This window comes from Cyprinodon tularosa, unplaced genomic scaffold (assembly GCF_016077235.1).
Source record: "Cyprinodon tularosa strain WSP-4 unplaced genomic scaffold, ASM1607723v1 ctg221, whole genome shotgun sequence".
NCBI lineage: Eukaryota > Metazoa > Chordata > Actinopteri > Cyprinodontiformes > Cyprinodontidae > Cyprinodon > Cyprinodon tularosa.
In genome coordinates this window covers 89,460-161,195 of record NW_024038824.1, presented here as the reverse complement: position 1 = coordinate 161,195, position 71,736 = coordinate 89,460, and the positions used below count along the sequence as shown (strand labels likewise).

The window sequence follows — 71,736 nt, the reverse complement described above, 5'->3', positions numbered from 1 at the left end:
AACAGTACCCCCCCCTCAACGACCGCCCCTTGGCGGTCCGGAGGAAGTAGATGGGCAGGAACGCTCGTACTCCTCGATCAGGGAAGGATCGAGGATGTAAGAGCCGGGAACCCACTGACGGTCTTCAGGTCCGTAGCCCTCCCAGTCGACGAGGTACTGCCAGCCGCGACCTCGCCGACGGGAGTCCACGATGCGACGGACGGTGAACGCAGGGTGGCCATCGACTTCCAGGGTGGGTGGTGGGGAGTCGGATGGCGGGCACAGAGGGCTAGAGACTACGGGCTTGACCTGAGAGACATGAAAGGTGGGGTGGATGCGTAGACTCGGAGGTAACTGGAGACGGACTGCGGAGGGACTGATAACCTGGGAAATCTTAAATGGACCGATGAATCTGGGAGACAGTTTCCGAGACATTCCCTTGAGGGGAATGTCTCGGGTAGACAGCCATACCTCCTGTCCGATGGCGTACTCGGGAGCGGGACGTCTCTTGGAGTCGGCAAAACGTTTGGTGGTCTCTGATGATTTGTTTAGGGTGGTGATGGTTTCCTTCCAAATTCTTTGACAGCGACGGATGTGTTGGTTGATGGTCTTGACTGCTATCTCCTTTTCATCTGCGGGGAAAAGTGGTGGTTGGTATCCATGACTGACCTGAAATGGTGACTGGCCGGTGGATGCTGATCTCTGGGAGTTATGGGCGTACTCGATCCAAGGAAGATACTGGCTCCAGTCGGTGGGGTTGTTGGACGTTAGGCAGCGGAGGGTGGATTCAAGGTGCTGATTCATGCGCTCGGTCTGACCGTTGGATTGTGGATGATAACCTGAAGTTAAAGCAGACTTACAGCCCAGAGCTGAACAGAAGGCTTTCCAAACTTGAGAGATAAATTGAGGACCACGGTCTGATAGGATTTCCTGGGGAATGCCATGTAATCTGAAGACGTGTTTCACGAGAAGCTGAGCAGTCTGGAACGCCGAGGGGAGCTTCCTGAGAGGGACTAAATGACAGGACTTGGAAAAACGGTCAACGATGGTGAGTATTGTGGACATACCTCGAGAGACGGGGAGACCAGTGACGAAATCTATGGCAATGTGGGACCATGGACGTGAAGGGATCGGAAGAGGTTGTAGCAGACCAGAAGGTGGCTGATGCGAGGCCTTGTTTCTAGCACAAATGGGGCAGGCCAGCACATATTCCTTTACGTCCCTGTGGAGAGTGGGCCACCAGAAGCGTCTGGTGATGAGAGCGATAGTTCTACTGACTCCAGGGTGGGCCGAGAATTTGGCAGTGTGCATCCATTGAATGAGCCTGGACCTGACGGAAGACGGAACATAAGTTCTGTTAGCCGGACCGTTACCTGGGTCGGGTTCCGTGGCCAGGGCGGAGTTAATGAGATCGGATATCTCCCAGTTCACGACTCCCACAGTACAAGAGGCCGGGAGGACTGGCTCTGGTGTCTCGGGTTGATCGACGGAGTATAGGCGCGAGAGGGAGTCTGGTTTCACATTCTTTGATCCGGGTCTGTAGGAGATAACGAGATTAAATCTGGAGAAGAAAATGGACCACCTGGATTGACGAGGGTTGGCCTGTTTGGCAGACTGGATGCTAGCAAGGTTCTTGTGATCAGTCCAGACTAGAACCGGGTGCTCAGCTCCCTCTAGCCAGTGTCTCCACTCCTCCAACGCCAATTTGATGGCTAATAGTTCTCGATCTCCAACGCCGTAGTTCTGTTCTGCTGATGAGAGTCTGCGAGAGAAAAAAGCACATGGATGAATCTTTTGATCTGAGTCGAGTCTCTGGGAAAGGACGGCTCCAACGCCAGAATCCGAAGCATCGACCTCCAGGATGAACTGTTTGGAAGGGTCAGGCTGAATTAACACCGGTGCTCTGGAAAACAAAGATTTCAGTTTGTCAAAAGCAGACTGAGCTTCGGGAGTCCATTGAAAATTCCTCTTAACCGAAGTTAAAGAGGTCAGAGGTTGAGCCGTCTGGCTATAATTTCTAATGAAACGACGGTAAAAATTGGCGAATCCCAAAAACCTTTGAAGCTGTTTTCGAGTTTCAGGAATCGGCCAGTCCAATACCGCCTTTATCTTGTCCTCAGCAGGCTAAACCTGCCCGCCCTCGAGCACAAACCCCAAAAAGGTCACTGATGGTTGGTGGAACTCACATTTTTCTGCCTTGGCGAATAACTTGTTCTCCAGTAGCCTCTGTAACACCAGGCGGACATGTTTCTTGTGATCAGTTAAGTTCCGTGAATAAATGAGTATGTCGTCTATATAGACAAAGACAAACACATTTAAAAAGTCTCTGAGAACATCATTCACTAGTGCTTGAAAGCAGGCGGGGGCGTTTGTTAAACCAAAAGGCATCACCAGGTACTCGAACTGACCTAATGGTGTCTTGAAAGCAGTCTTCCATTCATCTCCTTCTCTGATTCTGAGGAGATGATATGCGTTTCTCAGATCCAGTTTGGTGAAGACTGTTGCCCCCTGAACAGGTTCAAAAGCTGAGGCTAGGAGAGGTAGAGGGTACTTATTCTTTATAGTGATTTGGTTCAACCCTCTGTAGTCAATGCATGGTCTTAATGAACCATCCTTCTTGCCAACAAAAAAGAAACCAGCACCCAAAGGAGAAGAGGACGGGCGAATAATTCCAGCAGCTAAAGACTCGTTAATATACTTCTCCATTGTCTCTCGTTCTGGCTTGGAGATGTTATATAAACGGCTGCTGGGTAACGGTGCTCCAGGTAACAACTCAATAGCACAGTCATATGGTCTATGTGGTGGAAGGGACGTAGCACTGACCTTACTGAAAACCGGGGCCAAGTCATGGTACTCAAAGGGAACTGAAGATAGGTCAGGAGAGTCCATCTCTCCCCCACCCCTAGGAGGCCCCACCACGGGGGCTGCCGACCGAAGACAAGTCTCATGACATGACGTAGACCATGCTTCCACGTGACGTTCAGTCCAATTAATGCGTGGATTGTGTTTCTCCAGCCATTCGAATCCAAGCACCAACGGGGAACATGCGGAGGGAATAACAAAAAATGTGATAGTTTCACGATGGTTACCTGAAAGGAGGAGCTCGAGGGGTTGGGTTTGATGAGTAACTTGGTGGAGATTTTTCCCATCAATGGCAGAGACACGGAGGGGTTGAGAAAGAGGAACAGTTTCAATCATCAATTGTTGAACGAGGTTAGAGTCTATGAGGTTCCGTTCACAGCCTGAGTCAATAAAGGCAGAAAAAGAGAGGTTCTGATTATTACAAAACAAGGTGGCAGGCAGCATCAATCGAGGAGATTTCTTAGAGTTGGTTTGGCCCGCCAGACTCCTCAGATCCTCTGGCGGGCCCTGCCTTTTGATTTAGCCGGGCAGGAAGCAATGAAATGTCCACTTTCACCACAATAGATGCAAAGTCTGCTCAAAAAACGTCTTTGTCTCTCCTCAGGAGTAAGCCGAGTGTGTCCCACCTGCATAGGTTCGACCTCCGTACCACCTGAATATGAAGCCTGAAAAGGCAGAGGGAGGGACTGGGCTTTTGGTCGGTCTGTGGGAGGAGAAGAAACAGTCACAATATTTGAGGCAGAAGTAGAGGCGTGAGACCCAGAACTTCTTAACTTAGAGCTGTTTCTGGCTCTAATTCTGTTATCCAATCTAATTGTTAGTTTAATTAGATCCTCAAGGGAGGCTGGTTCGTCGAGAGTTGCCAGTTCGTCTTTAATATTCTCATTTAAGGCCATGAAATAAGCTCCCTTCAGAGCACTTTTATTCCATCCGGAAGCTGCTGCCTTAACCCGGAAGTTGATCGAAAAATCAGCCACAGATGAATCTCCCTGCTTAATACTGAAAAGAGCACGAGAGTCAATTGTTTGATCAGTTTCCTGATTAAAAACCTGGGAGAATTCAGAAATGAAATCAGAGTATCGGCAGTTGAGACTTTCATCTGAGGGAAATCTGGCCTGGGCCCACTCCAAAGCTCTTCCTGTTAGTTGAGAGAGAATAAAGGTTATTTTCTTAAAGTCCGTCGAAAAGCTGTTTGGAGAGTTCTGGAACAATAATCTGCACTGAAATGAAAATCCTCTGCAATCCTTCATATTACCAGAGAATTTTTCAGGAAGGCTTGGGCGGAACTCTGATGACGTCACTGCTGGTGACCTCGGAGGGGGAACTGGACCCGGAAAAGGTTGCGCTGCCGGTGTGGCGTTAGCACTGTTCATGAAATTAGCATAGCTCTGAAGCTTTTGATTGTTAGTTTCCACAAGACAGTATAACTCACGGAGAGTCTGAGCTTGTCCATAAATTTGTGCATCTTGCTCCTCCAATCGACGGCGGATGTGTTCTGCTGGGCCTTGTGTTTGGCCGCAGTGTTCTGTCATGATCGGTACACGAATGTGACCCAATTATGCAGAACACCACGAGGCAGGAAACAGTTGAAAAGTTAACAGAGTTTATTGAATACAATCCAATGATAGTATGTTCTGGTTCTGGTCCTGGGCAAACGGGTTCACCGGAGTCTGTGAGGAAGACAGTTAGTAGCTGGGCTCTTAGCGGTTTGTCCTTTGATAGTCTCTGGTGTGTACCTTGTGGGTCCTTGAATGGATCTTGGAGAGGAAGGTTGTTGGAACTGGAGAGAGTCTGATTAGCTGAGTCCGTTAGCTGCTTCAGCGTCTTGCTTCTAGAAAGGTAGCAGACCTTGACTTTGGATTTCCAGCTCTTGGTCCAGAGCTGCAAGAGAATCCAGGGGAAGTCTTCAGGTTTGGCTCTGAGGGCAGGCTCGGCGGGTTAAGCTCTACCAGAGCTTCACGAAGGAAGATCAGGTTTTCCTGGAAAGACAGAGACAAGATTAGGATCCTGTCAGGATCTCAGAGCAAGCAAAGTTCACAGAGGTTCTGGGCTTAGGTGCTAACCAACTGGCTCAACACTGCGGCGTTGAGGCAAGGTCTGAAGACAGCTTAAGTAGAGGGTCCTCCTGATGATGGTAACGAGCAGCAGCTGTGCAGAGGGCTCTGCTCAGGAGGATCCACGGCGGACTCTGCTGGAGAAGAGAGGTACTTCTCCAGCTTCCAACAATTAGACACTGCCGCCGGTAATGCGGTAATTTATAAATGTTTTAAATCAGGATGGGTCCGGATTAGCCAGCAGGTGGGTCCGGATCCGGACCCGCATCCGCTGATCCATGACCTCTGGTCTAGAGAGTTTACTGTTGTTAGCATCACTGCTGTTTATGTGCTTCCCAGTGCTGATACAAAAGAGGCCATAAGTATTATCTCTCAGACTATATCTGAACTTTAATCTGCACACACAGAGGGTGTTTTTTCATCATTCCTGGGGATTTTAAACAGGCCAATTTGAAGACTCTTCTCCCTCATTTTGACATACGTGGATTTACTATAACATACAAGATGCATTCAAAGCAGCCCCAGGCCCCCACCTTGGCTCTTCAGACCACCTATGTGTTATACTAATCCCTGCATACACTAGTAATACAGCAGGCCTCATCTATAAATAGTTTTACTGTTATTAAAACCGATAATTCTGGTTCCTCTTTCTGTGAAACAGTAGGTACTCTGAACTCACATGTTCCCCTTTCTCTACTATTTACATGTGCTTTGTGAAAATGAGTTAATTAGCATGCTGTAAGAGCTGAAAGGCTTCATTCACTCTGCACAACAAAAAGATTTTCATATAGACACAAATGGTTCTAGAAATGCTTCGCCTGTGATAAGGAGGAAACACACAGTCGCTGGCAGTCAGGGGCGGTCTTACCATTAGGCAAACTTAGGCAGTTGCCTAGGGCCTATTTCCTTGGGGGGGCCCATAAAACTCCTTTTAGATGTATGGTTATTACAGCTATTACTTATTTGTGGACATTAATTATGGTTTTGATGAAATTCCTTTTGCTAAAATGCCATTAGAATGCTTATTATACTAAGTGTGTCTCGGGGCTCCCCCTTCAGTGTCCACCACAATGGACCAGTCCATTTGCTGCGTAAAGGTAGTGACTATGGCTGACATCGTCATCCTCACTGTGGCAGCGGCTAACACCAGCAGCAGCAGTCTCAGCGGTCAGTGTTGGGAACGTTACTTTGAAAAAGTAATTAGTTATAGTTACTAGTTGCTTTTCCCAAAAAGTAACTGAGTTACTAACTGAGTTACTCCACGTTAAAAGTAACTAGTTACAAGTAAAAGTAACTATTGTGATACTTTTGCGTTTCTCACCCCCATAACCCTCACCACCTGGCCCCCACCTTCTCGCCCTATGTTTCAAAAGCCAGCTGAATAGAGTGGACAACAAAGAGAAGTACCTGCAGAGAGTTTTGCATTTATTGCAACTCAACGTAAATTACATTAGTTGGGAACGGTATCTGTTGGGCTTCTAAACCCCGTCAGATAGCGTTCCCCCTGCTTAACATGGGGGGAACGCTATCTGATGCCGTGTAAATATCATCAGGCTGCATTACCTCTACTCATGGGTGTGACGTTTTTAACAGGGCATTCAGATCTGGTGAGTGTATGAAATTAATAACTGGGGATGTCTGATTCTGAAATTCCGTATGTTTGAGTTGTTGTAGATACTGCAACATCTATCTATCTATCTATACAGCAAGCTTCATCTATCAATAGTTTTACTGTTAGTAAAACTGATGATTCTGGTTCCTCTTTCTGTGAAACAGTAGCCACTCTGTACTTGCATGTTCCCCTTTCTCTACTATTTACATGTGTGTTGTGAAAATAAGTTAATTAGCATGCTGTAAGAGCTGAAAGGCTTCATTCACTCTGCACAGCCAAATTATTTTCATATAGACAGAAATGTTTCTACAAATGCTTCGCCTGTGATAAGGAGGAAACACACAGTCGCTGGCAGTTAGAAATGGATCACTCGGGAGATTCACAGAACCTGAAAACCTTTGCCTGTTCGATCTGTCTGGATCTACCAAAGGATCCGGTGACTATTCCATGTGGACACAACTACTGTATGGACTGCATTAAAACCCGCTGGGATGAAGAGGAAGAAGGGAAGAGTTGCCATTCTTGTCAGCAGACCTTCACACAGAGACCTGTCCTGGAGAAGAACACCATGTTAGCAGCTTTATTAGAACTGCTAAAGAAGACTGGGCTCCAAGCTGCTTCTGCTAATCACTGCTATGCTGGACCTGAAGATGTGGCCTGTGATTTCTGCACTGGAAGAAAACTGAAAGCCATCAAGTCCTGTTTAGTCTGTCTGGCTTCTTATTGTGAGAAACACCTTCAGCCTCATTATGATTCAGCCACATTTAAGAAACACAAGCTGGTGGAGCCCTCCAAGAACCTCCAGGAGAACATCTTCTGCACTGATCAGAAGTGTATCTGCAGTCTCAATTTAATGGATGAACATAAAAGCCAAGAGACAGTCCCATCTGCTGCTAAAATGAACAGAAGGCAGAGAGAGCTGGAGGAGATAGGGGGAAAAATCCAGAGGAGAATCCAGGACAGAGAGAAAGATGTGAAGCTGCTTCAACAGGAGGTGGAGGCCATCAATCACTCTGCTGATAAAACAGTGGAGGACAGTGAGAAGATCTTCACTGAGCTGATCCGTCTCATCCAGAAAAGAAGCTCTGATGTGAAGCAGCAGATCAGATCCCAGCAGGAAACTGAAGTGAGTCGAGTCAAAGAGCTTCAGGAGAAGCTGGAACAGGAGATCACTGAGCTGAAGAAGAAAGAAGCTGAGCTGAAGCAGCTCTTAAACACAGAGGATCACAACCAGTTTCTCCACAGCTACCCCTCACTGTCAGCACTCAGTGAGTCTACACACTCATCCAGCATCAATATCCGTCCTCTGAGACACTTTGAGGATGTGACAGCAGCTGTGTCAGAGGTCAGAGATAAACTGCAGGACATTATGAGAGACACATGGACAAACATCTGTCTAACAGTTACTGAAGTAGAGGTTTTACTGTCAGAACCAGAACCAAAGAGCAGAGCTGGATTTTTGAAATATTCCTGTGAAATAACATTGGATCCAGATACAGCACACACATATCTATTTTTATCAGAAGGAAACAGGAAAGTAACTGCCTTGGATCAGCACCAGACCTATCCCAGTCACCCAGATAGATTCTCCTCATGGTGGCAGGTCCTGAGTAAAGAGAGTTTGGCTGGCCGTTGTTACTGGGAGGTGGAGTGGAAAGGGAGAGGAGTCTATATAGCTGTTGCATCTAAGAAAATCAGCAGAGCAGGCTATGAGTGTGGATTTGGTCGTAACGACAAATCCTGGGCATTAAATTGTCACCAAAACAGTTACACCTTTTGGTTTAACAACACAGCCACCCCGATCTCAGTTCCTCAGTCTTCCAGGATAGGAGTGTACCTGGATCACTCAGCAGGTATTCTGTCTTTCTACAGCGTCTCTGAAACCATGACTCTCCTCCACAGAGTCCAGACCACATTCACTCAGCCGCTACATGCTGGAGTTTGGCTCTACATATGTGGAAACTCTGCAGAGCTTTGTAGACTTTAATAAATCTTTGTTTTATATTACTACTTGCTGTTCATAATCAGGGCAATTTGAAAACTTTTAAGTTACAGCTAATTAATTCCATATGAAAAAGAGTAGGGGCATAGTGGTATGAGATGAGTGCCTTTCTATCCTATAGAGGCCTTAAAGCTGGGCGTACACTGTGCGTTTTTTTTCAGTCGTTGCACGCAGCTGCTGTTGACACTGTATGACTAACCGCAGGGTTTCGTTGTACAGTGTGAGTTCACAGCTTATGATTTATGTTTGGCCCAATGCTCTGATGCGGTCTACCTGCTCACACTTAACGACTAACATCACGTCTGACTCAGGTCTGCAGTGAGATAGAGCTGCTCTCTAGCTCTCTATCCTGAAGCCAAACAAATAGTAGGGGAATATTAAGCTCACTATAGTGAAACACGCTGCCTTGGTAATTTGTGAAATTTTGTGCTGAAAGCCCTAAAAAGAAAAGGCGACGACGTAGTTGGAAAAAAGACATGTCTGAGCACACATGGCTACTACGGTCTGTCAATTTTACAGACAGAACTCCATTTCATTCATTGCATCCCTGCCATGCTGCTGTGTTTACAACTGAGAGGAAGAATAAAAAGAAGAATCCTTCTTTGCGCCCTGAGCGATTAGCCCATGACGACCGCACGTGAGAGGCTGATCGCCCCTCGTTACCCCCTGTACACTGAACGACTCTCAATGCACAATCAGGCTGAAAGTCGGCCGGATTGAAAGATTCTCGCACGACTGGAAAATCGCCCCGAAAATCACACAGTGTAAGCCGGGCTTAAGACTGCAGTTTTAAGACCCCTTGTCACAGAATGCTCCCTGAGGGCTACTCATTGTCCCCTACTGGATGGATTTAACACAGATGACACATTTCCGCATTGTGGAACTTTAAACTATCTTTTTATTTTCATTTTTTAGATGAGATAAATTGTTTTCGAACTGGTTGTTCTATTTAACTGATGTTTTCATGAACTGAATAAAGGTGTGGTTTGAATGAACTAGATGATATATAATTTGCCAAATTAACTATAGCAGCGAAAAGATGTGTAACATTGCTCAATAAAGATGTAAAGATTTTCCTTTGTTCCGTCTTATTTATTTTCCTACACTTTAAATCAAATTCCACTATGATATTCAACCATTGCTCACATCATTGAGTTGAAGACAAATCCTGGTTTATCTTTGAATCCATACAAAATGTACAATTTGGCTTAAGCCTAACCCAATTTATCCAAGAACAGAAAAAAGCAAAACAATTTTTACATTTATTTTAGTAAAATATGACTTTTTGGATAGCAGTAACATTTCATAGGAAGGGGGAGGGGTTGCTGCGTGATGTGAAAATGAAGTGCAGCAGAAACTCTTAACATCCACATTATTTTGGGTAATCCTGGTCTATTTTGCATACCCAAATGGAAAAGCAAAAAACTTAGGAACTGTAAGCCCAAATTAAATAGCAATACATTATTTGAAAGCTAACACCCTCTAGTTTCTAGTCTGTGTTCTTGGGTGAGTAGAACACAGACAAAGCTGCATCAGTTCAAACATGACCCAAGGTTGTTTTTTTTTATATTCGGACATTCTTAAGAAAAGCCAGGTCTCATTGTATTAAATTTGTTCTACATCATGTCAAGCACAAATGCAGAACATTTAAGACCTCAGACCCGCGCAATGGCTCCACCCACAGGTGTCTGTGTTTCTAACACAAGCCTGTAATATGGTATCCCTTTAAATATTCTACAAACATTTGGGCTCGTTCAAAACCTTATTTCATTGGCTACAAAGCCAAACACCCTATGTGATTTAACCAATAACATCAGAGAATTAAAGGTCATCATAACGTGTATCACTGGCTGACAGTAAGTAAACCGGAAGTGAACAGGTGGTGAGATTTCAGGGACTATATTTCGTTTAAATCCAGTGTTGTCAGAAAATTTTGATTTATCTTCTATTATTTGTAAATGTATCCTATTTAATCACTATAAAAGTTTTCACTCAGTCTGTTTCACCTTCAAGGTAGCACCATTCTCTGCGGGATGGTGTTTGTAGACCAGAAATAGCTTCTTCCCATAACAAACCAGATTCTTTCTCAAGGTTTATTCATAACATTTTACTGTTTAACCAAAGTGTCTGTAATTTGTTTTGACTCTGACTACTTTTCCATTGTTGTAAGTGTTGGGATCCTGAGGCTTGCCCACCAGAGGGTGCTGAGGATCCTCTTCTGTTATATGTTTTCTGTTAGGGACTGCGGTTACTGTTGGGATCTGGAGATCTACCATCTGTCTCCAGCAGAGAGCGCTGTGGGTCTCCTGGGCTGGAGCCTCTAGCACACCTGAAGCTCATCAACCCATAAGGAGACCTTTCTACATAAGCGGCAGTCAGACCTTCGACGCCGCAGTGTTGACCAAGTTTGGTTAGCAAACCTAAGCCTCTGTAAATCTAGTGAATCACAGTAGACTCTAGAGAGGAACTGGATTCTAACATGCCTCTGTCTTCTTTACTCACAGAAAGCCTGATTGAAGTCTGAAGCTCTGGAAGAGCTTTGCCTGGAAACCTGCCTACCTGCCCAAGGAAGCCAAACCAGAAGATCTCAGTCTGGATTCCCCCTTCAGCTCTCAGGGAAGAGCTAGGAAACTAAACCCAAGTCTGAGACTCTCTAGCCAGAAGCTAGACGCTGCTGCTGCCGAGTTATCTGCTACTTCCACAGTCTCTGGACCCAACCGGTTCCCCTCTCTCAGAATTCTACTCACTTGTCAATCCATCTAACTGCCTGGCAAACCAAACCCTCATCTCTTCAAGATGTCAGTGAAACCAGACCTGCACCAGAACCAGTCCTCCTTAACTCTGTGTGTTGTCCTTAATAAACATTGTTAAATTTTCCTCTGTCTCCAGTTTGGTGTTCTGCATGTGGGTTAAGTCCATTAGCCAATCATGACAGTAAGTAAGGGGGAACTAACGCTGCTCATGCAGAACAGGGCTGAATGCTGTGCCATAAGGGCTGTATGATGAACTGTTCTCTCTTCGCAAAGATATGAATAAATGTGCCGACTTAGTGAAATCCATCGATCTCCGTTTATTTAACTACTATGAGTGTGTGAGTGGAGCTGGTCGGCAGTCATATGCTGGTCGGAGCTCCAAGCTTTCTTTCTGAAACAGAAACGAGACTTCCTTCTCGTAATATTACAACATTATTCTTGTGATGTTACAACTTTATTTCCATAATGTTACCACTTTATTGTCGTAATGCTACGACTTTATTCTCGTAATATTACTACTTTCTTCTTGTAATTTTAGCACTTTATTCTAAAAATGAAAAATAAAAAGAAATCTCTAACCTGGCCTTATACTCTGTCGTACAGTTAAAATATAATTAGCAGGTGCTATTTCTTTTATAAAGTATAACAACACAAGATGGAACCTAAAGATCTGGTAGTTTTTGGAGAGTTTACTGTTGTTAGCATCACTGCTGTTTATGTGCCTCACCAGCGCTAATTCAAAAGAGTCCATGAGTGTTGTGACTGATAAAACTGATAATTCTGTTTCCTCTTTCTGTGAAACAGTAGCTACTCTGTACTCGCATGTTCCCGTTTCTCTACTATTTACATGTGCTTTGTGAAAATAAGTTAATTAGCATGCTGTAAGAGCTGAAAAGCTTCATTCACTCTGCACAGCCAAATATTTTCATATAGACACAAATGCTTCTAGAAATACTTTGCCTGTGATAAGGAGGAAACACACAGTCGCTGGCAGTCAGGGGCGGTCTTACCATTAGGCAAACTTAGGCAGTTGCCTAGGGCCTAGTTCCTCGGGGGGCCCATAAAACTCCTTTTAGATGTATGGTTAACACAGCTTATTACTTATTTGTGGACATTAATTATGTTTTTGATGAAATTCCTTTTTGTTAAAATGCCATTAGGATGCTTATTATATTAAGTATGTCTCGGGGCTCCCCCTTCAGTGTCCACCACATTGGACCAGTCCATTTGCTGCGCATGTGCAGAAAGGTCGAAGATGGGCCATTTTAAAGTAAGTTTTGAATTTCGTTTGTATTTGCTAGCAGCTATCCCATTGAGCATTTTTGCTACAAATGATTAAAAAAAATCTATTTAGGTGCAAGTTATTACCAAGCTCTCGCTTTGCATTACAGTTTTATATTAACATTGCTTTAATGTGTGTTATTGTGTACTGCTGTGGATGTTGAGGGTCGAGTTAATTATAGATGAAACTAGTCTTAACTTTAAAGAAATACACTCTATACATTGCTAATGTGGTAAATGACTATTCTAGCTGCAAAGATCTGGTATTTGGTGCAATATTTACATAGGTGTATAGAGGCCCATTTCCAGTACCTATCACTCCAGTGTTCAAATAGTACAATGTCTTTGCTCATTGGCTCAGAAGGCTAATTGATGGTTAGAAAACCCTTGTGCAATCATTTTCACACATCTGAAAACAGTTTAGCTCGTTACAGAAGCTACAAAACTGATCTTCCTTTGAGTAGATTGAGTTTCTGGAGCATCACATTTGTGGGGTCAATTAAACGCTCAAAATGGCCAGAAAAAGAGAACTTTCATCTGAAACTCGACAGTCTATTTTTGTTCTTAGAAATTAAGGCTATTCCATGCGAGAAATTGCTAAGAAGTTGAAGATTTCCTACAACGATGTGTACTACTCCCTTCAGAGGACAGCACAAACAGGCTCTAACCAGTGTAGAAAAAGAAGTGGGAGGCCGCGTTGCACAACTGAGCAAGAAGATAAGTAGATTAGAGTCTCTAGTTTGAGAAACAGATGCCTCACAGGTCCCCAAATGGCATCTTCATTAAATAGTATCTGCAAAACACCAGTGTCAAAATCTACAGTGAAGAGGAGGCTGCGGAATTCTGGGCTTCAGGGCAGAGTGGCAAAGGAAAAGCCATATCTGAGACTGGCCAATAAAAGAAAAAGATTAAGGTGGGCAAAAGAACACAGACACTGGACAGAGGAAGACTGGAAAAAAGTGTTGTGGGCGAATTAATCCAAGTTTAAGGTGTTTGGATCACAAAGAAGAATGTTTGTGAGACGCAGAACAAATGAAAAGATGCTGGAAGAATACCTGACGCCATCTGTTAAGCATGGTAGAGGTAATGTGATGGTCTGGGGTTGCTTTGATGCTGGTAAGGTGGGAGATCTGTACAGGCTGTCCTGGAGTGGCCTAGCCAGTCTCCAGATCTCAACCCCATAGAAAATCTTTGGAGGGAGTTGAAAGTGACAGCGACAGCCCCAGAACATCACTGCTCTAGAGGAGATCTGCATGGAGGAATGGGCCAAAATACCAGCAACAGTGTGTGAAAACCTTGTGAAGACTTACAGAAAACGTTTGATCTCTGTCATTGCCAACAAAGGGTATATAACAAAGTATTGAGATGAACTTTTGTTATTGACCAAATACTTATTTCCCACCATATTTTGCAGATAAATTATTTAAGAATCAGACAATGTGATTTTCTGGATTTTTTTTTTCTCATTTTGTCTCTCATAGTTGAGGTATATCTATGATGAAAATTACCGGCCTCTCTCATCTTTTTAAGTGGGAGAACTTGCACTATTGGTGGCTGACTAAATACTTTTTTGCCCCACTGTATATATATATATATATATATATATATATATATATATATATATATATATATATATATATATATATATATATATATATATATATATATATATATATATATTTTTTTTTTTTTTTTATATAATTCCTCTGAGTTATAGTGACGTAGACAAAATTAAAGTTGCATGACATCCTCAAATTTCTACTTTAGCAATTAAGTAAATATACTTATATTTAATCACTGGATAAAAGCCTTATACGGTGTTTTATGTGTGATTGTTTTCAGCATGAGACAGGGGTGACGGAGAGAATTCCAGAATGATCCGGCCAGACTTTCATAATGATGTTGTTCCACCAGACTGCGAGACTCCAGCATCATCCACTAAGCTAGTAAGCACTGTTCTTCTGGAAGATGACCCAGCACTCTGGCTAAAGAAGCTGTCTGATCAAGCATGCTGCTCGATAGCATGGAGAGGACCACTCTAGGTGAAGGACAGTATCCGTCCAAAAATTGGACACGGGCGCAGAGATACTGAACCTTTATACAATTTTTTATTATAGTTTATTATCACTTGTCAGATCAACAAAGTAAATCTGATCCTTCCATTCTCATAGAAATTTTATTTTAAACACATAATTTTTCACGCATAAAAAAAGAAGATCCAATATTCAGCCAAGACAGACAGTAGGATTACTCAAAAAGTGTTTATTAAAACTATGGATAGCAGAAACGCTCTGTGGATCTGTAGTAGCAGTGGCTAGGCAGCAAACTCTGAAGATAGGAAACACAGTGACCACGATAAAAATACCTGACTACACGTTGAACGGTCGCAAACTCGCGCAGACCGACGTTGCAGAAGCATACCAGCAAAAGGCTCAGTGGTCTAGGAGTCTGAAGCCAGGTCAGGCAGACAGATCAGAACAGGAACAGCCAGGCTCAGTGGTCCAGGAGTCTGAAGCTAGGTTAGGAAAACAGATCAGAACAGGAACAGGCTCAGAGGTTGAGAAGCAGAACAGGACAAGGTAATCAGAAACACTCTGGTACGCTAAAAACACTCTCACCATTGAGATCAGACTGGAACAGGCAGGCTCAATGGTTGAGAGGTAGAACAGGTGAGGATCAGGCAATCAGAAACACCAAGGATAATGATGAAACATTCTCACTACTGGCACAAGAGAACAAGAATAATCTGGCGTGATGACTCGATACAAGCACCTTAAATAGAGGCAGGAGCAGGTGGATTAGAAACTGGGCAGAATTGGACAAGAAACAAGTAATTGAGCCAGTCATCAGTGCCAAGATCATGACATGATCTATATATCAAGAAATTTATATTTTATTGTAAAGAAGTGGAAATTTCAAAGACAGCAAAAAAATTCAAGTAGACAGCATTTACTTTGAATGTTCTCAAACCTTCTTGACACACAATTTGCCTCCTTTATACCAAAATTAGAAACAGCACATATTACGACAGCTTTACCTATAATAAAACATTGTTTTTATTTTATTTTTTACTTTTTAGTATTGTATTTGCTGTATTTTTCTAATTTTTTTTTATTGTGATAAAAAATTGAACAGAAAAACACTTTAAAGTTGCTTCTTATTATTCAACCAATGCAATCATTAAAATCTTTACATTTTTTAAAATTTCAGTGACAACAAAACTATAAAATAATTTTAAAGTCTGGATTTTCAGACCTGTATCAATCCAAACCCCCTCTAAACCACTTTCAAACATTTGTAGACCTGTTTATGAGTATCATCTTTACTTTTTAATCACGTTGCTAAAGTTAAAGGCAAGATCTTCTTTTCTATGCCATTTTTAAACATTGTCATGTAAACCTTTTTTGCTTAATAAATACCAAACAACATTAGCCTTTTTTTTCTTTTAGTTAATAAAACACTAAAATAATCAAACCATATCTTCTGCTTCTGAAAAAAATGTCAGCAACTGAGGAATTCATCCTTATTACATTTTTGAATTTGTACTTTAATTTTATATCTTTTCATATAATAAAGCACCTTTGAAGCAGTCTCTTGTATTGTGCTTTATCTGTCTGTAAACATAGTTATGTAAAATTCACATATTAAGAAGCTGTCAGAGACATAAACTATATAAAGCTGCAGGATGCTGAATACTTATACTAAATACAGGAAGACCACAAAAGGAACATGACAATTAGAACTTCAGCCATACTAACCCACCACTGTTGTAGCAAACAAGGCAGAATTAAAGTCTTACATCTTTGTGGTCTGATCTACCAAAGCTGGAGTTTATAGGAATATTTTGTAGTTCATATTTAATCTAACAGGAGATACTCATAAATACATTTTTTCTATTTTTTGAATGGTGAGCATTCAGTCATGTAATCATGTTACCTTTTTCATAGAAGTGTCACATCCTCTTGTAACATTTTGAGACATGAAAATGTGTTGTTTGGCTAGATCAGAGAGTAGTTTATGCAACTTCTATTTAGTAAAGCATAACAGTTAAAGGTGTTAACATGTTTAACTGACTGACCAAAACTTTAGTTAGTTATGCTCTCTAAAGCAACATCTCTTTTTTTGTCCTTATAATACTTTTGGTTATTCTTGGATTTGTCCACAGAGGATGCTACCATACGTCAGAGTTCCAAAGAGGTGCCCAAGGGAAATCCAGAAGGGAGTCAGTAAAAAGTTCTAGGTTTGGTTCACAGACAGACAGAGATCCTGCAGGAGTCGGAGGACAGGTCAGGCAAACAACTGAGAACGGGGACATGCAAATTCTGAGGTCCAGCGGCAGAACGGGTCAGGATCAGGCAGTCAGAAAACACAGATACGCTAGAAAACTCTTGACATAGACTCCAATAACCTGGCACTGATGACTGGTCTGAAGGCTGGTTATATAGGGACTGAAAGAGGTGGATCAGATGAGCGGTAATGAGAACTGGACGGTGACAAATCGGTGAGGGAAATGAGTAATCAGACCAGACATCAGCACCTTAACTTGTCTTGTTTTACCTTTCCCAACTCAAATTATCATTAACATTTTGATTTTAAAGAAATTTTTGACCTTAGGAGTAAGCCAGAGCACCCGGAGAGAACCCACATATTCCCAGGTAATGCCTGTTAATATAAAAGACCAAAATACTAACCCATAGACACCTTCTTCTAATAGAACCATGTTTTATGTTGTGCAGCTGATTTATTGGTTCAGAGTAAAACATTAGCACCATAAGTAAATTTGTAAAAGGCACTATACCTATCCTATCCTATCATGGAAGTTTTCAAACTTTGTGGGCAAGCCAGAGCACCTGGAGAGAACCCAGATATGCACAGTTAGCATGCCAACACCACAGAGATATGAAGCAGGTGAGTTTTGAGCTGTGATGCCAATGTGCTATCAACTATGCACAAGCTTTTTGGAATGAACTACCAATTTGCATTAATTGATTTATTATTACATATATATTTTATTTTTCTTATTTTTTATTCTTTTTTATGGCTTTTTTTATTTTGTGTTTTTATTATTTATTTTTTTATTTAATCTTTTTATTTTTTTGTATTTTTATTATTAATTTTTGTTTGTTTTTTATGTTTTTTTTTATATATATATAGTTTTTTTTGTTTTTTATTCCTTTTCATGTTCATTTTTTATATTTTGTATTTTTATTATTTTTTTTATTTAATTTGTTATTTTTTCTATGTTTATATTTTGTATTTTTATTACCGTATTTTTTTTTTATTTGTTTCAGACTTGAAAGAGTTAATTTGTATTTGGGGAAGTAGAGATATTTTATGTTGTGTAAGTGATGAATTGCTTACTCTCAGTTTTTGAGGGTTTTAATTTTTGGGGGGATTTCGGGCTGTTAGGATGATTGTATGTATATGATTCACTTCTATCTATCTATCTATCTATCTATCTATCTATCTATCTATCTATCTATCTATCTATCTATCTATCTATCTATCTATCTATCTATCTATCTATCTATCTATCCATCCATCCATCCATCCATCCATCCATCCATCCATCCATCCATCCATCCATCCATCCATCCATCCATCCATCCATCCATCCATCCATCCATCCATCCAGATTTCTCCCTTTCTCCATATATGATAACATTTGATCGTTCTCGCTCTCCATAGTTCCCCTGTGGCGTGAGCACAGGGCGGCTGTTACGCGCCTTTAGCGAGCATGCGTATTTCCTGATGCTTGCGCGGTGAATCGTGCCGCCTGCGCTGTGCGGAGATGCAGGGGAAAGCGTATCTGATGGGGAAACACAGCTCGAGTAACACCAGGATTTCCATGTGGAAAACGCTGTTTTGCTGCTGGAGTCCTCCTCACTCTCCATCTCTCTGTGTGTGCTGTACGTTAACACCCACCAGCAGAAACACCCACCTACCCAACTGACAGACGGAATCTCACTATACATCAACCAATCTCATCCTCCCCTCTCTCATGACAAGGCGCGCACAAATCCTATCATGAAAAAAAGGTTCATTGTGCGACCTGAGTAACGTCCAGTAACGGGGTGTTGGCAATGGTAACTGCGTTATAGTTACAGTCAAAGTAATTAGTTAGATTACTCGTTACTAAAAAAGGTAACGGCGTTACTAACGTCAGGACGCTGTGGCTGACTGAGTCTCTGTCACACTTTGAAGAAAACACAGCTAAGGTAAAGATATTGTCAGATTAATGCTTATTTTTCTCCAACACATACACACGTTATTTTTTTCTTTATTACTTATTTCTGCTTTATCTACATCTCAGAATGGTACAGATAATGTTGAGTCTATTGCACATCTGGAATGATCTCTACACTGGGTAAATGATATAAATGAGAACTTACTGCTAACAATTCTATATCATAAACTAAATTCTATGACCCTGGCCAAAAAGAGAAAGTATTCAATGATTCTGTATCATTGAGCCACAACCACTAACATTGTAATGCTCAAGGTGCCTTCACATTACAGTAGCTCTGCTAGCTTGATCTTAACTTTCGTTAAAAAAAGACTTAATGGAGTTGGAGTGAAGATGTCATCATATACTTTTTTTCAACAAACTCAGTGCTATTTAGACAAAACAGACAGCTCAACATTGCCTCGATCAAAGACTACCTTAGAAACTGACCCCCACAGTTTTTGAAACTGAAGGTTCAAGTATTTAACCAGGTAGTCAGCAACACAGGAGTACCACAAGGCATGGTACTCTTACCATTCCATTTAACCCTGCACACCTTGGACTTCCAATCCAAGGCAGTTCCATCATTTGCAGAAATGGTGGACAAGAGGCTGAATAGAGGGAGCCAGTTAACCACTTTGTGGCATGGTGTGGAAACAATCATCTGACCCAGACTGTGAACAAAACAGGAGAGAAGATTGTAGATTTCAGAGGAAAAGGGAACAGGTCAAATAATAGGAGAAGTGGGGGGGATGGTGAAGGAGTATAAATGCCTTTGTGTTCACCTGGAAAACAGGATTCAACTGAGAAAAAATCTACAAAAAGGGACACAGCAGATTGTATATTTTAATGAAGCTTAGGCCCTTCCCCATTTGGAGCAAGATACTGTATAACTTCTATAATTCTGTTGTGTGAAATCTCCTGTGCCACCATCTCCTTGGGTAACAGTATCAGAATTCATCATTTAAAAGAATCTCAGCAAGGTCAGCTCTGTTGTGGGAACTCCTCTAAACCATCTGGAGAATAGTTCACAAAGAAGAAATTAAAAATTAAGAACATCATGGACAGGTATGAGCATGCTCTTCAGAAGACTGTTAACAGCTTCAGTCAAAGGCTTCAGCTACATTAAAGAAACACAAGCAGATGAATCACTCCAAGAACCTTCAGGAGAACATCTATTCTTGTCATGGTAAGCTGATGATGATCTAATCACAGGTATGTCTGTAGTCTTTGTTTCATAGCCAAACTGTTTTGTTGTGAAAAACAAAAAAGCATTAATTGAACCATGTTAGATGTGGGCAGAACAATAGAAATAAACAGCTTCATGAAATCATATATTTTCATCTGACAAATTGAGAAGAGAAATAACTTAAACTGTTATGAAGAGATTAAGAATAGAGCAAATGCAAGAATGTCAACATGTGACGCTGGAAAAACATGTTTCCTTTTTGCTTTCTTACCAACTAAAAATACAAAAAATATATTAATTTTTTTTTCCATTTTCAATCTTTTCTATTATATAGATATATTAAATTATCAAATAAATAAATACATACATTAATACATAATCTAATGAAATTAATTTCATTAATGATTTATCCTGAACTATCTTATTATCCTGAAACATAAACTTTAACACTAGATGGCGATGTCATCTAGGTTACAGTGATCAAGAGGAGGTTAAAGCTCCTCCTCCTAGTGTGCCAGCTTGTTGAAAACTGGGCATTAACCTCTGAGGAAGGTTGGGGACATGTCATAAATATGGGAAGGCTGATGTTAAATGTTATAAATTAGTATCCTTAATCTAAAAGGTAAAACTGATGCTCATCAAAATAAACAATTACAATACAAAAAGAATTTAATGTCAATATAAAACTATGATGAAAATCCATTCAGTCTATTGGCTCAGAATGCACACAATAAATGAATGTAGAAAAATAACTTGTAGAAAGTAATAGGCATCCTAAAAAGAAACCCTTAGAGATTAAATAAGGGAAAATGGATTGAATTTTTCTGTTTAACATAAAAGGTTATGGCATTTACATCCAAAAGAATTAGAGAAGTGTCATTTTCTTGGTTCTGTGGTGCTTTATATTGCTCGTTGTTTTCTAGTTTTATTGGTTTAATTCCTATTTTGTTGTTGTTTCTAGATTTATGTTCAGGTTTTTCTGTTTTTTTCCTTTCCCCTTGGCTCCCTCGTTGTCTCCTCTCACACCTGCTCCTTGTCAGCTCGTTAACCCTGCCTTTGTCTCAGTCAGCTATTTATGCTCTCCCTCTGCTGTCACTCCTTGTTGGTTCCTTGTCTTTGCTGTCCTCCCATGCTGTTGTCCACCCACCTCGTCTCTCCCTGGCTCCTCGTGTTTGGTTTCCCCAGATGTCTCCATAGTTCTGGTTTGCTTTTCATTATTAGTTGGATTTTTGCATACCTGCCTTTGCTTACTGTTTTGCCCAATTAAACTGCAAGAAATCTCCTCAGCCTCTCTGCCTCTGCATTTGGGTCCTCAAACCACAACGAAACCCTGACAAGAAGTAATTCAGCGGAAAATGTATAACCTTTAGTTATATATATATAGATTACTTAAGCAGAAGAGTTAGGTGCATTAAATCTTAGAAATATGTCCTGTCTAATATATAATACACATAAAGAAAAAAAAAATATTCATAATATTTTGAATATTATGAATTCTTTGGCCATAATGGAAGTAAATTAAAATGAAACCCAGTAAGATTGATTATGTGAAATATACATTATGGTATTATAGTATATGGAAAACAGCAAAAACAGGTGTGATAAAAATGGATAATAACAGCAAACACTAAGGGTAAGTACAGGAGCATATAGGCAGCAACCTAACAGTAGCACTCAATGGTAGAAACTATGATAGAATTAAGAATATAAAAATTAATTAATAGTTTTATGATTTTATACGGATATAATTGAATGTGCATCAACCAACACTGGATATTCTAAAGCCATGTTAAACAAAATAGAGGAGGGAGTAAAAAGCTTTGAGTGGGTGATTGTTAAGAAGGCAGAAGAATCTTGAATGAGAAGATTAGACTCTTATGATTAAGAAAAAGGGAATCACATGCAGTTTATATGCCGAATAGGAATATAAAAAAAGCAATAATAATTATATACAGGTTTACACAGATATCTGAAAGATATTTTAAGTAGCACAAGAAAAACAAACCACAGTATAGACTGTCAACCCATATTAATAACAATATTAGCAGTAGCTCTTACTAAAGTTCAGCATTTATCGGTTTACAGCACAGCTATCGAGAAAGCGGACCAGACATTTTATAGAAATGCAGTCATTTAGAACACAGAATCCCTCAGTTGCTTTAATAAAGTTTAAGAAAAAATGTATTTGGGCAGCCTTTGGCAGTGCTATCTAAACATTTGTTTGGTTTCCAGTCTAACTTTTGTTCCATTTTCTTAATCATTTCATCATTTACATCTTTTTATCAATCATCTTATCTTTTTTGATATAACCCTCTTATTTTATAGTGTCACTTTTATTCTATTTAATGATTTGTGTTGCTGCTTTACCGCTGCAGTTTACTTTTCCTTTTTTTTCCCCACATGTAAAGCACTTTGAATTTTCTTGCCAATGAAATGCGCTATAGAATTCAACTTGCCTTTCTTTGCAGGTTATATAATTAACAGTAACATTTATATGGGTTCCCGAAAAAAAAACCTGAGGTCGAGGTTGAAAAAAAAAGGGGAACGAAAGCATAAAATCAACTTTGAATATATAAGGAGCAAGGCTTATTTGTCATGATTTTATCTAAGGCTCGGACCCACATGCAGTGAAACCAAACAGAGAGACACGGATGAAAAGTTTGACGGGTTTTATTGAAGATGTTAAAGCTGAAGTCTGTAAGCTTTTAAAAATCACTTTTTTGTTATATTGGCTAAAACTGTCCCTATGCCCAGACAGCAGTACATGTGATATGTAACCTGTGAAAAAAACTGCTTCAATTGGTACCGCCTACTGCCTGTATTTCAATCTGGAAAGAATAATTCGGGACGAGTCAAAACAACCAATCACAGCAGGATGACTTCCTGCCGAGAGGCAAAGACAAAAAGTTAAAACTCAGGGAGACAAGAACTCAGTTTTACTTAGAGAAAACTCAGCTTGGCTAGAGTACCAAAAACTGGCAAACACTCTGGCGTAGAGGTAGTGGCAATCAGCAGCTTAAGAGCACTCCGTTAATGAGGTCCCCTCAGCAGGTGTGTGAGGAGGTAAACCGGAACCAGGCGCCTCCTGTTGGTGGAAGGGAGACAAACACAAAAACAAAACACACAGACAGGAGCCCTGACATTATTGGCATTTAAGAAAAAGTGCCATAAAGAATTGGATACAGAAAACAGAGTAAGATGGTAATCTAAGATTAAATGGAGGCTTCAATAGAGGAGCAGAGAAATTATTAAAAACAGTAACAATTTGACACACTATATTCATTAATAGACTACTCAGAAAACATCAACAAGTTGCAAAAAATCCAACACTGTGATGGAATTGAAACCATACAACATGCATTGATAATATTACACTTTAATTTGTTTATATAGCGCCAGTTAACAACATATATAATCCCATAGCACTTTAGAGACAATTCAGTAAAATCATATGGATAGATTGGTTAAAAGTTTTCTATCCAGCTCATTGCATCAAGTCACTGACTTTGCAGAATGTGCTCCTTCTGGATGCTCATGAGGCCAAAGTAGACATTTGATTGCATTATGACTCTGCAGCAAAAAAAAAACAAAACAAAAAAAAATACTTTTAACAGGGAAAAAAACCTCCTGCAGGAAACAGTATCAGTGTGAGCTGCTGAAGCTAACTGGGGTTTAATGAGTCCATTGATATAAGCCCTAAACAGTTAAGACAGTAAAACTTTCAGCATTACTTTACTTTTTTACTTTAAGAGCCCTTTTCCTCCTGGAATCAAGGCTGATATTCCCTCCTCTTCTCTCCACTCACCAGTTTAAGCTGGGTGGAACAAACATCTGCAAAATTCAAAAGCTGATTGGTTGTAGCCACTGTGCTGACAAGTGATTCATAGATTACAACTTCAACCTGTTTCTGTTTGCAGGAAGTGAAACTCACACAGTCACTGTGACTGAGAAGAGTAATGGAGCAGAATCAGCTGGACCAAGAAACCTTCTCCTGTTTGATCTGCCAGGATCTTCTAAAGGATCCGGTCGCCATTCCCTGTGGACACAGCTACTGTATGAGATGTATTAAAATACACTGGGATAAAGAGGATCAGATAGGAATCCACAGCTGCCCTCATTGTAGGAAATTCTTTATACCGAGGCCTGACCTGGAGAAGAACACCATGTTAGCAGCTTTAGTGGAGCAGCTGAAGAAGACTGAACTCCAAGCTGCTCCTGGTGATCACTGCTATGCTGGACCTGAAGATGTGGCCTGTGATTTCTGCACTGGAAGAAAACTGAAAGCCATCAAGTCCTGTTTGGTCTGTCTGGCTTCTTACTGTGAGGAACACCTTCAGCCTCATTATGATTCAGCTACATTTAAGAAACACAAGCTGGTGGAGCCCTCCAAGAACCTCCAGGAGAACATCTGCTCTGATCATGATGAGGTGATGAAGATGTTCTGCCGTACTGATCAGAAATGTATTTGTTATCTCTGCTGTTTGGATGAACACAAAGACCATGACACAGTGTCAGCTGCAGCAGAAAGGACGGAGAGGCAGAGAGAGCTGGAGGAGAGACGAGGAAAAATCCATCAGAGAATCCAGGACAGAGAGAAAGATGTGAAGCTGCTTCAACAGGAGGTGGAGGCCATCAATCACTCTGCTGATAAAACAGTGGAGGACAGTGAGAAGATCTTCACTGAGCTGATCCGTCTCATCCAGAAAAGAAGCTCTGATGTGAAGCAGCAGATCAGATCCCAGCAGGAAACTGAAGTGAGTCGAGTCAAAGAGCTTCAGGAGAAGCTGGAGCAGGAGATCACTGAGCTGAAGAAGAAAGAAGCTGAGCTGAAGCAGCTCTTAAACACAGAGGATCACAACCAGTTTCTCCACAGCTACCCCTCACTGTCAGCACCCAGTGAGTCTACACACTCATCCAGCATCAATATCCGTCCTCTGAGACACTTTGAGGATGTGACAGCAGCTGTGTCAGAGCTCAGAGACAAACTGCAGGACATTATGAGAGACACATGGACAAACATCTCATGGACAATCACTGAAGAGGAGTCCCTACTGTTAGAAGCAGAACCAAAGAACAGAGCTGGATTCTTAGAATATTCATGTGAAATCACACTGGATCCAAACACAGCAAATACACAGCTGTTATTATCAGAGGGGAACAGGAAGGTCAGAAGAATTGATCAACATCAGTCTTATTCTAATCACCCAGACAGATTCAGTTGTCCTCAGGTTCTGAGCAGAGAGAGTCTGACAGGACGTTGTTACTGGGAGGTGGAGAAGAAAGGGATAGTTTATGTAGCAGTCGCGTACAAGAATATCAGCAGAGTAGGAAAAGGGGATGAATGTAAATTTGGATATAATGACAAATCTTGGGCATTAGATTCTTATCAAAACAGCTCTAGATTTGGTCACAACAACATCTGGACCTCCATCTCAGACGCTGGTTCCTCCAGAATAGGAGTGTACCTGGATCACTCAGCAGGTATTCTGTCCTTCTACAGCGTCTCTGAAACCATGACTCTCCTCCATAGAGTCCAGACCACATTCACTCAGCCGCTACATGCTGGAGTTTGGGTTTACTGGACTGGAGGTTCTGCAGAGTTTTTTAAACCCAAATAACCATTTTGTTATTTCTGAATGTTATATTCCTAAATGGCATACATGCATTATTCTAGATGAAAACCTAAACTTCTCTGGAATCTAACTATCCTGCTATAATATATGTATCGATGTATTTAGATAATCTTGTTTTTCATGGTAGGCCACTTCTTTGATTTTACTTCGGAGAATCTTTTGGCAATGAATCTATTAAAATCTCATAAAAAATTGCAAAGGAATATCTGAATCTTTTCAAGTCAAGTATTTTGTAATTCAAATTCAATTAATTAAATTGGAACAGCTGAAAATATTTGTCAAAATCTGAAAAAAATGCTAAGAAATTCAAATACATTAGAATTAGCCTGAAAATGAAATAAGCCTGTGTAAAATATGATAATTTTACTCACCTTTCAAATATTCATTTAGGGCATTTATTTTATAAAATAGACTATCAGAAAATCAGTATTGCTTCTATTGGCTAATATAAAGTAAGCTGGGCTACATGCTGGCATGAATGAGTTAAAACTATTCTAACAGGTCCGTGGAACTAAGCTATTTACCATTGATTGGACGACAGGCATTATCTAGCGCCTTATAGCGCCTTTTAGGACAGCCAATAGCGGCCTTTCTTGCTAGGCAGTTGGCAATACTGGTGAAGGGATGAGAGGAGCAGAGAAGAGAAGCTATTAAAGAAAAATTCTAAATTTTGACAAAAAAGTGTTTAAATATATGAAAAAACTTATATTTAAATTGAAATGGGTCTTAAGAGTTCAATAAGTTCTTGTTCTCTGCACATCCCCTATTGTTGAGTTCTTTCTATAATGTGGCATTTTGAAACAACTTTGTCAAGAAGAGCCAGCACCATTGCTTCCATGCAAAATCCTGCAGGCAAGTGTTAGGACAACTCAGTGACAGCACTAGGGGGATATTTCATAATTTGGATATTTAAGAATATACTTTTGACACAGGCTGTGCGCTATTCCTAAGCGCAACCTGCCAAATGTTGAAAGGGCAATATTATTGCCATTACTGTCAATAGTTAATAGACATTTACACATTCATTGATATGATTTTACAGGGGATGGTCACTTATTTTTATCTTATTTCTAAGATCTATTTAAGAAGGGGGATGCCATGCCCCCTCAACTCGAGTACCGATAACAAGGCAACTCCAGAACTCTTTCCACATTCCTCATTCTATCTCTATTCTGCAGTTCTGCATATATTTATTACTTCAACCCCTAACATAATGTTAGGGGTGGTCTTTCCTTGTCATGGTTGCTTTTTTTTTTTGGTCAGGTCCTATTTGGCAGTGACACCGCCCTGTAGGAAAATATCAGCCCAATCCCACAGTTGAGCGGAATGACACTATTTCAAATAGAATTGTACTTTTGTGGGTTAATGGCGTCTTTTCTGTTCTTCCTAACTTGTGATTTTCTGCCACTGTGACAAAGATGCAACAAACCAGTGGAAATAGAATTTAAATGTAGGTTTTTACTTTAACATTAGGCCCACCTGCCAAATTCCAGTGAGTCTGTAAAATCAATGTCTTGATGCAATCAGCTGGTTTCCTTAGACATAAAGCTTGTAACCAATCTATGTATATTTGTCACAGTGGTGCTGGAAGTTTGACAGGACCCTAATGCAGACTGAAGCTGAAGGAGTTTTGAGGTTTAATTAACCAAAAGTTCAACAGAAGAAAAAACCAAAAAATATAAATCCGCAAAATCCAAAATTGCTCAAAACCAAAAATACTCACAACAAGAATGGGACAAAGTAATGACAAACCAGCAAAGAGTGACTGAACAGGAGGAGATTATATGGGAGAGAGAAACAAAGATAATATGGTAATATTTCCTTTGCACCTCAGTATGATTTCATAAACAAGACCTTTGCCCAGAAATACAGAGTTAGATTTGTTTTGCAAATAGCATTTTCTGAGATAGGTGCTCCTTGGTTAGCTGCTTTCAAACAGCAGCTCCAGTGTTTTCACATTCTTTCTTGAATCATTAAAGCCTACGGTGGGTGTGACCAACACATACAAAGATGAACAAGTTGACACACTACATTCCTTTTTACAAAGGAAAAGCTACAGGCCACGGCAGTTTCAACTGCAGCAGAAACTGAGAGACAAAAAAGCGCTAAATGTTGGAATCTGTAAATCATATACCAGTCTTATGTTTACATTTTATCACTGCTGCTTATATTTTATCACTGCTGCACTTTAAAATGGAAATGTCTTGAGAGCTGAACTGATAGAAATGTCTTGTTGTATACACTTTGTGTGTACAAAACAACAATAAAGTGTAAGGTAAAAGGGGAAAAATCTGTTTGACAATCCTGCACAGAAAGTAAGATGTTAAGAGCATGATGCTGAATTAGTGAAAACAATTGAGATGTATATTGAGTCTCATCCAGAGAAGAAGCTCTGATGTGAGGGAATACATCGGATCAAAGCAGGAAACTGATAAATGTGAAGCTACAAGTAAACAGTAGAAGCTGGACACTGAGCTAAAGCAGCTCTTGAAAACATGTTCTGAAAAGCTACACATAAAAGCCAAAAACCCGTTTGAAATTAGCTTCCTTCAGAAAGAACATCCAGAAGGGGAGGGCGAAGTTGAGGATAAAGCTAGCCTGACCATCCAGACTGACTTACACTGTTCACATGGCATATAACTGATGCCCTGTGTCAGACAGTTTGACTGAAAAAGCAAGGATACATCAACTGCCCCTTCTGCTTCTTGACCACATGTAGATTTTTGGTCAAACTGTTTTCTGTTTAAAATCATACAATTTTAGTACACCTGTTTTCTGGTAGGATGGGTTAAACTCATTCACACTTAATACTCCACCACATATGACCACCACTATAAGTTTATTCTACTTTCTATTGGTGACAATGATACCTGGACAGATGTCAAAATGTCTTTACAAAAACTAAGAAAAGTTCTGATTGCCTTTGATATAAGTCCATTCTGTGGTGAACTTTAAATCAACATTTAAATCTTTCATATAAATAAATCAACAATTCGACTACGAATTAAACAAAATTAAAGATTTATCTTTGTTACAGGTATTGATTTCGGTCAACACTCAATTTTTGGTCTGACACAAACCTCCAACCAACACCAGAGAGCACTGTCGTCCTGGTAACTGTTACGCACAGGAGGTTAAAGCTCATATGTTAAGTGTCAGTTGGGGAAAGATTAAGCAATACAGTTTTTTCTCAATTCTTTACAAACAAAAATTGGTACCCAGGACTTATCAGTCATATTGAAAAATGCCTGCCTCAGTTTTAAAATTTCCAATCAGGGCCACAGGTGAGACCTTCTGTGTTGGTTCAATGGAGGCCATGGAAAGATGCAGCATAGTTTGTTTCTTGCAGTTACCACATGCACTGTAACTTTTATTTTTGTACGTTGTGCAACAGCTATGTATTGCTCATCCCAGTAGGTGTGGCAAATATGTTATTTAATCAAGTAAGATTTTGACTTTATGTTAGGACAATAACAGCATAAATCAAGTTCAAATCACGGTCATTGAGATAAATATGGACATATATGGAATACATTCACAACAACTTTCTGTCATAATAGGAGTTTATAAACAACAATAATTTATTTCCAAGCCAGATATATTTCAGTAAAAAATATTGACTAAACTAAACGAACTGAACTTAAAAAAACTACATCTGATGTTTTTAAGAGTTAACTGAAAACCTATTTAAGAAAGCATTTTAATTCTAGTCGATTAAGGGTTGTTTTATGACCATGTCTTATGTGACTGTACATATATTTTAAACTTTTAACTAATTTAAATGCCTTCAAACCAATTCCAATGCAAATCCAGGGAATATTTTGTTTTAGCTTTACAAACAACAGCTCAAAACATGTCAGTGCTTTAGAGTTTCTTGGTGTTCCTGATCATGACCTGTTCTGCCTCTTAACCACTGAGCATGCCTGTTCCTATCTGACCTCAGTGGTGTGAGTGTTTTTAGCATGCCTGAGTGTTTCTGATTACCTGATCCTTACCTGTTCTGCCTCTTAACCCCTGAGCCTGCCTGTTCCCATCTGAACAGTTAGCCTGAACTGTCTTTAGACTCCTAGATCTCTGAGCCTGTCTCTTCCTATTCTGATCTACTTGCCTGACCTGGCTTTGGACTCTTGAATATTGTCCTGTAGCACTCTGGGCAGCGCCTGCTGCATCCTGATGGCAGTCCAGCGGGTGAATCCTACTTCATTCTCTGGTCACAGACTGAACTGTTTAATCAGGTTATAATCATCCTCTGTCAGATTATCATGCTCACTAACCTGTGTTTCTCTCCGGCAGAGGTTCCAGTCTTAGACGGCAAAGCCGCTGCTACTGCAGATCCGTGGTCCGTGTTTTAAATAAACATTTTTTGAGTAGTCCCACTGTCTGTCTTGCCTCGAATACTGGGTCCTCTGATTTGAGGATGTCAGAAATGGCTTGTTTTGTGTCTTGTTGGTTCGCTCTGGTTAGCTATTGTTAGCCGGTAAGCTTTTAGTTGCCCTGACAATAGCAGCCTCTTATCTACACATCACCACTTTGCTCAATACAAATCTCAATGCTGTCATATCAAATACATTGTGCTCATGGATAACTGTTCATTTATAGGATTTAATGAAATTTGATTGATTTGAATGTTACCAAAAACTCCAGCTGCTTATCTGTTATATTATATGAGACATAGACTTTTCATCTGTGCTGCTAATCTGATGGACCGTTTTTCAGTGCATCACAACAGCGGAGCTAATTGATTGAATTTTAACAGAGACTCTAAATTGAGGACTCATTGATTTCCTTTTATGTTTACTGATTATTTTATGTATCCTATATTTATTTAACATGTTTGTAGTGCTCACATAATTTATCAAAAACTTGAACAGAGAGAGACATATTTTTTGTGTGTGCAGAAAATGATTAATAACTCTGCTTGAATTGTAAACCAAGTTATTAACATTTATTGATGGATAAGACAACTTGGATTTTATCAGCCAGTCCAGAAGCCTGGCCACAAAAAGGTAAGCAAGTTATCACCTGGTAAATGAGCAAATTGACAGCTGTAAACACTTGAGCCACATTCAGATTATTGCTTAGCCTTGACTGGCAGAATTCATTAGTTATCTGTAACTGTAACCTTGGTTACAGTTAAAAATAATTTCAAAGTCAAACCAATAAAAGTAACTCAGTTAAATGTTTGCATGCCCCCTTCACCACAACGTAACATTTCTCAACCCTATTCCTGCTCTCAAATATAACTTAACGCAGGTGGTAACCAACACCTGCTTAAGGTAAAAGCTGATTGGTTGCTGCCTCTCTTCACTGACATGTGCTTAATACATTACAGCTCCGACCTCACACAGTCACTGTGACTAAGAGAAGAAATGGAGCAGAATAAGCTTGTCATGTCTGGCTGAACCTTACGGACCCACATGCAGAATCTGGCTCGGACACGACTGAAGGGAGAAGAGTTTATTGTTAATTCAGCCAACACAGAATGGAGAATAGCTGAGAGTCTCTTAGAATACACTGCCACAGGCTGTGCAGGTGGCTGGAGGTGCGCTGAGGGAGGAGACGTTGGTCACGGAGCTGTCACAGAGGTGGTGAAGAGCGGTCAGTCAGACTGAGGCGTTCGTCAGAGAGTTTTCACTGGAGCGGTGGAGAGCGGGCAGGCTGACAGAAACTACAGGTGCTGGTCATAAAATTAGAATATCATGAAAAAGTAGATTGATTTCAGTAATTCCATTTAAAAAGTGAAACTTGTATATTATATTCATACATTACATACAAACTCATATATTTCAGATGTTTATTTTGTTTAATTTTGATGATTACAAATGACAACAAATGAAAATCTCAAATTCATCATATCAGAAAATTAGAATATTGTGAAAAGGTTCAAAATTGATGGCCCCTGGTGCCACACTCTAATCAGCTAATTAACTCAAACCACCTGCAAAAGCCTTTAAATGGTCTTTCAGTCTAGTTCTATAGGCTACACAATCATGGGGAAGACTGCTGACTTGACAGTTGTCCAAAAGACGACCATCGACACCTTGCACAAGGAGGGCAAGACACAAAAGGTCATCGCTAAAGAGGCTGGCTGTTCACAGAGCTCAGTGTCCAAGCACATTAATAGAGAGGCGAAGGGAAGGAAAAGATGTGGTCGAAAAAAGTGTACAAGCAAGAGAGATAACCGCACCCTGGAGAGGATTGTGAAACAAAACCCATTCAAAAATGTGGGGGAGATTCACAAAGAGTGGACTGCAGCTGGAGTGAGTGCTTCAAGAACCACCACACACAGACGTATGAAAGACATGGGTTTCTGCTGTCGCATTCCTTGTGTCAAGCCACTCTTGAACCACAGACAGCGTCAGAAGCGTCTTGCCTGGGCTAAAGAGAAACAGGACTGGACTGCTGGTGAGTGGTCCAAAGTCATGTTCTCTGATGAAAGTAAATTTTGCATTTCCTTTGGAAATCAAAGTCCCAGAGTCTGGAGGAAAAGAAGAGAGGCACTTCATCCACGTTGCTTGAAGTCCAGTGTAAAGTTTCCACAGTCAGTGATGGTTTGGGGTGCCATGTCATCTGCTGGTGTTGGTCCATTGTGTTTTCTGAGGTCCAGGGTCAACGCAGCCACATACCAGGAAGTTTTAGAGCATTTCATGCTTCCTGCAGCTGACCAACTTTTTGGAGATGCAGATTTCATTTTCCAACAGGACTTGGCACCTGCACACAGTGCCAAAGCTACCAGTACCTGGTTGAAGGACCATGGTATCCCTGTTCTTAATTGGCCAGCAAACTCTCCTGACCTTAACCCCATAGAAAATCTGGGTATTGTGAAGAAGAAGATGCAATACACCAGACCCAACAATTCAGAAGAGCTAAAAGCCACTATTAGAGCAACCTGGGCTATCATAACACCTGAGCAGTGCCACAGACTGATCGACTCCATGCCACGCCGCATTGCTGCAGTAATACAGGCCAAAGGAGGCCCAACTAAATACTGAGTGCTGTACATGCTCATACTTTTCATGTTCATACTTTTCAGTTGGCCAACATTTCTATAAATCCTTTGTTTTTATTGGTCTTCAGTAATATTCTAATTTTCTGATATGATGAATTTGAGATTTTCATTTGTTGTCATTTGTAATCATCAAAATTAAACAAAATAAACATCTGAAATATATGAGTTTGTATGTAATGTATGAATATAATATACAAGTTTCACTTTTTAAATGGAATTACTGAAATCAATCTACTTTTTCATGATATTCTAATTTTATGACCAGCACCTGTAAGCTGCAGAAGATAGGATCAGCACGCTGAGTTAGACGCAGAAGGGATCCGTCCAGGAGCGCTTCGATAAAACCTGGGAATCCAGAGACACAAGAGGTGAGCTATCAGGAAGCTTTCAACAGGAATCAGATTAAACTTTCTCGAGGGGAATTTCACGAGGGCTAGATTGGTAGCTACCAGAATATGGGGACCATCAGGCGTGGAAGAGATGGCTGCAGCTCCTTAAATCCCTCTCAGGTGGATGGGTTGATTGATCTCAGGTGCTCAGACAGCCAGCCACGCCCACCTGCAGTGCTCCAGAAGAAATAGAGAAACACTGCACTCAAGGGTTCTGACAAAGCTGGGCCGAGAAACCTTCTCCTGTTTAATCTGTATGAATATATTAAAGAATCCAGTGACTATTCCCTGTGGACAAAGCTACTGTATGAGCTGCATTGAACTGCACTGGAAAAAAGAGGATCAGAAAGGAAACCACAGCTGTCCTCAGTGCAAGAAAACCTTTATACCGAGGCCTGATCTGGAGAAGAACACCATGCTAGCAGCTTTAGTGGAGCAGCTGAAGAAGACTGGACTCCAAGCTGCTCCTGGTGATCACTGCTATGCTGGACCTGAAGATGTGGCCTGTGATTTCTGCACTGGAAGAAAACTGAAAGCCATCAAGATCTGTTTAGTCTGTCTGGCCTCTTATTGTGAGAAACACCTTCAGCCTCATTATGATGTGGCTCCACTGAAGAAACACAAACTGATGGAGCCTTCAAAGAACCTCCAGGTGAACATATGCTCTCAACATGATGAGGTGATGAAGATATTCTGCCGTACTGATCAGAAGTGTATATGTAGTCTATGTTTATTGGACGAACATAAAGACCATGAAACATTGTCAGCTGCAGCAGAAAGGACTGAGAGGCAGAGAGAGCTGGAGGAGAGACGAGGAAGAATCCAGCAGAGAATCCAGGACAGAGAGAAAGATGTGAAGCTGCTTCAACAGGAGGTGGAGGCCATCAATCACTCTGCTGATAAAACAGTGGAGGACAGTAAGAAGATCTTCACTGAGCTGATCCGTCTCATCCAGAAAAGAAGCTCTGATGTGAAGCAGCAGATCAGATCCCAGCAGGAAACTGAAGTGAGTCGAGTCAAAGAGCTTCAGGAGAAGCTGGAGCAGGAGATCACTGAGCTGAAGAAGAAAGAAGCTGAGCTGAAGCAGCTCTTAAACACAGAGGATCACAACCAGTTTCTCCACAGCTACCCCTCACTGTCAGCACTCAGTGAGTCTACACACTCATCCAGCATCAATATCCGTCCTCTGAGACACTTTGAGGATGTGACAGCAGCTGTGTCAGAGCTCAGAGATAAACTGCAGGACATTCTGAGAGACACATGGACAAACATCTCACTGGCAGTCGCCGAGGTTGAGGTTTTGCTTTCCGGGCCAGAACCAAGGAGTAGAGCTGGTTTCTCGAAACATTATTGTGAAATCACACTAGATCCAAACACAGCGCATGTGTGGATAGTACTATTGAATGGAAACAGGACAGTGACAAGGTGGAATCAACATCAACCTTATCCTCCTCATCCAGACAGATTTTTTTCTCCTACTCAAGTACTTAGTAGACAGCATCTGACTGGACGTTGTTACTGGGAGGTGGAGTGGGTAGTGAGGATGGAAAAAGTTCTTATTGCAGTAGCATACAAGAATGTCAAAACAGTAAGTGCACCAATTAGTGTGTTTGGATATAATGATATTGCTTGGTCATTAGAGTGTTACGGTAATCTTTTTAGAGTTGGTCATAACAACAGGTGGACCGGTTACAAATTTCCACCGTCCTCCAGAATAGGAGTGTACCTGGATCACTCAGCTGGTATTCTTTCCTTCTACAGTGTCTCTGAAACCATGACTCTCCTCCACAGAGTCCAGACCACATTCCATCAACCACTATATGCTGGACTTTGGGTTGGAACGAATGACACTGGTGAGTTCTGTAAACCCAAATAGATTTTCTCTCTTCTTTCTGATACTATATACTGTTCTAATGTCTTTGTTCCACTGTCCTAGTATTCTTCTTTTTTTCCAAAGTTGTACTCTGTGGATTGAAGGTTTTAATGCATAAATACAGACAAACTAACCTGACAACAGCCAGATGCATGTCTCGCTCCGCCCAGCTCCACTAGGCGGAGCGAGACATGCATCTGGCTGTTGTCAGGTTACAGACAAACATCATTGCATACACAAAGCTGATCTAGAAACCAACAGTGACAGTGTCTCCTTGCCTTTGTATATTAGAATAGAATAGAAATCCCCTTTATTGTCCCACAATGGAGAAATTCTGGTGTTTACAGCAGCACAAAGATTATAGAAAAAAATTTTCACACAAATATGGACCTTAGACAATGTGTAAGAAAAACATACCAGTGAAGAGTTAAAGCTACAGTGTGTAACTTTTAGCGACATCTAGCGGTCAGACTGCAGACTGCAGCAACATGAACATATCCCCCCACCGCTTCTCCCCCCCAACAGTACGGCGAGCGTTACGGGACAAAATGTCTTCCACGACGTCTGCATCACCTACCTTCTCAAGTGATGAGGTTTGTTTACATAGATAATTTTACAGATAGTATTTAATTAGTCTGTGTAGGGTATAGATTTCATGTAGACTTAAGATAATAAATATACCCGTTATTTTTTCTACATTGTTGTGACGTTTTGGCGATCTCGCAATCACTAGTTTGTTGGCTCTGCGCTGCCGTAGCGCAAAGATGTCTGCCTCCATGGCTGCGAGACCCGCTCCTATGTAATTATAAATAACGAATTCTAAGGCAACGCAAATATTAAGGTTAAGAGGCTGAGCTCGTAGATGATGATAAATAACATAGTTATGTATAATATATTACATGTCTGACTGTATATCCCTGTAATTATTACACACTGTAGCTTTAAGATATACAATAAAATACTGTACTGTAAAGTGTTTTTACAATATATAAACTGTGCTCCTGGAGACTAAATAACCAATATATAGCTATGGACATTTTTACAGCAACGGACATTTGAAAATAGCAGCAACATCAGAGAGGTGCAAACATGACAGCAGCATGTTATTTAACTGACTAAGATAGAAACTGTGCAAAGTCAGCCTGAATGTAACAACTAATTGATGTTGTTGGTTATAAAGTCCTACAGCTTCTGGGAGGAAGGACCTGTGACAACGCTCAGTGGTGCATTTAGAGTGTAGCATTTAGGGAGCTCTCCAGTTCTGCATTATGCGTTACTCCTGTAATAACTCCTTGACACATTTTATCTGCTCGTGAAGATGGTGTGTACTCTTAATAACAATCATCATTGTTCTTAGGGCTTTAAAAAGGATGGGTTCTTCCTGGAACCCTTCTACCTCTACCTTTCTGAGTCTGTATGTAGGCCTTTTCCCATCTTTCATCAGTTGTATGCAGCACTGCTTTGAAATTCTTCTTTTCTCACAACCTCATGATAACTCTGTCCCATTCTAGTCTCACTGAGTATGAGTTATGCTGGTAATGGAGAATTGATTCTCAAGTTATTATTTAGCCAAATAGAAAGCTGTGAAGTCTAGACCTTTGAGGACCGAGTCAAAAGGAAGTTTTTTCTTCCTCATGGTCTTTTTACTTGCTCTAGCAGACCAGCACAGTTGTGTTATATTGAAAATCTATGCTTTCATTGGGCCTACATTGTTTTTAAGGCTTTTGTTCAATTGAATCACGTAACTTAATTTCAATAATCTGCTTATCACAATGTGTTGATTAATTCCATGGCAATGAGAGTCTGTAGGACTGAACTTTCCATGTTTTACTATTTCTTCTTCTAACTGTAACTGTAACTTTGTGAAACTTGTATAATTAATAATTATCAAAATCAATCAATCAAAATCATTGTCATTATCAACTATATCTTTCAACTCCATCCTGATTTAAATATAGCACTGTGCACCACATATAATTTGCACATACAATCTTAGTAGATCCCCTGTAACAAACCGATTATTTGCATGCAGTTTTTGGTTTCCAAACCTGCTTTATTCTCCTGTTTCAAATGATGATAGATAAGGTCCTGTGTCTGTGTTCTAGGAGCAATAGAGGATATCACTGCTGATGTTTTATTTTATTCTTTAACGACACAGGAATATCTCTCCACATGAAAATGGAAACTTGTTTGGGCTTTTCTGCTTTAATATTTGTATAACCTGATTTGAAAGTTCTGGTTGTTCTTTTAACTTTTTTGTAGAACAAATGCTCTCATTTAAATCAGATAAAATTATTGTCAAATTGACTCAGTTTTCTTTATGTAATCCACAGAACAGAATTGAATTTAACATCAGTTTAGTTCTAATGCTCTTTTCTTCTAAAGCCTTTAAATAAAAAAGCAAGTTTGTTGTCTAAAGTGCAGAAACATTTACTCCATATGTCTCATGTAGATTTAAAGATATTTATAGAGACATAAAATACTGTTTGACTTTCTTGATGGAGGATGAAAAAGACATTTATATGCTGTGGTGTTTCATTCTAAAATAAAAGGTAAAAAACTCTTTAACAAATGAGGAGATGATAAGATGTGGTCCTTTTGAGTCACACTTTTCTTCAAATTTAATGATCTGTGTTAATCTTATCTTTATAATCTCAGTAAAACCTAAACCAGTACAAAGCTTTTTTCATTCCTTGATGTTTGGTAAATGATTATCAATATATAAAAAGTGTAGATTATAAAATAGAAAATAGATTAAAAATAGATTACTGTAAAAATAGATGTGCTCAAGTAATGTAATGAAAAGCGTAAGCGTAACCCATCGTGTCCTGGATTGTTGATTACCTGACGGGCAGACCACAGTATGTACGCCTACAGAACTGTGTGTCTGACAGGGTGATCAGCAACACTGGGGCCCCTCACCTCATCCTTTTCACCTCAGACTTCAACTATTGCTCTGAGTCCTGCCACCTTCAGAAGTTTTCTTATGACTCAGCAATTGTTGGCTGCATTGAAAAGGGTGAGGAGAGTGAATACAGGACGATAGTGGGCAACTTTGTCACTTGGAATGAGCTGAACCATCTGTAGCACAAGGTGACAAAGACTAAGGCGCTAATAGTGGATCTAAGGAGGACAAAAACACCTGTGACCCCTGTTTCCATCCAGGGGGTTCCTGTTGACACTGTGGAGGAGTATAAGTACCTGGGAGTGTAATTTAACAATAAATTGGACTGGACTAGAAATACAGAGGCATTCTACAAAAAGGGCCAAAGCCGACTCTTTTTCCTGAGGAGGCTGAGGTCCTTTAACATATGTGGGGCGATGCTGAGGAATTTTTATGAGTCTGTTGTTGCTAGCACGCTCTTCTTTGCTGTCACATGCTGGGGCAGTGGGTCGCTGAAAACAACAGACTGAACAAACTGATCAGGAGGGCAGATGATGTTGTGGGGGAGGAGCTGGACACTCTGATGACCGTGGCAGAGAGGAGGATGCTCTCCAGGCTTCAGACCATCTTAGACAAAGACTAACATCCTCTCCAGGACATACTGGTCCAGCAGACGAACTCCTTCAGCAGAAGACTCCTTTTACCCAGCTGCACCACAGAGCGCCATCATTCCTGCCTGTGGTCATCAACCTCTACAACACCTCCCTCAAGTGATTTAGACACACCACCTCTGCAATTGACATTTATTCATTCCTTGCACTGTTTTTGCACAACATCACTATCACTTTATTTGGACTTATATTTATATATATATATATATATATATATATATATATATATATATATATATATATATATATATATATATATATATATATATGTTTGTAAATCTGGAGCGTGTCACAAAAGTTATTTCCCTCTGGGTTTATTAAAGTATGTCTGATTCTGATTAAAAAGTAATGACATTTTTCATATTTTGGTAAACTTTGAACGTCAAATTGACTTAAATAATAGACACAACCAAGTGCAGGAGAAATTTATACCAAGTTTAGACAGAAAATTCAACCTTTTTTATACGCCTTCAGTTTTCCTTCTTCAAGTATTATCAATGCCATACACTTTAAAATTATACACAACCAAGTCAGGCACAGGCTTTCACAAATGGAGCAGTACGGCTTTTGCCATAGTGTTCTACTTGATTAATGCATATTGATAGCTTTATTATGATTCATGCAGGGAGTATTACATATTTTATGGAAGAAGATTTTATAAAGAAGAAAGAAATGAAAGAAAGAGGAGATAAAAGGGAGATAACAATAAAACATCAGACTGCTTCATTACCTGCAAAGAGATGTATAAAGAATAGCACAACCAACGGATATAGTATAAGAGATACAATAAAGTAAAACCTTGATACTATCGCTGAAGTATAAGTAGTATTATTTAATTAGAAATGTATACTGTGGTAGCTGAAGATCAGAATATGGGCTTTCTGTATGGAAGTGAATCTCTAAATACCTGGAACCAAGCACCTGCAGTTTTTTGTGAGAGTGCAATTCTGCATGTAAAGTTTATCCAAAGGAAAAATGCTCAAAAGTGGTTGTGAGGAGCAAAAGAGATGCCCCTCCAGAGCGCCGGGGGACCCAAAGCCCCAGATGCCCAAAGGGATCCGAAGAGCAGGAGGGGCCAACCAAGGAAATCCATTCCCTCACCAAGGGAGGAGGAGAGATGGCCCCAAGGAAAACCCCCAGCCACTGCAATGCCGGAGCCATGGGGACTAGTTTGCGGGCTCCCCACGGGCAGCCACCAGGAATAAGCCAGTATCCGCCAGGGCACCAACCCCCAAACAGCGAGCACCACCAATGCGGCAGTGAGCCCAAGCGCCAGCCAACGGAGGGGGGCAGGACGGGGGGAATGAGCTCCGCACTAAGCAGAGACTTGAGATGTTCTTGGGAGAGGGAGCAGTTCCGACCCGAACCTGACAAGTAAAGTTACAATAACTAAAGTTACAACAAATAAGTGTTATACAACAAATAACACTCACATCCAATAATCCCAGGACTGAGGAACGGCCACCATAGTGATGGATTTATACTGGCTTTGTATTTCATGGCAGAAGCGAAACAGGTGTATCCTATTGGTGGTGATAAACAAGTCCAAGCAAGTCCTGACTTTGTTGCAGTCAATCAGTCGGTGGGGTCAAAACACTTGCGTTTCTTTCTCTCTCTCAATCTTTTTTGTAACAAGTTATCAAGTGAGGTGGAGGTTTGACAGGACCCAAATGCAGACACAAAAGTGTTGTTTGGTTAATAGAAGGTTTAATAACAAAGGTTCAACAGAAGCAAAAATCCAAAAACATAAATCCACAAAAATCCAAAAATACTGAAGACCAGGAATACTCACAACAAGGGGGCAAAGAAATGACGACAAACCAGCAAAGAGTGACTGAACAGGAGGAGAATAAATGGGAGAGAGAAACAAAGACCAGGCTAATTAGCAGATTGGAAGCAGGTGTGAACAGAGGAGGCAAGAAGGGAGCTAGGGAAAAGGAGACTAACACAAGAGGGCAAACAAGAAATATCTAAAGAACTCATACACAATCAAAAATAACTAGGATAACTCAGAGATAAAACTTGAACAGAACCAAAACCATCACACAAGTAACTAAACCAAACATTGAATGTATCAGAGTAAAAAAATAAAATTGAGTTCAGAAATATAATGAAGTAGTGAAATTTATAAAACAAAAAATGTTATACAAGATGAAAGTATAAAGTACTCCAAAATATACTTAAGTACAGTAGTGAAGTATTTTTACTTTGTTACTATACAACACTGGTCAATTCACTCTACTCACTCTACTCACACTCAGCTTGTGATAAGAAAGCCGGGTACTAGGGTTGGGAATTGAAAAGGTTTTCACGATTCCGATTCCCTTTTCCATTCTATGAAACAATTCGATTCTTCATCGATTCTTTTTTCGATTCCAATTTGGGGTAAAAAGGAGAACAAACAGTTTGATTATCAGAATCAACTTTGTTTACTTAACTATTGCACAATTTTACAAACTCAACAGGATCAAGATGTCCACAGGAAATATGAAACTGGAGTAACATCTGTGTTTAAATGAAAAATGAATACAAGAACAAACTTAATAACCAACAATGTCTAATAACAAATGATGGAATAATAATATATTTTAAATAACAAAAAATACTAATTATAAAACAGTAGTAGGGAAAATTAACAGTTCTTTTGCAGAAAGATGAGCATATCTGCTTTTTCTGGAAGGATACGGGATCTTTCAGGGCTTAAGGTGTCTCCAGCCGTGGAGAACACCCTCTCAGATGGGATGGAGGAAGCCTGCACACAGAGGTAGTTTTCAGCTAGTCCAGATAGCAAGGGCAGCGTATCTTGCTTGTTCCACCACCACAGTGTGGTGCTATCCCTGCAGGGGATGGAGGGCAAACTTTTATAGAGCTGGATTTCCTGATCTACCCTCTGGGCTAAGGAAAGACGGGGCTTCGATTCACAAAGTGACCGCAGCTCGTTGTCTTCCTCCTCGAATAGTTCTTCCAACTTGCGTAACTTGCGTAACTTACGTAAAAAAAACGTGACGTAAGTCGTGCTCCCCAGAGCCGGCGCTCTAGGCTCTGGTGCTGCGGGAATCGAAAATGCGTAACTTGCGTAAAAAACGTGACGTAAGTCGTGCTCCCCAGAGCCGGCGCTCTAGGCTCTGGTGCTGCGGGAATCGAAAATGCGTAACTTGTGTAAAAAACGTGACGTAAGTCGTGCTCCCCAGAGCCGGCGCTTTAGGCTGTGGTGCTGCGGGAATCGAAAAAAGAATCGTTCAGCGAGCTGCCAAACGATGCCATGGAATCGGAAAATACGGAACCGGTTCTGAACAGGAACCGGTTTTCGATTCCCATCCCTACCGGGTACTGCTCTTATCACTGTCCATTGTTGTTTATGTTTACGTCAGCTGGAAAGTCATTAAAGATGGCCACGAGAACCGGAAATGAACTTCTAATAGACCACTTTGATTCCACTAAAAGGTTAATGGGGGTTGGTTACATCGTTAATCAAAACTAAAGCACCACAAATGTCAGTTTTAATGGCACCAATCTGCTCTAACAAAGAACTGAAAAACTTGGCCGCTTTGGTACAATTCAGAGTTTAATGGGGGGATGGTGACCTCTGGATGACCTAAAAAATGATCTTTAATATCTCTTCAAAAATAGTAGCACAAATGACATAACGTATCACTAACCATTCAGTCTATTTGCAGAGTTTTTGATGTGAGTGGGGTGACAGCTTCACACAGCTCGCAAAGCTTGAATATTTCCGCCTTAAGAGGGTGGAGCGGCGCAGATATGGGGAATGTGGTATTTCGAGGTCAGAGTCAACAAAAAAAATAGGTTAGAACCAATCAGATAAATACACTTGTAATGTGGGTGGAACCAGCGCCTGCTGAAGGTAAAAGCTAATTGTCTGCAGCATCTCTGCCCTTACATGTGATCAGAGCTCAAACCTGTTACTGTTTTCTGGAAATGAAACTCACTCGGTCACTGTGACTGAGAGGAGAAATGGAGCAGAATCAGCTGGATCAAGAAACCTTCTCCTGTTCAATTTGTCTGGATTTACTGAAGGATCCAGCGACTATTCCCTGTGGACACAGCTACTGTATAAGATGTATTAAAAGACACTGGGATGAAAAGGATCAGAAAGGAAACTACAGCTGTCCTCAGTGCAGAGAGATCTTCAGACAGAGGCCTATTTTGAAAAGGAACACCATGTTAGCAGCTTTAGTGGAGCAGCTGAAGAAGACTGGACTCCAAGCTGCTCCTGCTGATCACTGCTTTGCTAGACCTGAAGATGTGGCCTGTGATTTCTGCACTGGAAGAAAACTAAAAGCCATCAAGTCCTGTTTTGTCTGTCTGGCCTCTTATTGTGAGAAACACCTTCAGCCTTATTATCATGTGGCTCCACTGAAGAAACACAAGCTGGGGAAACCGTCAAAGAACCTCCAGAAGAACATCTGCTCTGATCATGATGAGGTGATGAAGATGTTCTGTCGCACTGATCAGAAGTGTATCTGTTATCTCTGCTCTGTAGAACAACATAAAAACCACGACACAGTGTCAGCTGCAGCAGAAATGACTGAGAGGCAGAGAGAGCTGGAGGAGAGACAAGGAAAAATCCATCAGAGAATCCAGGACAGAGAGAAAGATGTGAAGCTGCTTCAACAGGAGGTGGAGGCCATCAATCACTCTGCTGATAAAACAGTGGAGGACAATAAGAAGATCTTCACTGAGCTGATCCGTCTCATCCAGAAAAGAAGCTCTGATGTGAAGCAGCAGATCAGATCCCAGCAGGAAACTGAAGTGAGTCGAGTCAAAGAGCTTCAGGAGAAGCTGGAGCAGGAGATCACTGAGCTGAAGAAGAAAGAAGCTGAGCTGAAGCAGCTCTTAAACACAGAGGATCACAACCAGTTTCTCCACAGCTACCCCTCACTGTCAGCACTCAGTGAGTCTACACACTCATCCAGCATCAATATCCGTCCTCTGAGACACTTTGAGGATGTGACAGCAGCTGTGTCAGAGCGCAGAGATAAACTACAGGACATTATGAGAGACACATGGACAAACATCTCACTGACAATCACTGATGTGGATGCTTTACTTTCAGATCCAGAACCAAAAAGCAGAGCTGGATTTTTGAAATATTTATGTGAAATTACACTGGATCCAAATACAGCAAACACGCGACTGTTATTATCAAAGGGGAACAGGAAGGTAACAGTGATGCAACAACATCAGTCTTATTCTAGTCATCCAGAAAGATTCACTGACTGGTGGCAGGTTCTGAGTAGAGAGAGTCTAAATAGACGTTGTTACTGGGAGATGAAGAGGAAAGGAAGAGTTCGTGTAGCCATCGTATACAAAAATATCAGCGGAGCAGGAAATGGAAATGAATGTAAATTTGGAAGGAATGAAAAATCATGGGCATTAGATGTTTCCCAAGATGGTTACAGATTTGGTCACAACAACATCTGGACCTCCATCTCAGGTCCAGTTTCCTCCAGAATAGGAGTGTACCTGGATCACTCAGCAGGTATTCTGTCCTTCTACAGCGTCTCTGAATCCATGACTCTCCTCCATAGAGTCCAGACCACATTCACTCAGCCGCTACATGCTGGACTTTGGGTTAACAGGACAGGAAACTCTGCAGAGATCTGTAAACCAAAATAGATTTTCTGTTTTTTTTTCTGATTGTTGATTTGAGTTTGAGGTTCTTATCTCTCTTTTATTATGTTCTTCTTTCTTCATTTCTTTTAACATCCTCTCCAGAAGTTAGTACGCTGACTTTGTTCCAGGAGCTATATCCATCTTTGTTTTCTTTCATTCTGATATGACACCGAAATATCTGTCCACATAAAAAACTTCTCTGGGCTCTTATTATTCTACTTTAATATTTGTATTGATAAATTTGGATATTATAGTTTATTTTTTACTGCTCTGCAGAATAAATTATGTTCCTGTTCAAATCCAATGAGAATGAAATGAATTGAACTTTCTTCTGGTTCCTTTATTCAAAAAAGGAAAGTGAACTAACATCAACTTATACCTGATGCTTTTTTCTTCTAAATTCTTTAGATTTACATCAAAAGATTTGATGTTCTGTTCTGCTTCTTTGGCTTTCTTCTCATATTAAAGAGAAGTTTGGCATTTTTTCTTAAGATTGTTGGTGTCAGTTTAAACAGACTAAAATTTGAATCCCGCTTGTTTAAATGTTACTACTAATTGTTTTACAACAAAATAAGTTGTCGTATTAAGTAGTTTTGAAAAACTATTAGATTTTACTGATAAAATACCTTTCAGTTTAATTATTGTACATTTCCACCTCCAGCCCTTTGTGCCGTGTACTGCTGGTCTATTCAGGATAGAACACTCACCATTTTGTCTGAAGAAAGAGCTTTTATATTTTGGGGATTGCTTGAAAAAAAGCAATCAACCATTTTGGACTAACACTTTAACGGTATGATTAATATTAAAATAGTAATGGGCTCTGCATTGGTCAGCCTGTTATCCTCATCTCTTTGAAAAGCTTGAAGACATTTAAATCATCCTATGAAAACCACACCGCACCTTCATTCCAACAGGTGGCGCTATTCCTAGTAATTTTAGATTAATTACAAAAGTTTTATTCCCTTTAAAAACACATTTTCCGTGTTTCAACTGATATAGTAGAAGAACAGCTTAGCGGTATGTAGTTGATTAATTGTTAAGTTGGATTTGTAAGCAGAAAATGTTTTATACCTATTTGCATTTCTTTTTCAAATTGTTGTTTTTTTATCCATCCGTCCATTTTCCATCACGCTGCTGGGGTCATGGGGGGTGCTGGTGCCTATCTCCTGCTGTCTACAGGCGAGAGGCCCTGGAAAGTTCACCAGTCCATCACTGGGCAACACAGAGACACACATTACAAACAACCATTCACTCATACACTCACACCTACACACCTGTAAGGATAATTTAGAGAATCCAATTAAGCTAACAGTCATGTTTTTGGAATGTGGGAGGAAGCCAGAGTACCCGGAGAAAACCCACGCATGCTCATGGATAACATGCAAACTCCATGCAAAAAAGGAGGACGCTTTTTTTGGGGGGGTTAACTGGGCCTGACCGGGCACTCGAACATTCATCAGCTTTGGGGCTGGTCCGGGAACCATGGCGGATGGGGCCTGGGAGCCAGCCAGGGACAGAGCAAACAAACCTGACCCGGTGACGGTATGCTTCCATCCGCCTGCCTCACTGTGTTTCCCCCCGCCTGCCTTACCAGGCAGCATGGTGCCGCTGCTGTCCAGGCTACCGTCACCGCAAGGGAGTAACTTTGTGATGAAAGTCGCTAGGGACACTCGGGTGGTAGCTAATGGACTTACAGTTACACTTTTATTAGGTGAATTTTCCAAAAATGAGCTCAAACATATATTTATTGAGAGCTTTCCTATTTTTGAGAACACAAGACCACAACACACTGAAATTTATATTTATAGATGTTAGAGTGATGCCTTTTAGTGCATTACAAATATAGGGCCCAAAAACATCAATGCATGAAAAATAAATAAATAAATAAGAGCAGATTCCTATGCCAAAATTGATAAATCATGCATCCCATTAGTACAATTTCAATACCATCCAGAAAAAAATGTGATATGCTGAATTTTGAATATAGCATAGCGTATTTTTTCTTGTAAACTTGGAGATATATTTTATTGAATGTTGCGTATCCCAGTAAAATCTGTTTCACCTTTAAATCTGCAGCTCTCCCCTCTGTGCTCTGTTTAAAAATATTTATGAACATCTTTACCAATATGATGATGCCAGAAACAACATTTCAAGATATTTAGAAGCTCTGCAAGCTGATTCTGTCTGTAAAATAAAAAAACATATTAATTCTAACCTGTAATTGGGAGACATGGTCCGCTGAGAAGCCAATATTTTTTTTTACTAGTAAAGAAGAGCAAATTATGTTTTCTCAAGCTTCTTGCAGTATAATACTAATTTGTTTAAACTTAAAATCTCTTGCTTTTTAGCTGAAACAGTTTCGTATGTCTAAGAAACTCCCATCCCCGAAAAAATGTCAGTCTCTAGTGTGTATTTCTTTAAAGTTAAGACTAGTTTAAAGTTATCTTTGTTAGGAATCCAGTTTGTCAGGGTTGTGTTTTTGTGTTTTCTCCCTCCACCACCAGGTGGCGCCTGGTTCTCGTTGGCCCTTTCATACACCTGCGGATGGTTGCCTCATAACCTGAGGACTCTTAAAGCTACAGTGTGTAATAATTACAAGGATATACAGTCAGAAATGTAATATATTATACATAACTATGTTATTTATCATCATCTACGAGCTCGGCCTCTTAACCTTAATATTTGCGTTGCCTTAGAATTCGTTATTTATAATTACATAGGAGCGGGTCTCGCAGCCATGGAGGCAGACATCTTTGCGCTACGGCAGCGCAGAGCCAACAAACTAGCGATTGCGAGATTGCCAAAACGTCACAACGATGTTGAAAAAATAACGGGTATATTTATTATCTTAAGTCTACATGAAATCTATACCCTACACAGACTAATGAAATACTATCTGTAAAATTATCTATGTAAACAAACCTCATCACTTGAGAAGGTAGGTGATGCGGACGTCGTGGAAGACATTTTGTCCCGTAACGCTCGCCGTACTGTTGGGGGGGAGAAGCGGTGGGGGGGAGATGTTCATGTTGCTGCAGTCTGCAGTCTGACCGCTAGATGTCGCTAAAAGTTACACACTGTAGCTTTAAGCTGCTGACTGCCACTACCTCGACGCCAGAGTGTTTGACAGTTTTGGTTACTCTAGCCAAGCTGAGTTTTTGTCAACCTGAGACTTAACCTTGTTTTGTTTTTTGTCTTTGCCTCTTGGCAGGAAGTCATCCTGCAAACTGGATGTTTTGGACCTTCTCCCCCTGAAGGATTGTCTTGAGCTTCAAACTGACCTGGGGATTCAAACTGGAGGTTTGGATCCACTTTCCCCCAGGGGATTGTTTGAGCTTCACACTGAGCAGGGGATTCATCTCCACAAGAACCATTCAAGTACCAAAGGCAGTCAGCTCCTCCGTTCCTCAAGGAAACACCCTAACCTGGGTAAACCCTGTCCGCCCTCCAACGAGCAAACCGATTACTGGAACAACCCACACTGACTGGATTCAGAGAAAGACACCTTTTCTGAAAACGGGAGTCCAGTTACCATTTCAGTTACAATTTCCCACTGAGCCTGAACTGACACGGAAACTTACGCTTCACTTTTCAGTCCCGGTTCGCCAGTGTTCTTAGCAGCACTGGACCCATCTCTACATGTTTTCAATAAACCTGTTAAACCTTCCCCTGGTTCTTCTGAGTGGTTTTCAGCATGTGGGTCAGATCTTTGAATAAATCAATCTTCATTGAAAAGTACAGTGCTTTTCCTTCAAAAATAAGGACATTTCAATGTGACCCCAAACTTTTGAATGGTAATATATATATATATATATATATATATATATGTATATATATATATATATATATATATATATATATATATATATATATATATATATATATATATATATATATATATATATATATATATATTCTGTCATCATCATTACAGATAATGGCTGAAGCTGTTGCACTCATTGTAAAGCAAAAAATGGATAAAGATAAACATGCTTTGGAGGTACATGAAGCACAACTAAGGAGACAGTGGAAGCAGCTGGAGCTGGAAACAAATGTAGCTGCTACAGCTGCAAAAATTAATGTGTTGGGAGGTGGTAAAGGATCCAGCCTTAAGAGCTAATTATCAAAAATATCTGATGATATCTAATAATATCTGATTATTTTGTAAAGGACAAATGAAAAGTAAGGTGTTAGATGCAAGGTTTGATGATCTTGTGCAAAAAAAAAAAAAACAGTGCATATCTTTTAGGATCATATTGTTACAGATTCACAGACTCTTTTACCTGCCGGTAGAGTTGCTGCTCAACCCCACACTATTTTTGCATACCCTTTGATGTAGAAGTCAGACATCAGAAATTCATATGCAAATTAATATGTAACTTCTGAAGTTTCTAATCAAGAGGAAAAATGCAACATCATATCTGTCATGAGCAAACAAAATGAACTAACTCCTTTACTGATTCAACAGCATAGTCTTTCGTCTTTAACTAAAACGGAAATCCCAATATTTGATCAAGATCCACTTCAATACAAAACTTTAATGAAATCATTTGAACACAATATTGAAAGCAGAAACAAAAATACTGCAGATTGTCTTAATTATCTGGAGCAACACACTAGAGGACAACCCAAAGAGTTGGTAAGGAGTTGTCTACACATGATCTACATATTCATCCCATTAGCTATCTTATTCTGCGCATGTGCACTTTCAGACGTATATCTGTGATTAATTACGGATAATAGTCTTTGAAACTCACCTTTATGCCATCAATATTGTTGTAATATTATTTGCAAATGTGTGTGGAGAGTTGTTTGTCTGTATATAGATTTGTGTGCATGCAGTGGCCAGTGGGATTTGAAAATGTGTAAAATAATTTCTGTCTAATTGATTTGCAAATCTGTGAAAAATTCACAAATCTGTATTCAGATTCACAAATGTGTACTAAGATCTACAAATGTGTTAGATCAGTCTGTAAACACACAGAGTCTCTTAAGTCTGATGTATTTATGCTTCAACACCCAGAAATACAGACAAATCATTAGTTACAAATCAAGCAGTTTCTTGGTTGGCTCTCTTTACACTCGTAATTTTTGCTAGAGAGGATTTTTATGTGTAATATCTTGATTTGCTGCCCTGAAACTCTATCCTGAACGATACTTTAAAATATGTGAAATTGTATATGACTAGTGAAAATAACAATTCAAGAAATCAATCACATTTTGGAGAGTCAAAAAACAAAAGTTACATAATTGTAGCAAATGTTTGAAGCTCTCCATGATAAAGCTTGAACATATGAAGATGCACACTTTAGCATGAGTTCCACACAGTAAATTTTAAGTAACAATGTGTTTTTGTCCAACTCTGTGAGCTATGCAGTGCCTCATTGTTTGTGGGGACTAAACATCTGATAGGATTTTTATTTTTTATTGCTATTTTGCACAATTTGCTTTACTAAGATTTTTTTAATGTTAAATATAAGAGATTTTACATACATTGTTTATATTTACTTATATCTTTCTACCCCTTTATAGAATAGAATAGAATTAAATAGAATAGAACAGAAAATCTCTTTATAGTCCAACATTTGGCAAATTTACAGCAGCAAATGATTATTGAAAAATGTATAAGAATAAAATAATAGGGAAGAGTTCAAATAAAAAAATAAAATAAAATGCTGTACTGTAAAGTGTTTTACCAATATAAAACTGTGCACCTGGAGAGTAAATAACCAATATACAGCTATGGACATTTTTACAGTCATAGATATTTAAAAATGGCAGCAATATCAGAGATGTGCAAAATGACAGCAGCATGTTATTTAACTGACTAAGGTTTATATTATTACATTTGCTTTTATAAGTTTATCCTCCTGGTGGTTGTCACCTTTATTCCACTCTGGATTATCACGGGTGTTGTCTTTGTTCAGTTTACAGTAAAAATAAAAAAATTGATCAAGTTCATTAAGTTCAAGGTTGCCTCAGTATTATTCCAGTTCCTAAACTAAAAATACATTTATTGAAGGAATCAATGTAACAGACAAAAAAATGCAAAAACATATTTTTGAGAAAAGTGTCAACAAATATCTTCCTAATCCATTTAAAAGACTTTTCCTATTAGAGAATCCTCCAAAAATGTCAGTGCATCGAGACCCAAAAAATCTTACATTTGTTATTCCACCTAAATATAAGAGAATAATTTCAAAACTTTAAATGACAATTATCCTTCCAACCAATACAAATACTTCAAATTTAAATTCACCATAGACAAATGTCATCCATGTGAGCAAGAAGAGGAATGAACTGAGCATTTTTGTTGTTGTAGTAAAACCCAAACATTTTTGTCCTCAGTTCATAACTGGCTACTCTCTAAATCCTGAAACATAAATTTTCTCAAGGAAAGATAAAGAAATTTAAAAATGAAATATATATACTTACTTTAAAGGCACACTATGCAACATTTTTCAGTTAATTAATGTGTTCCATATCGTTTTGGATGATTAAATGAGTCATTTCAGGTTGAACAAAGGTATTCTCGGCCGCCCTGGTGGTCTGTGGGGGAAATACCGCACTTGCAATTGCAGGAGCACCGACCCGCGCCCACAGGCTCAGAAGTCTCGTGAGAGTCAGTCTTGCTTTACGGCGAGAACTGCTACACGCCCCCAGTTAAAAGCATTCTCGTTGCTAGCACAGTGGCAGTTTGTGCAGTTATGCTACGTTCACGCAGCAAAAGCAGCAAAATCGCGTCTGCTGCTTCATTTTTGCTGCTTGTACCAGTTAGTTCTGACGCACGGCTGAAGCAGCTTTGCTGCTCTGGCTCCGCGGTGCAAAAGTGTGTCTGAGGCGCGTTGGGCGGAGCTTCACTATCCTTTCTCTGCCTTGCAGCTATATTTGCTGTGATCAGTGGGAATAAAGTAGTTTTAATATGTGTTTAAGTGAGAAAATACACCTGAAAACATAATCAGTGCAGTCAGTTCATTCAGATTATTATCCTGCCTTCAATATTTTTTCTGTCGGAGCCGCTCAGACCCCCACATACCAGCGGTGCGCCGACAGTAGCAATCCTTTCATCAGCAGCCTCTGGCCGGGTCGCCTCCTCGTGGTTCACCGCGGCAGCTGGTAGGTGTTTTTCATCTAAATAATCCAAACTGCATATTCTGCCGGCAGATTTCTGCATTTTAAGTTAATTTAGTCGTCAATAAACTGTTTAAGAGGAGTGATCATCAGCGCTGTGTCTCTCACCCTGCGTCAGATGATTAAACGCGCCTGACGCGCTGCTTCAGCTGCTCAGACGCGCTGCGCCTGCTGCTCAAAACGCACCGCGGGACCTTTTGCTGCGCCTTGACGAGCGTCAACCATTGACTTTGCATGTAAACTCGCTGCTTCTGTCGCGCCAGCTGCGGTGTGAACGCAGCATTAGTCATTCGTTGCGTTCGCCTGTCTGCTAAGCTCAAAACAACCGCGCCTGGCTTGACGGAGAAACCAGGAGAACAGCTGTGCATATTTACGACAGTGCACTTTTACTTTCGCCCTCTGGGGGGAGCCTCCCTGGAAAATCAACACCGGTTGCATAGTGTACCTTTAAGAAAATGTCTTCCACCAATGCTAAAAGACTGTATGCTTTCTGTCCAAATGTCATTCCTAATTACCCCTTATATCTTATATTCTTTATCTTTTTCAGTATAGTGATTGTTCCTTGTCAATGTTAGCTTTTCTTTAATTTTTTTTATTATTTTTTATTGCTATTTTGCTCAGTGTGGTTAACTAAGTATGTTTTGTTGTTGAATATAAGAGATTTTGCGGATATATTTTTTAAACTGATATAAAAAACATATTTCAGCCTAAACGGGGTGGAGCAGCGCAGATACAGGGAATGTGGGATTTAGGGGTCAGAGTCCAATCAGAACCAATCAGATAACTACACTTGTAATCTGGGTAGAACCAACACCCGCTGGAGGTATAAGCTAATTGGCTGCAGCGTCTCTGCCGTTACATGTGATCAGAGCTCTAACCTGTTTCTGTTTTCAGGAAGTGAAACTCACTCGGTCACTGTGACTGAGAGAAGAAATGGAGCAGAATCAGCTGGACCAAGAAACCTTCTCCTGTTCAATCTGTCTGGATTTACTGAAGGATCCAGTGACTATTCCCCGTGGACACAGCTACTGCATGAGATGCATTGAAGCACACTGGGATGAAGAGGATCAGAAAGGAATCCACAGCTGCCCTCAGTGCAGAGAGATCTTCACACAGAGGCCTATTTTGAAAAGGAACACCATGTTAGCAGTTTTAGTGGAGCAGCTAAAGAAGACTGGACTCCAAGCTGCTCCTGCTGATCACTGCTTTGCTGGACCTGAAGATGTGGCCTGTGATTTCTGCACTGGAAGAAAACTGAAAGCCATCAAGTCCTGTTTATTCTGTCTGGCCTCTTACTGTGAGAAACACCTTCAGCCTCATTATGATTCAGCTACATTTAAAAAACACAAGCTGGTGGAGCCCTCCAAGAACCTCCAGGAGAACATCTGCTCTGATCATGATGAGGTGATGAAGATGTTCTGCCGTACTGATCAGAATTGTATCTGTTATCTCTGCTCTGTAGAACAACATAAAGGCCATGACACAGTCTCAGCTGCAGCAGAAAGGACTGAGAGGCAGAGAGAGCTGGAGGAGAGACGAGGGAATATCCTGCATAGAATCCAAGATGGAGAGAAAGATGTGAAGCTGCTTCAACAGGAGGTGGAGGCCATCAATCACTCTGCTGATAAAACAGTGGAGGACAGTGAGAAGATCTTCACTGAGCTGATCCGTCTCATCCAGAAAAGACGCTCTGATGTGAAGCAGCAGATCAGATCCCAGCAGGAAACTGAAGTGAGTCGAGTCAAAGAGCTTCAGGAGAAGCTGGAGCAGGAGATCACTGAGCTGAAGAAGAAAGAAGCTGAGCTGAAGCAGCTCTTAAACACAGAGGATCACAACCAGTTTCTCCACAGCTACCCCTCACTGTCAGCACTCAGTGAGTCTACACACTCATCCAGCATCAATATCCGTCCTCTGAGACACTTTGAGGATGTGACAGCAGCTGTGTCAGAGCTCAGAGATAAACTGCAGGACATTCTGGGAGACACATGGACAAACATCTCATGGACAATCACTGAGGTGGAAACTTTAGTTTCAGATCCAGAACCAACAAACAGAGCTGGATTTTTGAAATATTTATGTGAAATTACACTGGATCCAAACACAGCAAACACATACCTGTTGTTATCAGAGGGGAACAGGAAGGTAACAGTGATGAATAAACCTCAGTCTTATTCTAGTCACCCAGAAAGATTCACCAACTGGTGGCAGGTTCTGAGTAGAGAGAGTCTAAATAGACGTCATTACTGGGAGGTGGAGTGGAAAGGAGAAGTTCATGTAGCAGTCGTATACAACAATATCAGCAGAGTAGGAAGTGGAAATGAATGTAAGTTTGGAGAGAATGAAATATCATGGGCATTAGATGTTTCCCAAGATGGTTACAGGTTTGGTCACAACAACATCTGGACCTCCATCTCGGGTCCTGTTTCCTCCAGAATAGGAGTGTACCTGAATCACTCAGCAGGGATTCTGTCCTACAGCGTCTCTGAAACCATGACTCTCCTCCACAGAGTCCAGACCACATTCACTCAGCCGCTGCATGCTGGACTTTGGGTTAACAGGACAGGAAACTCTGCAGAGATCTGTAAACCAAAATAGATTTTATGTCTTTTTTTCTAATTGTTGATTTGAGTTTGTGTTTCTTATCTCTCTGCTATTCTGTTTTTCTTACTTTTAAAAATTAGTACACTGAGTTTTTTCCAGGAGCTACAAAGTATGTATCTGTTCTGCAGAATTAATTATGTTCATGTTCAAATCCAATGAGAATGAAGTGAATTGAACTTGCTTCAGGTTTCTTTATTCCACAGAAGAGATTGGCATTAACTTTTTAAATCCTTTAGATTTAGATCAAAAGATTTTATGTGCTTTTCTGTTCCTTTGGCTTTCTTTGAAAAAACAACCATATTAAATACAAATTTGGCATTTTTTCTTAAGATTGTTGGGGTCAACTTAAACAGACGAACATTTGAATCCCACTCTTTTAAATGTTACTACTTTTTCCGTTTACAACAAAATAGGCGATGCTGTATTAAGTAGATTTAAAAAACAATTAGATTTTACTGATAAAATACCTTTTATTTTAATTATTGTACATTTCCACCTCAGCCGTGTACTGCTGGTTTCTTCAGGATAGAACGACCATTTTGTCTAAAGAAAGAATTTTTCAATTTTGGGGGATTGCATGAAAAAAGTCAAACAATAAACCATTTTGGACTAACACTTTAACCAGTATAATTAAAACTAAAATAGTAATGGCCACTGTAATGGTTAGTCTGTTGCCCTCATCTCTTTGAGAAGTTTGAAGAACCTTCTTGCTGCAAGGCAGCAGTGCTACCGACTGCTCCACTGAGCAGCCCTATAATACATATTAAATTTCATAAATTAGGTGTATTTACCCTTAATTTGAGTAGGCAAATAACACGATTTGCCAATGGAATGAGGTCTTTTACTCTTAAAATAAGTTAATTAGATAATATGCACCAGTATGGAGGACCAGCTCTACCATATTTAAAAATAAGCACTGAAATATATACATTTTCAATAAATAAATAAGCATACAATTAATTAAAACCAAAAATACAATAAACAAATGTATGTAGGGAGAAATAAAATTACACAGTGAGACATAAATATTTATATTTCTTTTAATTAGCTTATTTATTTATTTGTCTTTGTAATTATTACCTTGTTTATTGATTGTCCATTATATTCTTCAACTTTATTTATTAATTACTTATTTTTTAAAGTATTTATTTATATGCATGTTATAATACGTCAGTTTTATTCTTTCATTGTATGTCATGATCTGGCCTGTTTGCTCAACCTTATTTGGTTATTTCTTTCACCTGTTGTTTTCCCCTCCCTGCTGCAATTATCATTTATTCCTCTCACCTGTTTCCTTTGTTTTATATTCTGTTAAGCCTGGGCATTCAGGGCCAGATCATTATTTGTTTTCTGTTAGTTTGTGTAGTTCTGTTTATGCCAAGATTCATGTCCTGGATCCTGGCGGCCAGTGGAAAGAGGGTTTTTGTCATGTTGGGTTCTAGGCGTCTAACCCACATGCAGAAACACACTTAGAGTCAGGGGAAAAGTTCAAAGGGTTTATTTACAATATGTACAATGATAGAATGATAGAACTGGTTCTGGTTCTTCGGACCGGTCACGGGGAATCACCACTGAGGACGACAGAGCTGTTAGACAGGATCCAGGAAACTTGCAGTTTTGAGATGTCAGGACAAAGTACCTGTTCTGAGAGGGTTCTGATCAGCAGGGGGGAATCTTGTGAGTCCGGAGGCTTGCTGGCAGACTAAGGGCTGAGGGCAGAGGCAGAGACTGAGACGAAGTGCAGGCAGATGGCTGAGGGCAGAGGCAGAGACTAAGACTGAGAGCAGGCAGGCAGTTTCCAGGGTGAGATTTCAATCTCTAAGGTTTCAGGTTTCAGGTATGTCAGGATCTGTGAGACAGAGACAGACAGGGTCAGACAAGTTTCGGAACAAACAAGGTTCAGATCTGGTAGGTGGGCTCAGGTTAGATCTACCATTACTGGCAAACACTCTGTCAGGGGAGTGTCAGTCTCCTCCCCCTTAGGTAGGAGTCCTCTTGATGAGGTGACAGGAAACAGGTGTGTGGAGGTGAGCTCATACCCTCAGCAGGAAGATCTTCGGCGCCCTCTGGTGGACAAGCCTCCGGATCCCAACAGTTTTGTGTCTGTCTCGTCTACTGCTCGTCCACTACTCCTCCCCTGCTGAGTCCTAAGGGTTTTTGGCTCTTTATGTGGGGAGGTTCTGTTTTTATCCCAGTAAGTCTGGCTCCAAGGTCCAGTTTAAAGGTCCTGCTCAAGTCCTGACCAGAGAAGGAAATAAAAGTTTGGTAAATAACATGAATTTCCCACAGAGGTGTAACTTGCCAGCCCCTCTCTATGAGGACAGAGAAAACCAGATTCATCTTTCTTTTCCTGCTCTCTTGCCCATGAATCTGGGGTCTGCTTCGGCAGGATCTCCGAAGAGATGGAGATCCAAGGCCCAGAAAGACCCAGGTCTCCAGAACCCTCAAGGAGAATTCATTATGGTGGCCATTCAGTCAGATCCAAACGAAATAGACCTTTTGCTACACATTTCTCTTGAGTTTCAGAACTTATAGAGCCAGACTGGATGAGAAGCCTGCCTTGATGAGCCACTGAGACAAAGAAACCCCTGGTTGTTTGACTAACTGCTGAGCTGTTGCTGGATGAAACTCAAGGTTTTTTAGGTCTGGCATAATTGGGGACAGAACAAACAATATGTCTTTTGATGATGTTGATCATTTCACTAGTTTTAGTTAAGAGTGTTAAACTGAAATATGTTTGACTTGGAGCCGAATTATTTTTGTTATTTAACTCTTATATTTTGAACAGAAGTTATGGTGAATTTATTCCATGTACGTGCAGAATTAACAGTTTGACCATGATTAGTGCTCGAATCACTCTTTCATTTATTTACAGCTACAGTAGTAGGCAGTGTGTTCATAAACAATGTATAACAGCCGAAATAATATCTTATTTATTTATTTATTTATTTACGTGTTTATTTGAACAGGGACAGTGCACATTAATAAACATTTCTGTAAATGAGCCAGTGTTAGCTAAGTAGCTAATTTTCAACTGTAGTCCCTGGGCAAGGTTTAAAATGCCAACATAATAAAACAACAACATTTAAAATTACTGCAAACAATAAAATACATAGTTAGTAATCTACATAAAAGTTGGACATTGATCTGTAAAAAACAAAGACATTATTACAAATATAAGATTTAAAAAGCATTGACAAAAGTGCATCAGACAGGCAGACAGAAGTTATTGATTATGATTACAGGTTTGATTCTCCTGTAACCATGCTTTTAACATGTTTTTGAAAGTTCTGTATGTGTCTGCATTGCGTATATGAGTTGGAATGGTGTTCCAGGACTGAGCTGCTCGCACTGAGAAGGCTGACTGACCAAATGAGCTTTTTCTCAGTGGGACTGTAAGGTTATTAGAAGAGACAGATCTGGTGAGTCTGCTACCTTGTGTGAAAAAAGCGGTAAGTGGTGGTGGAGCAAAGCCATGTAAAATTTTAAAGACCAGATTTGCATCATGAAATGTAACTAAATTTTCCCAGTTTAACAGGACATGTTTGTCCAGTATACTACAATGATGAAAACGAAAGGGTTTCCTGTCCAAAACCTTTAGAGCCTGCTTGTAGACAGACTGGATTGGTTTTAATGTTGTTTTACAGCCCTGTGACCAGCTGCTAAGACAGTATGTTAAATGAGGCATAATCATTGCGTTAAAAAACAATTTTGCTGCATCTGTGTTCAGATTATTTCTTATGTATCTGAAGTTTACAAGGTTGAGTTTGACTGTTTGAGTGACTTTCTTTACATGTTTTTTAAATGTGAAACTTGAATCCAGAATGAGTCCAAGATATTTATACTCTGACACTACTGTGATGGACTGGCCTGCAACAAACACATCTGGGTCTGAGCAGTTTGATACTCTTTTTGTAAAGAACATAGATACAGTTTTTTTTAACATTTAAATGTAAGCATGAATTGTGGAGCCATTTTGATACATGTAGCATGGTTTCAGAAAGTTTTTTGGCTACTTCTTCCTTGGTCTTACCATGTACATAAATTACAGTATCGTCTGCATACATCTGATTACGGGGTGCGGGAATCAGCATGTGTGAGCTGTGATTGATACTCCATCAGACGCTCCTCTGGCTGTGATTGGTTGTTTTGACTCGTCCCGAATTATATTATTACAGGTTACATATCACATGTACTGCTGTCTGGGCATAGGGACAGTTTTAGCCAATATGACAAAAAAGTGATTTTTAAAAACTTACAGACTTCAGCTTTAAGGTCTCTGAATAAGGTGTGTAACATTGGTTGGGCTGAAAATGGCCAAATTACTGTTCTATGAGCCCTAATGCAAGCCTGGTTAAAAGCCCTAGAATGAAACGACAGATTTTCTTCCTTTTATGCCATGCTAATGAATATTTAGATGAGCTGTGCGCTGATTAGTTGGTTTACAACGAGTGACGCTGCTGAGCAAAGATGTCCTCTTTTTCCCGGACATGTCCTGTTTTTCATATCTAAAAATATGTCTAGGGGGGAATTTCTAAATCGTCCAGGATTTTGGTTGACTACAGTGAAACACCTAGTCTAGGGTGACCAGATTTAGGTTTCTGAAAAGGAAGACACTTTTTTTTTTTTTTGGGGTGGGGGGGTTCCTGCTGGGCCGGACCGGGCACTTGAACCAAGCTGTCAGCTCGGGGGCTGGTCTGGGTACCCAGGCAGATGGGGGCAGGGAGCCAGCAGGTGGGGGTAGGCATTATGCCGCTGGTGCCCCTGAAGGCTATCGACACTGCAAGGGTGTAACTTTGTGATGAAAGTTGGTGGGGACACTCGAGTGGTGGCTCATGGACCTACAGTTACACTTTCATTAGGCTAATTTTCCAAAAATGAGCTCAAACATATATTTATTCATTCAAGAGCTTTCCTATTTTGGAGAACACAAGACCACAACACACTGATATTTATATCTATAGATGTTAGCGAAATGCCTTTTAGTGCATTATAAATATGGGGCCCATGCATGAAAAAAAAAATAAATAAGAGCCCAATGCCAAAATTTATATATCATGCATCCCTAGAAGTCCAATTTCAATTCCATCCAGAAAGAATTGGATATCCTGCATTTTAAATATAGCATAGCATATTTTTTTCTGTAAACTTTGTGGTAAACTTAGAGATATATTCTATCGTATGCTGCTTGTCCCTGTAAATCTGTTTCACCTTTAAATCTGCTGCTCTCCCTACTTCTCTCTGAGCTCTGTTTAAAAAGATTTATGAACCTCTTTACTAATATGATGATGCCATAAACAACATTTCAAGATATGTAGAAGCTCTGCAGTCTGTCTGTAAAAACATGTTAATTTTTACCTGTAACTGGGAGTCATGGTCCTCTAAAAAGCCAAGATTTTTTTAACAAGTAAAGAAGAACAAACTATGTTTTCTCAAGCTTCTAGCGTTATAATACTGACTTGTTTAAGCTTACAATCTGTTGACATCTTTAGCTGAAAAAGTTCAGTATGTCTAACAAACAGATTTTTTGGTGGCATCTCCAATTATTTTAACCAACTCGTCTTCTAACTTTTTCTTAAACATGGAAGTAGCTGCTGGTTAATATTCACTGATTGCTGCTCCTCCTCCATGTAGCTATTCTCTAAGCAGTGAAATGCGTCCCCAGTAATATGTCTCAAGGCGACAGATCCGTTGATGTTAGACCGAGAGGCGGGACAGGGGAGCAGCAAGAGAGAGGAAAAGCAAGGACACACATGAGCTTAAGTGTAAAGTGACAGAAAGATTCAGAGAAAGTGCCTTAGCTACTTCTTTGAAGGCATCTGAAAAGGAACATGATTAACTCAAAGAAAAGCAAAAAAAAACTACAGAAGTGAGAATTTGCTTGTTCTGCAGAGGTGAGCATACGGTACCTTGGAAAAGTTTCAAGAGTTGGAAAACAACAATAAGACAGAATTGCTTTCCTTAAAAGAAAATGGAATATGTTTTCTTTGTAAAGGACACATTAGTAAAGACTGCAGAAAGCACCTCAGCTGCAAGCATGTGGTCTAAAACATCCTCAAACACATTTATCGAAGAAACGAACAAAGAACAAGCAACAAATGAACAGACTCAACATGTTGCCGTAGCCCCTATTCAGACTAGTGCTGTTACTGGGGCCGGTAAAGATGAACTTGAGTTATCGATAGTGCCTGGGAAAGTTAAGGTCAAGGAGGGAGATGCAACAGTGATCATCTTTACATTTCTTGACCCAGGTTGCACTGCATCATTTTGCACAGTGAAGCTAATGAATAAGCTGAACATACCAGGCAGGAGAGCCAACGTTCTGCTGAGAACTATGGGACAAAACAAAGTTGTTGAAACTAATATTGTTTCAACAAAAAAACACTATGCCTGTGCATAAAGGAAACAAAGAAAAAACAAAAAAGGCTAGTGGCAGCCTATGGTTAGGGCATAGAGCTTGAAATCCTGAGGTTCTGAGTTTGAGCCCTACTGCCACTCTAGCTCTCTGAGCAAAGACCCTTAACCCCCACACTGCTCCACTTGTGGTCTACATGCTCATCTTATTAGCTATCTTATTCTGCACATGAGTTACGGACAGTCTTTGAAACTCACCTTTATGCCAACAATATTGTTGTAATATTATTTGCAAATGTGTGTGGAGAGTACTGTTTGTCTGTATCTAGATTTGTGTGCATGCAGTGGGATTTGAAAATGTGTAAAATAATTTCTGTCTAATTGATTTGCAAATGTGTGAAAAATTCACAAATCTGTATTCAGATTCACAAATGTGTACTAAGATCTACAAATGTGTTAGATCAGTCTGTAAACACACAGAGTCTCTTAAGTCTGATGTATTTATGCTTCAACACCCAGAAATACAGACAAATCATTGGTTGCAAATCAAGCAGTTTCTCGGTTGGCTCTCTTTACACACGTCATTTTTGCTAGAGAGAATTTTTATGTGTAATATCTTGATTTGCTGCCCTGAGCGCAGGCCTGCAGGCTTATGGCGGCCGTTTATCATAGTATCAGCTTCTTCTGACCATCTGTAATTACTTCTAAGATATCAAAGAAAAAGTTTTAAATTGGAAAAACTTTATCCTGAATGATATTATACAATGACTAGTGAAAATAACAATTCAAGAAATCAATCTCATTTTGGAGAGTCAAAAAAGAAAAGTTAATTGTCTCAAATGTTTGAAGCTCTCCATGATACATCTTGAACGTATTAAGATGCACACTTTAGCATGAATTCCACACAGTAAATTTTAAGAAACAATGAGTTTTTGTCCAACTCTGTGAGCTATGCAGTTCCTATGTGTCCTTTCACACAAAAGATTGTGGGCAACCATACAGCTCATATGTGGAGGATAGGAACGTCGTGAGGTCCCTGTGCTAAATGAACTTTTGATAAGAAGCATCTTGTCCTTACTGGCTGGCAGACATGTTCACAAGTCATTTTTTGCAAGTCCAAGTCAAGTGTCAAGTCTTGAGAGCTCAAGTCCAAGTCAAGTCTCAAGTCTTGAGAGCTCAAGTCCAAGTCAAGTCTCAAGTCTTGAGAAGGCCTGTTGCAATAATCAATTAATCGCACAAAAAATTCTAATCACTTGATTAATTAAAAAAGGTGCAATAATTTTCCTGCTTGCTTGTTTCTCCTTGTGTTTTCATCTCCGTCACTGAGATGGTATAGCTTAAAGGTCGCTATTATATCTATGGAATTATCATTATCTTGAACTGCTAAATGAAAAATACAATTAAAAAAAGCACACACGCAAAATTCTTTTCCAGATAAATTTAGCATTTTCTTACAGTATTTACCTGACATTTGTGGTTACAACTTTTTCTAGTTTTAGCAGTAAATGTCTGCTCTTTTATTTTTAAGGGAAAATGAGGACTGTGGGAAAAAAAACAATCACAATCCTGCCCTTTTATTAATACATATGAGGTTAGCAACTACAAGAGATAAAGAAAAACCCTAAACAAATAGCAGGACAATAACAATACTTTTATAAAAGAAAGATTGTGGCAATAACTTTTTGTAACTTAATGACTTGGCGGGCAGTATTTTCAATTCAATTCAGTTTATTTATTTAGCGCCAATTTACAACATTATTCACAACATATTTCTCCTCTACCACTGCCATAAAGCTTTTAAAGCTGGGCTTGTCGATCAAAGACAAGGGGAGTTTGCATGAAATAATAAGGTCTTGAATTATTGCCTTATGTCTGTGATGTCCCTGGCTGTACACCTGCACTTCACTGTGGCTGATAAAATTAGATGTGGTGGACCAAGCATCGTGTATTTTTTTCTAAAGAAGCTGCAGTTTGCTGCTCTTTTATTCCCGCCTTATGTAAAGTTTTTGTAGCCAAAGGTTATTATGAACGGTGGCACCGAAACAGGAGGGGTAATCATCGCTTCCATATCTGTATGGGTTGCATGCATGCATGCGCACGGGCATATATGTCACGTACTGTTGCGTCAGTGACGTCAGTATGTTGCACAGGGAAAAATATGATTTATGGTTTTCTTTCATTTAAATGTTAGTTTTATGCTTTGCATGTTTGGAGAGGAAGATATGATTTGTTTTTCTTTGTATTTTCTTCTTGAGCTTTGCATGTTTTGATGTTTCTTTTTTATATGATTGTTTTCCTTTATTTTAGACTTTTGAATTTTTCCTGCATGTTGGGTTGTTTTGGTTTGTTTTTCCCTTGTGACAATCCATGCGCACTGGACTGAAGTAGTTGTCTGAGGAGGCGGAGTGCATTAATTGCGCTGCGTAATTGCTGCGCTCAGGTGTGAGCAAGGGCTGATTAAAGCCGACATAAAAGGCGTCTGAAGGAAAGGAGAAAGAGAACGGAATCTGCAGGTGACAGAGACGGACGGGCTGCTGGGGGATCCGTGCGCCAGGAGGGTGCACAGATGGCCCAGTAAGGAGTATTAGGGCAGAGGAGGAACCTCGTCTGTAAGTAGCGCTCCCCCTCACTTAAAGCATAAACAGGAATATATCTTACCACGGGGTTTTGGCGCGTAGATGCTGGCGTTCTCCTTGCTTCTCTTTTTAGCTGGATCGGTCTGGAAAGGGGTGTGACACGCAAGGGAGTGTGCCGGGGCGCCGCAGAGTCATCTGTGGATCAACCAGTGGGTGCTCCAGGCCGATCACTCGCACTAGAAGCAGCATAACAAGCGGAGCACAACTTCCAGCCTCTGATTTTTAATGAAAACTCTTGAATTTTAGGTTTCATCAGGAGAAGAAAAGGACTGTTTTAATATGCCACTTTTGCTGTGGCTTTTTGTATAAATAAAACACTTGAACTTGAGTGCTTCACGGTTTGGGTCTTTGAGTTTTTTTTTTATTTATTTTTTTTTTTTTACCTCTTCTGTGTGCGGGTAAGGCGAGCGGCGATCAGTCAAGTTAGTAAAACAAAAAACACTTGAATAAGTGTTTTTACACTGGAATAATATATATATCTCAGTCGAGTCTGAAGTCCTTTAAATGCAAGTCTAAGTCGAGTCTGAAGTCATTAAATATGCGACTTAAGTGTACGAGTCACAAACTCGAGTCCCCATCTCTGCTGGCTGGTGACAGTTATTACACCTGAATCCAGATTTGATTACAGCTTCTTGTTTCTATTGGTTGGGCATCTTTTCATCGTTCAATTAACACTTTTAGGTTACATTTAAACTTCTGCATCAATTTCCAATATCTAACTGGGATGCAGACAAACTTTGGAGCGTCCCACATCAGTTTGTCTGATTAAATCAGATCATAAGATTATAAAAAGCTCCTCACTCTGATAAACATTCAGGATATTGTTGTAAAACTGTTCAGTGTTTATTATGTTAAATATGCTAAAAGCTGTTCATGTTAGGAATCCAGTGTGTGTGGGCTGCGTTTGTTTTTTGTGTTCTCTCCCTCCACCACCAGGTGGCGCCCTGTTCTCGTTGGTCCTCCCACACACCTGCGGCTGGTTGTGCTCATTACTGAGGACAGGGACGGATCTAGAAAAAAATGTATGGGCTGGCGAGAGGGGGCAGGAATTTTTGAGGGGTGGTAACATATGGCATTTGTTTATACCCGTGGTTCTCAAAGTGTGTGGCGCGACCCACTGGTGGGGAATTGAGACGTGACAGGTGGGGCGCGCCAAGTTCCGGTGTGTGTGTGTGTGACTATAAATGTAGAACGTGTGAGAGCAAACTGTCCTTATAGCTGTATGTTGCCGCTTTTTAGACCAATCAAACCCACAAAGTAATCATTACTAGTCTACATGCAGTCTAATTAAAAGAACATTAGAAAAATTTCACCTGGAACTGAAGTGCCAAAATAATGATTGACGTGACGTCGGCATATTATTTGTAACGGAATAAACTTTCGCGCCCCAGTGTTGCCAACTCAGCGACTTTGTCGCTATATTTCAGACCCCTCCAGCGACTCTTTATCAAAAAAGCGACTAGCGACAAATTTGTGACTTTTGGAGACTCTTACGTGAAAGCACGTATCGTTCCTTTTCTTGTCCTCCAGCGGCAGGTGCTGCCGTGGGGCGCCTAACCCATCCCCACCCCGTTCTCCCCCGCTATCACAGGAGTCCCTCTCAGCGCTGCAGAGACACAGCATGTTTACCCTCAGCGTCCAGACTGCAAATAAAGCGCACGTGCGCCGGGATTGACGGCGCAGGTTGATCATAAATAACTGAATTTGAAATATTTTATCTTAAATAAATAGGACCAGTTTATTGAAATGACGTCTGACTCCACCCTGAAGCTCAGGTTTAATGCTCAGACTAATAGTGAATTCTGGTTTGGAGTGGAGAGGGAGTATCCACTCATCGGGCAGAGAGCTGTGTGCATTCTTCTTCCCTTTGCCACATCATATCTCTGTGAGATGGGCTTTTCAGCTGTTGCTTCACTGAAAACAAAATACAGATCTCAGCTGAACATTGAGCATGACTTGAGAGTGGCAGTATCAAGCCTGCAACCCCGTTTTGAGAAACTGTGCAATGCAAAACAGGCTCATTGCAGCCACTAATGCAGGGATAAATAGACCTGTATTGCCAGATGGATTTCACTTCTTTTCTTTTATTAACAGATTGCAGAGTGGCACTTTAATTTTTTCTATCTTTGAGCTTGATACAAATTTTGACACAGCTGCATTTTTATTTTCTTTATTTTTGAGCTTGCTGTTATTTGATGTAGATAGTTTGTATTTAGATACTACTTGTTACTTCAATAAAATTGGAACATTTTAAGATTGTTGCATATTTCATTAGCATTGTGTTGGGGCGATGGGGACAGGCGGGGCTTGAAAATTCCCTCTTGTCCAAAGTGGGGAATGACAGAAAAAGTTTGAGAACCACTGGTTTATACTGAATTTAATCACAGTTATCACAGTTTTCTGAGAATAGTGTGTAAAGTAAGTGTTTCATGTGAAACAGTTCATATTAGAAATACATCGTACAATGTGATCTCACTTTCTGTCATGATGGGTCTCTGTGTTTAAACCCACATGCAGAACACCACAGGAAACGGGGTAAAAGTTTAACAGTTTATTTGAGAGTAGGGATGCACCGATGCCGATACTGGTATCGGCACCTGGCCCGATACCACGTGTTTGTACTCGTACTTGTATCGGTAAATGTGTGCCGATACTAGCATAAATTTCAAGCAGCGAAGAAGACCGCAGTGTGACGTCAAGAACCTGCCAGCCAGAGTATAGAGAAGGAGGGAGCGAACACAAAAAGAGAGTTAGCATGTCCGCTATTTGGAAATATTTCCAAGTGAACGAGGATGACAAAAGTAAGGCTGTTTGCAAAATATGCAAATCAAAGTTTTCAAGGGGAGGAACAAACCCTAATAGTTACAACACAAGTAACCTAATAAAACATCTTAAGACGCAACATGATGCCGAATACAAGGAGTTCTCTCACGGCGGTGGGAAACTACAACAACCAACTTTGCCGCAAACGCTGAAGAAGCGGGAGAAGATGTCCAGAGACAATCCACACGCAATGAAGATAACAGAAGCTCTTACCCAATACATTGCCCTGGATGACCAGCCATTATCCGTCGTTGAAAATATTGGATTCCGAAGTCTTCTGAGTGTACTGGAGCCGAGGTATGAAATTCCTAGTCGCCAATACATTACTGACGAAACTATATGACTTTGTGAAAAGACATATTCAGAGCCTTTTGCAAGATGTCTCAGCGATTAACTTGACAACTGATATCTGGACGAGCAGCGTTAGCCCGGTGTCACTCATTAGCCTAACTGCGCAATGGGTTGACAAAGATTTTACCCTGCAGAGGGCTGTCTTGCATGCAAAACAATTTCGGGGATCACACACTAGCCAAGCCATTGCGGATTTGTTTGATGAGATGCTCCGGAAGTGGGGCGTTCCCAAAACTTTGATTCATGTTGTGCTACGTGACAATGCTAAAAACATGATAAAAGCCATGACGGATGCCGGACTTCAGAGCCTTCCATGTTTCACGCACACACTCCAGCTGGTGGTTAACGAAGGGCTTCTGGTCCAGAGGAGTGTGACTGATGCTGTCGCTATCGGCCGGAAAATCGTAAGACATTTTAAACACTCCACGTTAGCTTACTCACGGCTGGAAGATATTCAGCTGCAGCTCAACCAACCAACAAAAAGATTGCAACAGGATAGTACAGACCCGGTGGAACAGCACATTTTACATGATACAGTTTCTCATTGAGCAGAAGCGTGCTCTTGGAATATATAGATCTGAAAACGAGCTTCAGAGAATCTCGCCGCTCACCAGTGGGCACTTTTGGAAAAAACTGTCGCTGTTCTGGCTCCGTTTGAAGAGCTTACAAGAAAAGTAAGCTGCTCTGATGCATTAGCATCAGATGTGATCCCTGCTGTGACTGTGCTTCTCAGAATCCTGAACAGAGAAACTGATGATGATCAGGGTATCAAAACAATGAAGTCGACCTTAGCTGCAGCTGTGAAGAGGCGCTTCACTGACATGGAGAAGATCCCCCTCTACTGCATTGCAACTCTACTGGATCCAAGGTAAAAGTCTGCCCATTTTTGTTTAGCATATTAGAATATGATCAAAACAGAATCAATTAAGCTAAAGCGTTTTGAAAAATGTAATTAAACATTTATTTAGAATATTGCAATTGCACTTATGGCATTTAACATACAGTACTACACAATAAGCTTACTTTAAGTTACAAGATATGATTTACAAATTTTTACCTAACAATTTAAACACTAGCCTATCCATAAAAAGGAATTTTTTTTTTTTTTTTTCTGTTGTAGGTACAAAGATCGTTTTTTCTCAAACGTCAACACTGCCATGGATGCCAAAGAAATGCTGAAGGTGGAGTTGCAGAGTGTGAATACAGGAGAGCCAAAGGAGAATCTTGAAGAGCCACCCGCCAGAAGGCTTCGTATGACACAAGCTAGCAGCAGTCTGGACAGAGTTTTTGAGGAGATAACGGAAGAACAACAGTCATCTTCAACAAGCCATGCCACCCCAGTGGGTGCTGCCATTCAGTTAGAGACCTACCTTGGAGAGACTACAATTGCTCGAGAAGAAAACCCACTGCAGTTCTGGGGTGTTAATAAAATTCGGTTTCCTGCTTTGGCTAAAATGTCCCAGAGGTACCTCTCAGCTCCATGTACCAGTGTAGAAAGTGAGAGACTTTTTAGCTCAGTTTCACACATCATAAATGAAGAAAGAAACAGATTAAATGCAGAGATGTTGCTTTTCATCAAGAAAAACATGCCCCTCACTTTCTTAAAATAGATTCCAACCTAAAAGACAAGCTTTACAAAAAGCATTATGTAATTAATCAGTTGCACATTCACAGTTTGTGTTCATTATATGTTCAGTTATATGTTTAATTTGCCTATAGGTAAAAACTGTGACAAGGCTGTTAAAACTATTCAGTAAATGTTAAAATCTATGTTAAACTAACAGGGTTGGTTAGACTAAAAGTGATGTTCTATATCTTAAAATATAAAAAGAGGACAGATGTATACAATTAAAATACACAAGTGTATTTCTGTTTGAGCCAAATGAAAATAAAAATTTTTCAAATTAATTCTGAGGAGTTAATGGCACTTAATATTACTCGGTATCGGTACTCAGTATCGGCAAGTACTGAAGTTGAAGTACTTGTAATCATACTTGGTTTGAAGAAATCTGGTATCGGCACATCCCTAGTGGAGGATGCTCTTTTTCTGGTTGGATTATCAAAATAAGTGGTCCTCCAAATTGTCAATCATTCTGGGGATATGTTTATGTAAATAGCTTTATTTGACTGTATATATCTGTTTTAAGAAAGGGGCAAATGTTATATTTTATGCCACCCTGCGCCACAGAGCTTACAGCCACTCACATGGGGCGTCACTGTGTTGTCTCAACAACAATCGCTTTCTTATTCCATTAGAAAGAAGAAGCAGCTCCATTCTTGTTTATACCCCCCACCTTTAATAAAGGCACCTTCCACAGCTGCAAGTGGGACTTAATTGCTTGTGAGATTTGATTGTTAGAGGTTAGCACAGGCGTAACTTTCTGAAGGACTAGTGGGGATCTAGTCTGGCATCTCGGTCTAACATCATCGGATCTGTTGCTTTAATAATGTGATTTGCAGTCGCATTTCAGTGCTTAGAGAGTAGCTACATGGAGGAGGAGCAGCACTCAGTGAATATTAACCAGCAGCTACTTTGATGTTCAAGTAAAAGTTAGGAGACGGGTTGTTTAAAATAATTAGAGATCATACCACTGAAAAATCTTTTCATAAGACATGCACAGTTCTTTCAGCTAAAATGGCAACAGAGGTGCATCTTTCTTCTTTTTTTGTTTTTGTTTATGAACTTTATTTTAACAAAGTAAGTACAAACAAGTAAAGCAATAGCAACAGTACAATTCTGTGGAGGACATAGAGGTAAATTTCAAAATGGAAATACAAAGTAACATTGATAAGGAAAAAAAAGAATAAGTGAATGACAATGAAACAATAATTAACATGGCAACAAGGGGATTGCTATGTTAGGATTGATGTACATCAGTGGGCAATCCCATTAGTATTTCAGTCAGGTATTCGTATGATTTGATACATTTAAGAGATTTCAAATATTGCATCCTTCTTTTTACCCGATTATAAGGACAGGTCTGGTGTATCCAGCGTAGCCTTGGATATCCCATGATTCATTGCAACTACAAGCAAGCGTGCTTCTCCGTGCTCAGAGGAAAGCAGTACTTGGCGCCGAACAGTGGTGAATATTGAAAGTGCAGTTTGATATAAAAAATATATGTAAATGGTTCTGTCTGAAATAAATGAAAATTGTTTTTAGAATGTTTATTTAGGAAGATATGTGGTGTATAAGTTCTGGTTTATTGAAAGGTTATTATCTGTCACTGTGTAAATGGGTCTGGCTCTCATCTAAGGGCAGATTCTAATATATTCACAGGGTGGGGTCTATAAATCTGATACGGTACTGCTGTTTTACCTCCTCAAATATGTTATTAAGACCCCGAACAGCAGTGTGAAGGGATGGACAGTTATTGTCACTGGAATGATTTAAATAATAAATATAATGCCTAATTCTCATCCCAGGAATATGGAAAATGTATAAATTATATTAAAAACATTGATCAAGTTCATTGATTTAGTTCAAGATTGCCTCAGTAATATTCCAGTTCCTAAACTAAAAAATACATTTATTGAAGGAATCAATGTAATAGACAAAAAATGCAAAAACATTTTTTTGAGAAAAGTGTCAACAAATATCTTCCCAATCCAATTAAAATACTTTTCCTATTAGAGAATCCTCCAAAAATGATATCCGTGCATTGAGAATTAAATATCTTAAATTTGTTATTCTACCTAAATATAAAAGATTAATTTCAACATTCTAAATGACAATTATCCTTCCAACCAATGCAAATACTTCAAATTTAAATTCACCATAGACAAATGTCCTCCATGTGAGCAAGAAGAGGAATGAACTGAACAATTTTTGTTGTTGTTGTTGTAGTAAAACCCAAACATTTTTGTCCTCAGTTCATAACTGGCTACTCTCTAAATCCTTAAACATTAATTTTCTCAAGGAAAGATAAAGACATTTAAAAATGAAATAAATATACTTTAAAGAAAATGTATTCCACCAATGCTAAAAGATTGTATGCTTTCTGTCCAAATGTCATTCTTAATTACCCCTTACATCTTATGTTCTTTATCTTTTTCAGTATAGTGATTGTTCCTTGTCAATGTTTAGCTTCCCTTCTCTTCTCTTTTAATAATTTTTTATTGCTATTTTGCACAGTATGGTTAACTAAATATGTTTTGTTGTTGAATATAAGAGATTTTGTGGATATATCTTTTATACTGATATAAAAAACATATTTCAGCGCAGATACGGGGAATGTGGGATTTAGGGGTCAGAGTCAACAAAAAAAAAAGACATGTTAGAACCAATCAGATAACTACACTTGTAATCTGAGTAGAACCAACACCCGCTGGAGGTAAAAGCTCATTGGCTGCAGCGTCTCTGCCCTTACATGTGATCAGAGCTCAAACCTGTTTCTGTTTTCAGGAAATGAAACTCATACAGTCGCTGTGACTGAGAGGAGAAATGGAGCAGAATCAGCTGGACCAAGAAACCTTCTCCCGTTCAATCTGTCTGGATTTACTAAAGGATCCGGTGGCTATTCCCTGTGGACACAGCTACTGTATGAACTGCATTAATGCACACTGGGATGAAGAGGATCAGAAAGGAAACCACAGCTGTCCTCAGTGCAGAGAGACCTTCACACAGAGGCCTAATTTGAAAAGGAACACCATCTTAGCAGTTTTAGTAGAGCAGCTGAAGAAGACTGGACTCCAAGCTGCTCCTGCTGATCACTGCTTTGCTGGACCTGAAGATGTGGCCTGTGATTTCTGCACTGGAAGAAAACTGAAAGCCATCAAGTCCTGTTTAGTCTGTCTGGCCTCTTACTGTGAGAAACACCTTCAGCCTCATTATCATGTGGCTCCACTGAAGAAACACAAACTGGTGGAGCCCTCCAAGAACCTCCAGGAGAACATCTGCTCTGATCATGATGAGGTGATGAAGATATTCTGCCGCACTGATCAGAAATGTATCTGTTATCTCTGTTGTTTGGATGAACATAAAGACCATGACACAGTGTCAGCTGCAGCAGAAAGGACTGAGAGGCAGAGAGAGCTGGAGGAGAGACGAGGAAGAATCCATCAGAGAATCCAGGACAGAGAGAAAGATGTGAAGCTGCTTCAACAGGAGGTGGAGGCCATCAATCACTCTGCTGATAAAACAGTGGAGGACAGTGAGAAGATCTTCACTGAGCTGATCCGTCTCATCCAGAAAAGAAGCTCTGATGTGAAGCAGCAGATCAGATCCCAGCAGGAAACTGAAGTGAGTCGAGTCAAAGAGCTTCAGGAGAAGCTGGAGCAGGAGATCACTGAGCTGAAGAAGAAAGAAGCTGAGCTGAAGCAGCTCTTAAACACAGAGGATCACAACCAGTTTCTCCACAGCTACCCCTCACTGTCAGCACCCAGTGAGTCTACACACTCATCCAGCATCAATATCCATCCTCTGAGACACTTTGAGGATGTGACAGCAGCTGTGTCAGAGCTCAGAGATAAACTACAGGACATTCTGAGAGAAACATGGACAAACATCTCAATCACAATCACTGAGGTGGATGTTTTACTTTCAGATCCAGAACCAAAGAGCAGAGCTGGATTTTTGAAATATTTTTGTAAAATCACACTGGATCCAAACACAGCACACACTCAACTGTTGTTATCAGAGGGGAACAGGAAGGTAACAGTGATGCAACAACATCAGTCTTATTCTAGTCATCCAGAAAGATTCACTGACTGGTGGCAGGTTCTGAGTAGAGAGAGTCTAAATAGACGTTGTTACTGGGAGGTGGAGGGGAAAGGAGGAGTTCGTG

General features: G+C 40.1%; 7 protein-coding genes across 7 annotated transcripts in view; all 7 read left to right on the top strand.

Annotated features, from left to right (window-relative positions):
• The first annotated feature begins 6,737 nt into the window (after window positions 1-6,737).
• LOC119784226 (tripartite motif-containing protein 16-like) lies at window positions 6,738-9,583 on the top strand. Its single transcript, XM_038286178.1, has one exon. It carries the CDS (start codon window positions 6,869-6,871, stop codon window positions 8,492-8,494), a length of 1,626 nt encoding a protein of 541 aa, XP_038142106.1. The 5' UTR covers window positions 6,738-6,868; the 3' UTR covers window positions 8,495-9,583.
• Window positions 9,584-23,881: 14,298 nt separating this feature from the next.
• Window positions 23,882-25,889, top strand: LOC119784225 (tripartite motif-containing protein 16-like). Its single transcript, XM_038286177.1, has one exon. The coding sequence runs from the start codon at window positions 23,915-23,917 to the stop codon at window positions 25,574-25,576; it is 1,662 nt and encodes a 553-aa protein (XP_038142105.1). The 5' UTR covers window positions 23,882-23,914; the 3' UTR covers window positions 25,577-25,889.
• A 7,392-nt stretch (window positions 25,890-33,281) lies between these two features.
• On the top strand, window positions 33,282-34,865 carry LOC119784216 (tripartite motif-containing protein 16-like). The gene has a single exon (XM_038286164.1). It carries the CDS (start codon window positions 33,297-33,299, stop codon window positions 34,863-34,865), a length of 1,569 nt encoding a protein of 522 aa, XP_038142092.1. The 5' UTR covers window positions 33,282-33,296.
• Window positions 34,866-42,364: 7,499 nt separating this feature from the next.
• On the top strand, window positions 42,365-44,072 carry LOC119784211 (tripartite motif-containing protein 16-like). Its single transcript, XM_038286156.1, has one exon. It carries the CDS (start codon window positions 42,393-42,395, stop codon window positions 44,055-44,057), a length of 1,665 nt encoding a protein of 554 aa, XP_038142084.1. The 5' UTR covers window positions 42,365-42,392; the 3' UTR covers window positions 44,058-44,072.
• An 8,019-nt stretch (window positions 44,073-52,091) lies between these two features.
• LOC119784204 (tripartite motif-containing protein 16-like) lies at window positions 52,092-53,795 on the top strand. The gene has a single exon (XM_038286152.1). It carries the CDS (start codon window positions 52,119-52,121, stop codon window positions 53,778-53,780), a length of 1,662 nt encoding a protein of 553 aa, XP_038142080.1. The 5' UTR covers window positions 52,092-52,118; the 3' UTR covers window positions 53,781-53,795.
• Window positions 53,796-66,628: 12,833 nt separating this feature from the next.
• LOC119784208 (E3 SUMO-protein ligase ZBED1-like) lies at window positions 66,629-67,560 on the top strand. Its single transcript, XM_038286154.1, has 2 exons — window positions 66,629-66,818; window positions 67,071-67,560. Exons 1-2 carry the CDS (start codon window positions 66,727-66,729, stop codon window positions 67,558-67,560), a joined length of 582 nt encoding a protein of 193 aa, XP_038142082.1. The 5' UTR covers window positions 66,629-66,726.
• A 2,783-nt stretch (window positions 67,561-70,343) lies between these two features.
• The window catches only part of LOC119784195 (tripartite motif-containing protein 16-like), a 1,881-nt gene continuing 488 nt past the window's right edge, over window positions 70,344-71,736 (top strand). Inside the window, exon 1 of the mRNA XM_038286144.1 lies at window positions 70,344-71,736. This exon is cut by the window's right edge and continues 488 nt beyond it. Within this exon, the coding sequence (XP_038142072.1) occupies window positions 70,395-71,736 (1,342 nt within the window). The 5' untranslated portion in view covers window positions 70,344-70,394.

Bases quoted from the DNA above. Each gene is read 5' to 3' on its own strand.
- LOC119784226 (XM_038286178.1), top strand. From the start codon at position 6,869: ATGGATCACTCGGGAGATTCACAGAACCTGAAAACCTTTGCCTGTTCG.
- LOC119784225 (XM_038286177.1), top strand. From the start codon at position 23,915: ATGGAGCAGAATCAGCTGGACCAAGAAACCTTCTCCTGTTTGATCTGC.
- LOC119784216 (XM_038286164.1), top strand. From the start codon at position 33,297: ATGAGCTGCATTGAACTGCACTGGAAAAAAGAGGATCAGAAAGGAAAC.
- LOC119784211 (XM_038286156.1), top strand. From the start codon at position 42,393: ATGGAGCAGAATCAGCTGGATCAAGAAACCTTCTCCTGTTCAATTTGT.
- LOC119784204 (XM_038286152.1), top strand. From the start codon at position 52,119: ATGGAGCAGAATCAGCTGGACCAAGAAACCTTCTCCTGTTCAATCTGT.
- LOC119784208 (XM_038286154.1), top strand. From the start codon at position 66,727: ATGAAGTCGACCTTAGCTGCAGCTGTGAAGAGGCGCTTCACTGACATG. The intron at 66,819-67,070 runs GTAAAAGTCTGC...TTTCTGTTGTAG, and splicing joins GCAACTCTACTGGATCCAAG to GTACAAAGATCGTTTTTTCT.